General features: G+C 37.8%; 3 protein-coding genes and 1 long non-coding RNA gene across 5 annotated transcripts; 3 read left to right on the top strand and 1 right to left on the bottom strand.

Annotated features, from left to right (window-relative positions):
• Positions 1–24565: 24565 nt before the first annotated feature.
• LOC145770780 (uncharacterized) lies at positions 24566–27261 on the top strand. Of its 2 annotated transcripts, XR_014289168.1 has the most exons (4): positions 24566–24844; positions 25461–25649; positions 25875–25993; positions 26968–27261. It is a non-coding gene; the product is annotated as an uncharacterized LOC145770780 (long non-coding RNA). The 2 variants fall into 2 exon arrangements; XR_014289167.1 differs by having other exon boundaries at positions 24568–25649.
• Positions 27262–40520: 13259 nt separating this feature from the next.
• LOC145770197 (uncharacterized) lies at positions 40521–43020 on the top strand. Its single transcript, XM_082581785.1, has 2 exons — positions 40521–40842; positions 41261–43020. Exons 1-2 carry the CDS (start codon positions 40521–40523, stop codon positions 43018–43020), a joined length of 2082 nt encoding a protein of 693 aa, XP_082437911.1.
• A 1238-nt stretch (positions 43021–44258) lies between these two features.
• LOC145770196 (uncharacterized) lies at positions 44259–45020 on the top strand. The gene has a single exon (XM_082581783.1). The coding sequence runs from the start codon at positions 44259–44261 to the stop codon at positions 45018–45020; it is 762 nt and encodes a 253-aa protein (XP_082437909.1).
• Positions 45021–47154: 2134 nt separating this feature from the next.
• On the bottom strand, positions 47155–47952 carry LOC145770195 (general transcription factor II-I repeat domain-containing protein 2A-like). The gene has a single exon (XM_082581782.1). It carries the CDS (start codon positions 47950–47952, stop codon positions 47155–47157), a length of 798 nt encoding a protein of 265 aa, XP_082437908.1.
• Positions 47953–72089: the final 24137 nt, after the last annotated feature.

Here is a 72089-nt window from a genome sequence, read left to right as displayed (position 1 = left end):
GCAGCGACAACAACTTCGTATGTTTGTTCTTCACCGTCTTGAAAGAAAAACGAATTCTATATTTCTGTGGCATCCTCGCCCAGCGAATACAGCAACAGCGACGTCTTCACATTTTCTGGCTTTGAATAATTAATTGCGGTTACGTACTGTAAAGGCAAATTCGTGAACACACGTGGAAGGCATTCAACCGTAACAAAATAATAAAGCAGCGTTGGAGGGGTTGGATACATATACTGTAGAACACTATAATCATCTACTGTTATTAATAATTCTTGTAAAATTGTAATGACTTTCTAGATATTGCAGCAGAAATAATTTTTTGAAAATACAGCAAACTTACATGAACCATTGTCATGTAAACCATGAAAACTTCATTCGTCATCCAGGCCATTGCACTGAGTAAAAAGAAATGCAAAAGCACAGCGACTGCAATGCAGCCTTCATCAGATGATGTAACATATTTCTGCTGACTGAAAATGAGAAGAAGGTTGAGGCAAAGCAACGCCAAGCAAAGATTGGCCAGCAAGAAAGATGATTGGAATCTTGGTCCAGTGGATGACGACCTGAAAAATTACGCTATTAGGAGTATTTCTAATGTGATTTATTTTAATCTTTGATCATAGAATATAACTTGGAGCAAAACTAAATAAAAAAACTTGAAAGCTGCGATATGAGAGCGCACTGAAGGAAAGAATGACACAAACCTATGCAAGGTGTGGTATATATAGTACTAATGGTTGGTACTGATTGATGGTACTGATGGTTGGTGCTGATGGTTGGTGCTGATGGTTGGTGCTGATAGTTGTTTTTGTGTTGAGCTTAATGTATTCAAGCTATTTGTAGTTAGCACATTGACAGAACTCAGAAGTTAAATCTTTACAAAACTGTCAGCGAATGTAGTGGCAAAATAAAATTCTTACTTCAAACAACTTTTAGTAAACCAATTCATTTTCATAGTAATTCAGTGTCTGTTGAGGTTACTTTCTTTCAGTACGGTACCGTATAAAGTTTGTTGAAAAAGAATGAACTAAATTTGGTTTAAAATAGGCTAGTATGAAGTTTCTTTTACTACATAGGTTTGAGTTGATTAAAAGGTAACTATAGAATAATCCAAATTTCATGTCATGATAAATATTTATTGTTATTGTTTATTGTTGAATAATTTATGTCAGGTAATATGTAAACTTGTATCATACATGAAATCAGCATTTCATAAGAAACAATTCCAGCTTGTTTCATTATAAAATGGAATTATTTTTAAGTTGATTTAGATTTTAAAGTTCATAGTGAAACAAGTTGTGAAGGTATTGGAGAGGTTATTAGTAGCTTTGTAGTATGGTGCATTGAGTATCCTTTATTTGTGTGTATCACATTTATAACTTAGCATTACGTAATGCAAACATATTTTACGTTAGATATAAATAATTTTTTATGACAATTTTATAATTCTTTTTTAATAAAATAATACAAAATATTTTAATAATCAAACAGCAGATTAATCAAAACAAAGCGGCCTATGTCAGAACAATTGTGCCAAGCTACGTTAATTGTGATTATACAAGGCAATCTCTTACCTCATAACTGCATATATAATGATAGTCAACACTAAGCAAGCACTTGATATCGAAGAACCAATCACAGTTATCCAATTCAACGGTAAAATATTGTCGTCACCACTTGCTGTCTGAGGAAGACAGTTTATGTTATAAAAGGTGTGGTAAATAGGGTAGCAAAGAAAAAGTTTAACATATATAACCCAATGTAGCATACTGTTTAAAGTAGCGTACATACTATTACTACTAATTTGAACCAAACACATTCATCATTGACTCCGAAGTTTAAAACCGACTTCAACTTTGGAACGCGAATACAGTTTTTTCTTCTCTGACTGAGTAATGTTTCACAACTTAATCATGACTGCACAAGTTGAACCACGTCCCATGCAAGGAGAGCATCTTTACCAATATAAAAACTTTTAAAAACGAAATAACGTTTTGAAAAATCTCAAAGATTATTTTGGAATTTTTCCAACAACAGCAGAAGCTTTTCACTCACTTATTGATGAAGACTCACAATTTTAACAGTCCTTGCAGCCATGCGCAAGTGGGGAGGGGAGTAGGCCTACTTATGTTTTTTCTAAATTCGGCGATAAAATATAGACAGCATACGTCATTACTAATTTGTACAACATTTTTACTGACCGATCTCAACAAGTTTGTTTTGATTTTTTATTTGAACCTTTCCTATAAGTTATTGAGTAACCGTGTTGAAATTTCTCGATGTTTTTGAGTTTACCATTGTTCATGCAAGTAGGTAGCAAACCTTAAAAATATCACATGTTTGCCGGAAAGTTGAAGGCTAGTTATGAATATTGTTTTGCTTCTAATCATAATTCATAACCATGAATCCACAAATGCACCTTGTAAGCATTTGCATCAATTCAAATACAACGCACAGAAAATGCTTGTGTACCTTGGCCTGGATTGTTCTCATTTGGTCTAGACATTTGTATTTGAGCAATATACTTCTCATGTTGGTTAAAAAGCACAATTTGAACTTACAAATAATGTTGCAAAGTTTGTGAGATGATTGAATTTACAATGCATTTTCGAATCGAAAGATTCTGTTTTGCCTCCTTCATTTGTCCACATCTGAGTTTCATTATCCCAAAACACACATTGTGAGTTGTCAGCTGCGTTTTCAGGACCATTCTAAAATCATTTCAAAACATGCAACTTTGAATACTGTACATCCAGCAGAAAAAAGTTTACTTGAACACTACAACAGCAGCCCAACCGTTGTAAAGGCTATATTTTATTCTATGTAAATTTAAACAAAAACATGATTAAAGATTTGAATAAGAGCACTTGAATCTTGGCTGTATTAGGTTTATACGTCAAAACTCCTACAAGTGCTCTATACAAAGTAAAAGCAAAGCAGAGCAAATTATATCAGATATAGTCATTATTCATCTAAAAAACTTTACAACTTGTTTCAACTTAATTGGGATAATCTGAAGGTACTTAATTAAATACAATCTATTTGAATAAGAACCTTCTGATGATCCTATAAAGGGAGAAACAGGCTTGCACCACTTCATATTCCCAAAAATCTGAAGAAAAGTTTTATTGATTGCGATCCCTAAGCCTCACAAGCTACCAGAAGAACCAATGAGTTATTGTCCGATATCCCTCCTCTGCATTCCTTTCAAATCCTCGAAAGGATGATCTACTGTATGTCCGCATTAACCCAATCATCCACATACACCTTCCAAAAGAGCAAGCTGGGTCCAAAGCGGAAAGTTTACTGTACATCAAGTCACACTCTTGACCCAAGATATCGAGGACTGCTTTGAGGAAAAAAAGGCCCGCGCTGTCTTTCTACATCTCACAGCTGCCTATGGCACCGTATGGCACGGCGGCCTTACTTGCAAGCTGCTTCACCTGCTTCCAGACCGACATATGGTCCATATGATCATTGAACTTGTCAGGAATTGAAGCTTCACCCTCACCACAGGCAATTCACGGCAAAGTAGACTGAGACGCTTGAAAAATGGTGTCCCACAAGGATCGGTTCTGGCTTCAATTTTTCAACATTTACACCCAAGACCTGCCAAATACGTTTTCCACCAAAATACGTATACGTAGAAGACTTGGCAATTTTCCACTCCACAAAATCGTGGGAAAACCTAGAAGACACTTTTAGCCATGACAAAATACCCTCTCGGCTTATCTCCAGGAATGGCAACTGAGTCCCTGCGAAACCAAAACTGCGGCATCTGCACAATCGGAAAACAAATCGTGAGCTAAAAATACATTAGGATGACATGAGACAGATCGCTCACTTATCGCCACCGCGCAAGAAACTGTCATCACGCGCTGCGCTACTCAAGCGCCTAGGAGGCTCCAGCTGGGGAGAGAGGGCTTAACACCTGTCTGGTGGCGCAGTATTCACTGCCATCAACAGCGCTCTGCGCAGAGTGACCGGTGTCCCACGCCATTGGATGATTTCTCCATTCTTGCTAGCATCCAACCTGTTGAGCATTGTCGCGAAGAAGTCACTCTGTCTCTCAGTCGACGGGCATTGGAGCCCAACCATCTTCTACACTCTAAGTCTAAAGTCTCTCCCTGCTCTCCCAAACGATTACCCCTGTCAACTGAAATCGAGACGCCCATTCGTGCCAGCCGCTCAACTTCTGATCAACGAAACTGATGGACTAGACATCTCTGCGGCTTAAACTGACCACAGATGAAATTTTAAATGGAAACCAAGTACCACCAGACTCCATGCGTTCATCCGCGACGCTGACACCCGCCCTCACGGGCCTGACGCTACAAAGACAGGCGTGGGTGCGCCTCAATGGTCTTCTTACGGGTGTCGGACTTTTCCGATCAACTATGCACCAATGGAAAATGGCCTCTTCCTCCTCATGTAAATGTGGTGTGGAAGAATCGACCACAGGCTAGACCACATCATCAATGCTTGCACCATCTTCAAACCACGTAATGGAGTGAAAGGTTTTCGCGTCTTGGAAAATGAAACCAAAGACTGGCTGCTCTCTAACACCTTTCTAGTGTGATCGGAAAACATTGCAAATATGGAGTGATAAAAAAATGAACCCTTGGGCCTCAGAGACTCACACGACGAAGAAGAAGAAGGCTGTGGTTGTTAGTGAGTGGTAACTGAATTTGATGCAATTCGCTCTGCTTGGCTTTTTTCTTAGCATTAATTACTTTTGTAGTATTAATAGCATGCATTGTTTGATATAGCTTATATATGAAGAGCCCAGTTCCAAAACCGCTTAGGCGCCACTTTTTCCAAAACTGAGTTTAGAGTGTCATTAGGTAGAGTATTACCAAAGGTACCTACTATCCATTCCTTTTTTTCCAAAACCTTTTCTTTCTGCTTCAAATTCGACACTAAAAATTGCGTTTTCTTCCAAAACCGCTTACGCGCCATCACACTTTGTTTCCAAAACCACTTGCATCCACAATTAACCAATCATATTAAGCCATTGTATCACGTGACATATCGCTGATTGTTAAACCGTTTTCGTCATCGTTTCGTGATAAGTAGCAGTGTTGCCATTTGGCAAATTTCACTACCAAATTCGAGATTTGGCAGAATTTTACGTTGTTTGGCAGTAAAATTATGAGTTGGCAGAATTTTGGCAAACATTTTTGGTGAGTTGACAGTCAGTCTCTGGTTAGTTTGGCAAAATTTGAAATGTGTTTGGTAGTTTGAAGTATCTACAATCTGGCAACAGTGATAAGCACTCAGAGGTAGGCAGTAACTAGTTACAAAAGTAACTAGTTACTGTAACTAGTTACTTTTTGAGTAACTGTAACGGTAACTTCGTTACTATTTTCCAAAAGTAACGAAACGCGGTAACTAGTTCCTATTTTAGCACTTTTTCAACAGTTACAGTTACAAGTTACTTTTGTATTGAAATTTATGTTTCTAATTGCCGTCCATTACTCTGCACATGTTTGTGTCATGCTTTATGCGTGTTTGCTGCGCGTTGCTCAATAATGCATTCTTCTCGCAGCTGTATCGGAGCAGCACTGTTCATGCGCGGCGCTCTTGTTTTGTGATCTTATAGAGCAGAATTGCCATATTGGCAAATTCATCGCCAAAATCCAGAAATCTGGCGATTTTTTAAGACGTTTGGCTTCATATTTTTGGTTTGGCGATTTGGCTTTTTTTTAGCGCTTTTTGAGAACTGATTTGGTTAAATTAATTGTTTTTGGTGATTGATCAGTATGTGACTTTCTATGCAATGTTTAGCAAAAGTGTTTGGCGACACTTGATAGCTCAGTTCATGCTTGTCGTATAGCTGCCAGAGGTGTACAAGAGTCGTATTTTTGGAGTATTTAGGACCCGGAGTCTCGGTGTTACGTTCACTGTTCGCAACCTTATTACATCATTGTTTTCTCGATTCAAAATTGGAAGTCGATGTCTAAGTAACTTCGAGTCATAGCAGAGAAAACAAATTATTTCCTTTGTTTCGCGCATTTAAAGAGAATATAGTTTCGGGAGAGAGTTTTCTTTTTTGTACCAATATATTTAAACTTTTTGAAAGCAACTATAACTAACTGACTATAAGCATCAAGAAACACGCAACGATTATAAGCAATAGTGTGGAAAACAGACAGACGGAAAACAAACTACATTAGGAAAAGGCAACTGCGTAACTAGAAAAGAATTTGCACCACAGGGTGCGTGATACATCTAATAAATGTTGAGGAGAATGGATGCGCCTCCCGCAAATAATTGTTTGTTTAAATTTGGATTACAGCGTTTATGTTGAGATTTATGAGTAACTGAAAGTAACTAGTAACTGTAACTAGTTACATTTTTGAAATCGGTAACTGTAACGGTAACTCAGTTACTATTTTGGCCAAGTAACTGTAACTGTAACTCAGTTACTTTTGAAAGTAACTTTGCCCACCTCTGTAAGCACTGTTGTAGGCTTGCAGCCTATTGTTGCAGTTACCAACGGTGCTTAGTAGCCTACTTGAGCTTTATAACTGTGTTTTTTGCTTTGTTTAAAGTGGATTTGGATTGTGGTGATGAATTAGTGGTGGTCAGCTTGGAAAAATGGTTTCAAAAATTGGTTTCTGTCATTCTGGCAATTTTTATTCTCCAGTTTATTTCCAAAACCGCTTATATCCACATTTCTAATTTTATAAAAAGGCGATTCTAAGCCTTCTAATGTTCCTTAGATCTGGACAAACGTCATGGCTCAATTCCGTAGGTAGTTATACATCGTTAGAAATCAAAAGCGCATTACATTTACCAAGCGAAACTGTCATAAACGTTTTTCGTGGTTTTCTCGAAATCACCGAAAGTGGATGTAAGCGGTTTTGGAAACAAGCTCTTCATATATAGCTTACAGTTTATCTTTTCTTTATATTTATTGTTACATCTGCTTACACAATGGTAAGCTATCTACTGGATTTGCATAATTGTAGGGTAGCCTATTCCACGTTTTCAAAATAAAAACAAAACTTTTTTTGTTTGTAGAAGTTTTTGTAAAGCCATACACTCTTCTCTGCACATACACAAAAAGAAAGTTACACTTGTTTTAAAACCGTTTTTTTTACCTTTTGATTAAGTGAGAAATAGAGCTCTATTGGATCTTCAAGATCTTTTACGTCATCATTTCCAACAACTGTAGATGCCAGAATTATTTCTGAGTTGACAATCCTACTTTCCGATTGTTTTGTGCTCGAATTGAAAAGAGAATCATCAAGAAACGCATAAAAACTAACCCGACTTTCTGTTGACAACATAAAAGTTAAGATGCACGTATGGTTGCTACAGTATTCGATTGACCTTAAAACGCATTTTGTTTTAACCCTATTTCCTGTGGGGGGGGGGGTCGGTTGGGACTTGGTACTTTTCAAAGCAATATCATTAAAGAACTACGCGATCCACAGCTTTGAAATTTCTTGACTTTTCCTAAAAATTATTCAAGTATTTATTCCGCTTTAAATGACGTTGCTATTGTCTATAGTTTTAGAGATATGGCATGATTTTCATAACATACTCTGATATTTTAGCTAGCCCCTTTGTTTTCAAATTATACGGATTAATAGGATTACTGAGCGCCGCCGTGCGTGGAACTGCGACGCAGATATCTCATGATTTAGTTTTGTTGTAAAGCATTCAACCATAATGATTTCGCCTTTTGTTTGCAAACTCGAGTTTTGAGTTGCGTTGATTAATCTTTTAATTACATCTGAGTTGCTTTGAAATTATCAGAGAGCATCCGATAAGCTATGCTGAAAAAAATGTAATTTTACGTTGTTTTCTATGGCGAATACATTTTGTTTCTAACTTCTAACAAAAAGCAGTAGGAAAGTTCTTGACAAAACTCTGTTTATAAAACAAACATACTGATGTGGTAAGCTTCTTGATTTCTTGTCGGAAAGCAAGGAGTGCGTTCTTGACCCGCCAATAAACTTTTGCATGTACCTGTACAGTGTACACTTATATTCACATGAATATTTATGGATGTTGTGAAAATGTTTTATGAAAACGAGAGATTGAAGGATACTGAAAAGAACTTGACACAGACTATCTAAACGGCTTGGCTTTTGTGGAAAAACACACGCAGCTAAATTATTGTGCTTTGACAAGCATTGTGCATATTGTATCATCACTGAATCTTTACCTAAATGGTAATTTTGCAGTTGCTTGAAAGATTACAAAATTATTTTTTATACGAGGATTGAAAAGTTTTGATATATCTCAGCAGAAACACTATTAGGACCAACTCAATAATTTCAAACTTTTCATTCAAATGTTGGTCTACAAAAACTTATTTTCACAAAACGGTGTCGGCCTATATCTTTTTCTCCATAAATTTGGACGTTTGTGTCATTTGGAGCAAAGTTGTTTGTTGGGTTGAAAGAATCTGAAATCAATGCCTCGTTTTAGTAACGTATCGTAACGTAATCTATCAGTCAGCGCTTTTGTGCCTTTTTGTTTTCGAATACATTTCCGTGACAAAAGATTGGCTTTTGTAATAACGCCATCAACCATACAGTTGTATTCTCTGACTGCATCTCAAACGCTATAGGCCTACCATACTCAGCAATTTTTCTAAAGCATTGTTACACAAAATGCATATCTGACAAAATAAGGAAAATATGTTGAATTGAATTATATTTTATACGGATCGTTTTCCTTATCCTTGAAAAAAAGAAAGAACGATTTTTATCGTTTGGCATAAAAACATGTGTATTGAAGTTCACCTTGGTTTGAATAATGAAAATCACCCCAAAGAATTGCTTGAAGTGATTTTCGCAGCTATTTGATCCTTCGCGATGATATCAATTATAGTTTCTATCAGATGAAACCTGTTCAAACTATTTTTTTTTAAAACTATGGTTCATTCAAGAATATAACACTTTGTAAATATAACTTACTTCATTTTTGTGTTTTTACTTCGATTTTTTCACAAGCAAGACCTTACACAAAACAAGTTATTTGCAACGTGAGTCGATTGACCAGAGTAGCCTAAATGGACCAGAAAGCTGTAGCCAAAACTTGATTACTTTTTATCAAAATGTTTGCACATTGGAAACAGCAATCACTTTGTTTCAAATCAGCAAATCACTTTTTGTCATTGGTTCAACGTCTGCAGACGTCTAAACTAATATACGACAAAATTGGTTTTCTGGGTCTTCGGTTCGGAAAAACATCATTATGATGTATTGTGACGTGGTCTATCAGCCAGCAGTAGTTTATGCGTCTTTTGTTTTTGGATGTGTGTCAATTACAAAAGATGGCTTTTGCAGTAACGCCATCAACCGCAAACTGCATCTAAAATGCTATTTCAAAATTTGAACAGAAAGAAATCTTCTCATGCGTAATAAATAACTTGACACAAAATGCATGTCCAACAAAATAGACAAAAAATGTAGAAAGCGTTATTTTGCAAATCTAGTTAATAACATGAAAAAAAAAACACTTCAATCATTTTGACACAAACGTGCATTTTTAAAATATCAACAACCTTCAATTTTGCCCAAGGAAAAAGTCAACACTTTAGTGATTTTTTGTTTTTTTACGACGATAGCACTCGGGCTGAAAAATATTTTTTTTCTATTTTTTGTATCGTTATGTCACGACTTTGAGTTTGTTACGCAGAACGGGAGTTCCATTTGGCAAACGACCTCTTCTATAACCTACCAATACGATTTGAGTAAACGATTATTATCACTACATTTTGTCACAGCTGTTTGCAAAATTGTTTCATTCAAAGTGATCATTGTTGGTAAGTATTGAAACATATCACTTTGGAATGCATCGTGACATAGTTTATCAGTCAGGAGTTTTAGACGCTCTTTGTTTTTGGAGTGCATGATGGCCTAAAATGGAACAAGCTCCTATCGAAGGAAGTCACTACCTTTGGATAGGTTGTTGTTCAAATACCACGTGACACCATTAGGCTACCTTACTTTTCTGTATTCAATCGCTACCCAGACAGCAAATCAGACACTTTTTACATCGATTCAACCTCTTTAGACGTTGAAATAATGTTAATAACAAATAAATAGCTTCCTGAGATGTGCTGTGAAATGCAAAGTGTTTCTTGATCATACATAACCAAATTCGACAGTGTGAATGTGAAAAAAAATTTGCTTAATTTAGTTCCAATATCAAGTAATGACAGTACGTTTGAAAAGGTGTAGACTATAAACAGGTGGCTCAAAAAGAACTTGAAATAGTTTTTTGCGGTGATTATGTCTCATTCTCTGCAAATGTTGAAACAAAGCAAATTTTTTTGCAATGCCTCCGGCAAAACAACAAGCAAACGCGAGTCGGACGCCAATTACGATTTCATTGAAGCGTGGACGACGTCTCCGCGTAAGAGATTAAAATCTACACAATGGAATTAACCCGTCACACTCAATTATAAGTTAATTAAGAAGCAATTTCTCAAGTCAAATAAAAAAATATGACCAACCATCAAATTATTTGATTTTTCAAGTTGCGCTGTTGAACAAATTGCAAAAGAGTTTCGATGTTATGTTGTCAGATAAATTATCTACACCATGTGAAAATTTGATTGATCCATCTTGCGTAGTTTTTGAGTTACACGAGCTCAAAGTGATGGTGTCGAACCGACCCCCCCGTCCGCAAGTCAACTGGCCAAAATACGTCACAGGATAAAGGGTTAAGCCTTTCTACAAATCAACAAATTTTGAGCATTGCAGATAATTTCTAACGTTTCTTTTCTTTGGTTAAAATTAAGTTTAACGAGAATAAGCAACATTTTAACAAAATTTTAGAGTCAAAATATATCAGACGAAATATTATACTAAAATTTACAAAAGCGTTTAAAAGGTAGCTTGTTCAATGTTCATGTAGCTAGCTAGCAGCAAAACAGTTTAGTGCGCAGAGTCATATTTTGTTAAATGTTTAGCTCAGGCACCTTTTGTTGAGGTAGGCACAATACCTGGACTTTTGTTGATAGCCTCCCTTGGTACATATACAGACGACGAAAAAATTTCCATTGCAGAACAACTTTCAAAAACTTTTAATTGATCTTCACGAAAACCCAAGACACTTTGTTTCGATAGGAAATTAAACACGTAGCTTAATCCAGATAGAATGTCTGCAACATTTCAAGCATAAATAACTATATGATCCTTTCTTACCTGTGACTTTAGATTATAGAACAATCTTCAGGAACCAAAACGACTTGAAAATAAAGCAAATTGTCTCACGTCAGGAAGTTTTACCATTCCCTACATTCTTTACTATTCCCTATTTACAGTTTTTACCATTCCCTAAATCCACATGCAGGTTTCAGTTTTAAGCTCACAATAACAGACGTGGTTTAGCTAGGCCTACTTTTTAAAATTTTGTTCATAGCCTCTCTTGGTACATATACAAACAATGTAAAATTTTCCTTTGCGGATTAACTTTCAAAAACTTTCAATTGATCAAGCTCATTCGATGTAGTTAACTTGGAGCAACTGTTGGGGGGCCAAACTATTTAATGTTTAAAATAAAAGGTTGTTTAAAAATATAGTTTATGAATGCAGCTAAGCCTTTGTGAAACTTCATTTAAAATGTAATAGAATGTCGTTTAAAGCTTTAATAGCATTAAAAACTCATTTCCAGGAGAGGAGATGTAAAATTGTTTGATGGCGATATATCCCCGGTGGCTCCATCCCTGACGTGCAGTTTATTCTCGGTTGAACGTCTACAACATTTCAAGGATTAATATCTACGCAACTGTTTCCTACCCATGACTAAAGAATCTACAGCATATTAGAAAAACCATTGAACATTAAACTAACTCTGTTGCTGCTGTTTGCTGTAGCCGATTGGTTTGCGCAAAACTGTTTGGTAATTCCTCTTTTTATACAACAGACTTGTGTTAGTGATACTTTTAAACTATATAGATAGATAGCAGTGAAACAAAACTTAAAGTGGATCGAAAAAGTCATCTTGAGTAACATTGCATCACCTGATAAGTAGGTTACCTAATTGGTTAATTTAGCTGCGAATAAGTCAATATTGAAAACCCACTTAGATATCATGGCAAAGTCTTGGTTTTAAAAATTATGTAGCTTCAAATCTTAATATTCTATTTTTCGATATTAACTTGTCGACAAAAAGTTTGTTTTATTTGAGCAGCAATAATAAGCAAAATATCAGCATGTTAATCAGGGGTTCCCAACCTGGGGGCCATGGCCCCCTAGTGGGCCATGAGCCTTTTTTAAGGGGGCCATGGAAAAAATTTGAAAAATAATACTTTTTTAAATTTATTATCTCTAAGTCCACTCCAACACTATCTACAAGTATGCGAAACTACCAGGAATAACCAATCAAGGCTTTGTCAGTCCGAGGATAAAGATTCAAAACCAAACCAATAACAAAAGAAATAAATTAAAATTTAATAAAAATACTAGCACATTTTTCCCAAATCTTGCTGCGCAAAGCAAACTCTTGAAGCTGCAAAAAGAGACGGCAACCCGATTGAGCTTTGAGAAAGATAGTTTGACCACATTTTGGGCAAAACTAAGCAAATCGTTCCCTAAGCTTAGAAATTGTCATGCCATTGCTGTTGCTTTTTCCATCAACATATCGTTGTGAATGTGGGTTTTCAACAATGTTACTTCTGAAGACAAAGCAGCACAGTGTCTTGGATATTCAATATGACATGCGGCTTGCTCTTTCCACCACCAAACCAGCAATTAAGACATTGTCAGAGCAAAAACAAGCTCAAACATCACATTAACTGCATATGTAATAAGTTAAATAACTAATTAATGTGCTATCGTGTTTATTGTGTGTTGTCTTTATATCATTCTAACTACCGGTTACTGTATAAACAAGTTTTTTAATTAAAATAACGTTTCTTAATTTTTTCAAAAGGTTGAAAAAAATAGGGGGGGCCATTGATTTTTCAAAATTTTCAAAGGGGGCCACGGTGTAAAAAGGTTGTGAACCCCTGATGTTAATGAACAAGAATACCTTTAAAGTTCATCAGGATTATCAGAGGCTCGTGCAATAGCTCGGTTAAAAACACTAGGTAGGCATTTCAACAGATATTTAATATTTCTGTTTAATTGTCTTGCAAGAACTCTCATCAGCAACTTGCAAGACCTAACACAATATTGCTGCATTTTGATTTTTTCTAGACTAAGCCCTATAGTATATGAAAGGTATTTTATTTAATATTTGATTAATTTTAAATTTAATATTGATGTTAAAATATGTGATGATTCCTTAAACTTTTTCTGTATTAGCAATGATTGAAGCTCAGCTTAGTTAAAGAAGGATTCTGATATTCAACCTTTTGGTTTTGTTTTCACAACTGCAAATCCAACTGTAGATGCAACTTCTTCATATATTTCTCCTTCCTCTAATTTCACGTTTTCACCGACAGCATCAAGTGTGACCAATATCCTAAAAGATAAATTGCTTAGTAACCTGCAGATAATCCATCACACAACCGAGTACCGTGTCGGTTCTAATTCAATGTATTCAAACTAAAGACGTTTCTGCATTTCTCTGCTATTGATTTGCTTATTAGTGTTTAATGTTCTTATTGATGGTGAAGTTGTAGCCTATGACAATACTTGATGCGGTTGCATTATTAGCATTATAGGATACTCGTAAAAGCATTCTACTAAAAGCAAAACTAACCGACAGAAACTTTTTCAAACGTAACGAGGATCTACGTTTCCTTCAAACTAGATCAGATGTAATTTAAATCAAGATGTCACAAGTCTTTTTAGCTCACTGGCTCGTTTCTCCACTCTTCTGCAATTCCTTTTCAAACACATTCAGCAAGTTTCCGACCGTTCGTACAACTGAAGACGCTGTCTAAGAATAAGTAAATATTCAAAATAATATTTTTGTGCTTCAAAACACTAATATTAATGTAACAATACTACTTTACATTTAGCTCTTATGACTTCGTTTATAATTTTAAGGACAAGAGATATAAAAGCTGTGATATAACATATGAGCACACCAACGAGTTTACAAACGTAAACTATGTGTTTATAATTTAATCTATGTTTACTAAAAATCTGCTAGGTGTTTTGAGTGTTAGTCTGTTCAAAATGTTTTTCATGGAATTTTCCAAGGTGAAACCCCAATAATCTATGGAAACAAGCATACCTCTTGCTCCAAACTCGACGTATTAACGACATTTTCCAGAGCAGCCACAGCTGAAGATACGTTTTCAGCATTTAAAGTTTCGGGTTTAGATGTCAGAACTTGCAAATCGTTTGCAACTTCCAGACGCCTTTCAGGAGTTGTTATGGTGATATTCTCAAACTCCTGAGATTAATAAAATCTGTTTTATTGAGAAAAATGCACCAAAACATTAAATCTTGATATATTGGGTGGGGATAAAAACAATAGAAACAACACTTTTAAATTTGCAACATCTACTAAAGCTATGATTCTCAAACTTAGTAGGCTACACATTTGACATATTTTGTAAACCTCTTTTCTTTTTAGATTGAAAATCAATAGACATTATCATTTGAAAACTTTGTAACCAAAAATAAAGTTTGGAAAGAAAGCTAGTTTTTTTCCGAAAGCTAGTTCCGAAAGCTAGTTTTTAAGATCAATTATGAAACTGATCGATGTAAGGAATTCGCAGCAAATTATTCACCAATGTTTAGTTTTTGTTGTTTAATTGTGTTTTCAAATTCATCCTAAGGCTTTTCTCTCCACTTCTGCTTAATTTGTTTTTTAGTTATACTTCTTCAGCCCGACCTAGCACTCGTTCCCGTGAAGCTCAAGAGGGACACGGCGGGTTTAGTAATGATATTAAAAGCCCTCCATGATAAACGGTTAACAACTTAACCGGTAAATGTCTCACATTTGCAAGCATTGACATGCACCTGGTAAAATGCATGAATTATGTTATTATTGTAACATAATAATGTTACAAAAACGCCATAAAAGCAACAAGTGTGTTGATCTCTAATGGTTTTATGGCCAGTTTCCTTCGTTCCATTTATTTTGATGATTGCCAAAAATACAAATGCAATGTCTTAAAATTTTTGTTTTAGTGAACACAGCATTTTTGTACTACATCAAAAACAGTTATTGCTTTCTAAAACCTCTACAACCCGTTTCACCCTAAACAGTGGACCTTCAAAAGGTCCTTATTCAAATAGAATTTGTTTGAATAAAGATCTTCTGATGACCTCCCTTTTAAGGTGAAACAGGTTGTAGAGGTTTTAGAAAGTAATAACTGTATTTGATGTGGTATAAAAACAAAGTAATAACTGTATATATTTATGCAATTTTCTCTGCTTGGCATTGAGCACTTCTTGTAGTATTAATAGCATTTATGGTATATTTTTGTACTATATATCAAGCCGTTTTGGGATGATTGGGAAAAATACTCTAAATAGCTTCTCCGCGGTTGTAGTCGTTGGACACTGTATGACAATGTGTTATTTGCGCAAACAACGCCATAACAGAAAAAAAGCAAAATCGTATAGTGACCAGAAATAACCGCTAATCTTTTAGTGTTAAATAAAAGATATATTTAGGCATTATTAAAACCCATATCCTCCTACCGTCAGTTTAAACTGACAGCACATTTAGATGGTTTCTAGATTACAAACCGTTTTGTCGAAACCCAGTTAGTATATTATGAGGTTCGTAAGGTCTGTACCTAACACTATAGTACTCAGTTGCGCCTCTATACGGCTGCATTGACACTGTCTGCTTTGTAAAGCGCTGAGGAGCAACGCATTCTGCGATGGATACAGCGCTATATAAAAACTAACATTATTATTATTATTATTATATAATGGATCAAATTTCCAAAATGGATATTTTTTGTTGTTCGTAATTATAGCGGTGTCAATTTTTACTGGATCGCGTTATAATGACATAAACCACGAAATTAGTTAGAACTAACATTGTTGTATCCATATTCTGCATACTTAGAAGAAATTAATTGTTTGTTTAAGTTTTGTACCATTTCCGCTTCCGTCAGTTTTAACTGACGCTAGGGGCAGAAGGGAGCATGTAAATTGTAAATGATTTTACAAATTATGTGCAGAATAGTTGAGTTTAGGGGTTATTTTGCAAACATTTTGATTCTCAAGCAAAACGTTGATATATTAGCAAATGAAAACTTAATCTAGGTCAATTGGTGAACATAATATGGTATAACTGTTTCATTTTGAAGTTAAAAGTAGTGATATATCAATCATACATCTTTTGATTTCATACAGCATAGCAATGGCAAAACATTTGCATGATAGCAACAAATTGACAGTTTTTGAAGCATTGGAAGCTCTTGAAAGGTTAGAAACTGATGAAGAATCAATATCAGAATCGTGTCTAAAGCAAATTTAGTTATATTTCCTCCTGAAGATGATGGCATGGATACAGATGAAGATGATGGTGGTGAAATGGATTGTATTCCAGACAATCTATGTGGTAGACAGTTGTTGGCTAATGTTGAATTGGATCTCGTTAGGAATGGGGGCATTCAACAAGTCGATGCACTTGAAACATTATCAATTTCAAGTAATCAGGTGACAAAATGTTGATATATTAGAAAACGAAAACTTAATCTAGGTCAATTGGTGAACATACTATGGTATAACTGTTTCATTTTGAAGTTAAAAGTAGTGATATATCATACATCTTTTGATTTCATACAGCATAGCAATGGCAAAACATTTGCATGATAGCAACAAATTGACAGCTTTTGAAGCGTTAGAAGCTCTTGAAAGGTTAGAAACTGATGAAGAATCAATATCAGAAGTCATGTCTAAAGTAAATTTAGTTATATTTCCTCCTGAAGAGGATGGCATGGACATTCTAATGGCATGGCATTAGATTGGGATGGCGTGGCAACAAACAACTACTCTAGACTGCATTGTTAACAAGTTATTGTGGTTTACATCTTTTGCATATTACCGATATGTAGCCTAATAAATGCATAGTATTTGATAGAAATGCTTTTAGTCAGTTTCTAATTGTAAAAAATGTGATAAATGCCAGTATTTATGCAGAATACGAATGGACTGACCGCTGACAAATCTCATCACGAAAGTTTGAATCAATCTGATCCATCTTCATCATCTTCGAAAAGGGTATGTGAGCAACGAATTGTAATGGTACCGTTCATATTACTTGCATAAAATAGTGTTTAAAATATTGCATTTTTAGTATTTACTTTATAAAATATGGCCTTTAGCAATCCTACATTTTATAGTTTTCAGGTTAAACGTGGTAATAGGAAAGTAGAAAAGTTAGTATGCCCAATATAAATAGCAACAGTTTGAGTATGCTTTACAAATGACAATTATATTTCTAGAGAAAATTATCAAAGGTGCCTTCTCCAAAGCGGAAATGGAGAAAAAGAGACATAAGCTTTCAACAAGCTCTTGATAAATGGACCTTGCCACCACCCACTTTTGATGAATCACTTATGCCTAATGAAATCTTTGAAAAGTTTATAACTAATGATGAATTAGAGAGAATATGTATGGAATCACTCAAGTATGCCAGGCAAAAAGGCAATCACACATTTACAATAACGTTAAAAAGTTGAAATCATATATAGCGATCCTTCTGTTAAGCGAATATAATCAAATGTCACGACAAGAGATGTATTGACAGGGGCGAAATGATTCCAACAACCAAATGGTAACTGAACTGATGACAAAAAATGAATTTGAAGAATGTAAGCAATTTCTTCATCTCTCTGACAACCAGCAATTAGACAAAAGTGACAAATTTTCCAAACTCCGGCCATTCTTTGCTGCAGTGAACAAACAATGCCTTGCAAACTACAAACCTGAACAACATGTGAGTGTGGATGAAAGCATGGTACCATACTTTGGGAAACATGGTGCAAAACAATACATTCATGGGAAGCCTATAAAGTTTGACTATAAGCTGTGGGTGCTAGCGAAGCCGTTAGGCTACTGCGTACAATTCCGCCCTTATGCAGGAAAAGACTCCCAGCTGGAAGAGTACGAGGATATTGGGCTTGGGATGGGTGCTGCAGTAGTAGCTCATTTGATGCAACATCTACCTCCACAAAGCGAGTCCAGTTCCAACTATCATGTGGTTATGGACAACTTTTTCACAAGTCCGGGACTTCTGCGATACCTTCGTGAAAAGTCTATTGCAGCTACAGGAACAGCCAGAGTTAACCGCATGGAAAATCCATGAAAAAGCGAGTTAATGAAGTTGACAAGTTACACAGAGGTGCCTCGGATGTTGCTGTGGAGACACCACATAACATTGCTGCTATCCGATGGAAAGACAGAAAAGTAGTAAATGTTCTGTCAACCTTTGCAGGAAAAGATCCACTGCAAAAAGCAAAGCGATATAGTAAGCAAGAGAGAAAAAAGATTGATATTCAGCAGCCAAATGTAATACACGTTTACAACCAACACATGGGTGGTGTTGACCGTTTGGATCAAAATGTTTCAAAGTATATGATCAACTTGAGAAGCAAAAAAATGGTGGTGGCCATTATTTCGTTTTTGTATTGATATGGCAGTCAACAATGCTTTTCAAATAGATCGCCATCGCAAGACCGATACTGGTGAAATTCGTTTAGATGCTCTGGGCTTCAGAAGAGCAGTTGTTGAAAGTTACCACCAGCTTTATCGAAAAGATGTTCCAGATATACTGTTTCCGGGACCCAGGGCATCTCCGCAACCCCATATAAAATACAGCACTGCCCAACAGTGGATCATAAAAGGGAAGCAACGCCAGGATGTTCAGGAACATCCCTTTATTTTTGTGAAACCTGCAATGTTGGCCTACATCCTCAGTGTTTTAAGGAGTAATACAGCTTCGGTAGAGAGTTTGTCTTGTTGAACCATAGGCATACGAAGCCGAGCAACGTTATCAAGTTTAACATATTAAAGATTATTATATTTACAAAAAAATACAAAACCACGCAACAATTAAATATCGAACGTTTTCGACATCACAAGACGTCCTCTTCAGGAATACTCTTCATACAACTTAACTACATCTGAATAAAATACAATGGTTAACTAAATCTCTTAACAGGAAAAGACAAAAACTGCACAGTATCATGTGCACAGTATCTACCATATCATGTGATCTGTTTAACACCTTTTGATTCAGTTACCTTTGATTCTCGTGGAGCCTATCGTTGAGTTTGAGCTAGTCAGAAGTACTGTGCAGTTTTTGTCTTTTCCTGTTTAGAGATTTAGTTAACCATTGTATTTTATTCAGATGTAGTTAAGTTGTATGTATAGTATTCCTGAAGAGGACATCTTGTGATGTCGAAAACGTTCGATATTTAATTGTTGCGTAGTTTTGTGTTTTTTGTAAATATAATAATCTTTAATATTTTAAGGAGTACCACATGAAATAGATGATGTCAGAATTGGGCTCTTTCAGCTGAACTCAAGCCGGGTGAACATTAGGGTGCATCATCTGCCCTTTTTCGTTTAAATTTTGTTCTGCAGTTGTCAGAAGTGTTCCTTTTGTCATAGTAAACACACCTGTGAAGTTTTATGCGAAATGATTTGGATCTAGGGGTACCACATCGCGAATGAATTTTTGACATATAGACGTCGAGCAAAAAATGCGAAAAGCCTAGTTTCAGATGGCATGTCTGTGGCATACGTATGTACCGTTAGTCCAAAAGCGTTAAATCATTCATTTTAAGGTTTTTCTCTCTAAACTGCACATCTTTTGATCATTTTATTGCAAAAAAATATTCGCTAAACTTTATCTAAACTTTAACATTCACTGTTTTGGTCACAAAACACCAATAAATGCACATTGTTTTGCCAAATTTGCAAAATTCTGTATTTTCCGAATTGAAACAACACAGTTAGAAAAGGCACAGTTGCCTGCTCAACAAAATATGCAGTATCCATTGACCATTGTTGTTCATTTCCTTCTTTCGTAAATTCGGACACTGCCGATAGCTGCCTTCAACAGTCTGCAGAACAGTTGGGAATCACTGTTCAGACTTTGCCGATGAAACATAATCGCATTCAAGCTTTACGCCCCGTTCAGCTGCATCATTCACTACTCTCAGCTGCCTTACAACTGTGCAGCAAGCTGCATATGAAGGACAGCTGTCTCACTGAAGAACATCTTCGTCCATGAAACTTGTACAATGGCCAAGCTTTAGTGCTGCAAAAAGGAACCAGGAATCTTCATTGATTAGATCAGCCAACTTGGCGGCTGACAACATTGGCATCAACCTTAGTTTTCCAAAACCTTCTACAAATCTTTTTAATGGCTGTCTGAAACTTTTCATTTTCTTCAGTATTGCTCTTGCCATTGCTGCTTTCTCAGCTGGCAGTGTCTTGGTGCTGAAAAGGGCAAAGGGAGAAAGTTCTCCAGACAAGTACCATGTGTGTAGCATGAAATATTTGAGCGCTACCGTACCTCTGCTACCAGCTTGTCTTCTTCTTTGTATTGGTGTAAGACTTCAATAAAGCGCAAGTCGTTTGTTGGTGCGTTGACTTGGCACGGTGCTAAAAACCAGTACCAGCCATAGCACGACAAGATAAATTCGACAAGACGTTTAAACTTTGCAATTGGTATGTAATACACCATTTGCACGTCATGAACCAGTATGTCTGATAGAATGCAAAAGGATAAGTGTTCAACCATGTCGGAGTCGATGTTTTTGTGATAGCAAAATACTGGATGCACAGTTGCTTGGGCATGTCTCCAGTGACAGCCCTGGATTTCATTTTGCCCATGAAAGGAATAATTCTCTGAAAAGTCCATTGCAATCAAAACATCACTTTCTTGCAAATTTTCTTTTCTGGACTTGTATATAATAGTTTGATTGTGCTTTGGACACATAACTATGTGGAAGAAGTTAGACCAGCTTCTCAATCAAGGTTTCTATGAAATCTGACACTCATGATCATCGTAACAATTTCTGCTCTATCAACTGTTGTCCACTGTTTAAAAGTGATGTCTTCATCATGATCCTCAAACAGCGAGTTAAGGTGGCTTCTCAAAACTTCTGAAGATGGACATTGGTCGCACTTGCAAAACATGCATTCTCTTTAGGTAATATCACAGACCATTAAAGAAAGCAAGTCTGTAAGATTCTGCCAAATTTCCCGCCTCTATCAGTAACTTGGGATTCTCATGAATTAGACACACACTAACTGAATGGGTTCCGGAAGCTCCTGCCAAAACGCACCATTTTGGCCTTAATGTGCAAAATTTTGACAAACCAATCTTCATATTTGATTGTCTCTTTTTAAACTCCTGATAGCCTACACTTCATTTAGTGTCACCAAAACCAATCAGTTTTGTTGATAGCATTTTTTGCCCACAGACACTTTATCCTTTTGACCTGGAAGTAACCTACTAAATTCATCATCTTCATAGAATTTCAACACAGAATCAATAATCTCTTGAGGGAAAGCCCTTTGTCGACGTGGTTGAGGTTTTGGAAGATTGGTTTTGGTGACACTAAATGAGTTGTATCAGGAGTTTAAAAAGAAACAACCAGATATGAAGATTGGTTTGTCAAAATTTTGCACATTAAGGCCAAAATGGTGCGTTTTGGCAGGAGCTTCCGTACAGGCGCGGATTTATGGGGGGGGCCAGGGGGCCCGGGCCCCCCCGAAATTTTGTAAAAAATTGTATGTTTCCGCATCAAATGGTTTGATATGCTTCTAAACAGCTGATATTAGTCCCTCGGCATCACAACCCAGCAAACATTGATTGCTGGGCCAGCGTCGGCTATATGCTGGGTATGTTGGCACAAGGCTGGCAATTTTGTCCAACATTTTGCCAACATTGCCAACATTACGCCAACAATTTCAATACTTCTTATTATGCGTTCAAAAAGGTCTTAAAGATTTTGTTTCAGGTTTATTTGTTTTAAACTGTAAAAATACTAACACAAACCTCTTTTCATGTGGTATTGCTTCAAAACACAGTTGTGTGATTGGCTGACATCGGTCAGAAGCATTGCCAGTGTTGTGCCAATTCATAACAATTTCGGTGTTTTCTTCAAATTTATGCAAATGTAATACCATCATTTTGCTACAATTTTACATTTTAATAATAGGCTATCAATGCTGTTATTATTTTCTGATACCGTACAAGTATACTATGAATACTTAAGACCAGCGTTGGTCAGAAGGGTAGCCAACAGTTTGCCAACAAAGTAGTTTCATTTTAGTTTGTTTATGCCAAACTGAGCAGAGGTCTAGAAAAAGGCTGGAGCAACAAAACGCGCACGCGATAACGTGCTTGATACCCAAACAGTTTAAACTTTCCATTAGCCCTACACGTTTCTACAAAATAAACAATTGCAATGTCGGCTATATGCTGGATGTGAGGGCACAAGATTGGCAATTATGTCCAACATTTTGCCAACAATACGCCATCAATTTCAATAACTTATTTCTTATCATGCGTTCAAAAAGGTCTCAAAGATTTTATTTCAGGTTTATTTGTTTTAATCTTTAAAATTACTAACACAAACTTCTTTTCATGTGGTATTGCTTCAAAACACAGTTGTGTGGTTGGCTAACATCGGTCAGAAGCATTGCCAGCGTTGTGCCAATTTATAACAATTTCGGTGTTTTCTTTAAAATTATGCAAATGTATACCATGATTTTGCTACAATTTTACATTTTAATAATAGGCTATCAATGCTGTTATTATTTTCTGATACCGTACAAGTATACTATGAATATTTAAGACCAGCGTTGGTCAGAAGTGTAGCCAACAGTTTGCCAAGTTTGTTTATGCCAAACGGAGCAGAGGTCTAGAAAAAGGTAGGAGCAACAGAAACGCGAACGTGATTCCGTGCTTGATACTGAAACAGTTTAAGTTTCCATTTGCCCTACACGTTTCCACAAAATAAACAATTGCAATGTCGGCTATATCCTGGATGTGAGGGCACAAGATTGGCAATTATGTCCAACATGTTGCCAACAATACGCCATCAATTTCAATAACTTATTTCTTATCATGCGTTCAAAAAGGTCTCAAAGATTTTATTTCAGGTTTATTTGTTTTAATCTTTAAAATTACTAACACAAACCTCTTTTCATGTGGTATTGCTTCAAAACACAGTTGTGTGGTTGGCTGACATCGGTCAGAAGCATTGCCAGCGTTGTGCCAATTCATAACAATTTCGGTGTTTTCTTTAAAATTATGCAAATGTATACCATGATTTTGCTACAATTTTACATTTTTATAATAGGCTATCAATGCTGTTATTATTTTTTGATACCGTACAAGTATACTATGAATACTTAAGACCAGAGTTGGTCAGAAGTGTAGCCAACAGTTTGCCAAGTTTGTTTATGCCAAACGGAGCAGAGGTCTAGAAAAAGGTAGGAGCAACAAAACGTGAACGCGATAACGTGCTTGATACCGAACCAGTTTAAAGTTTCCATTCGCCCTACGCGTTTCTACAAAATAAACAATTGCAACGTTGGCTACTTTATTTCAGCTTCACTGGATTTATTCTTTGAAAATATTAATAGCCAACAATAAAATGACTCTTTAACTAAATGACTCATGTGGTTTAGTGGAAAAACACAGTTTCTTTCGCATACCGTATTCTTGTACCAACAACGCCATGATAAAAATCGTTTGTTCATATTCAATTGCTTCAGATAATTTAGTGCAATAAATGTCTTGTGATTCAGAGAACACTTCCAGAAAGTTTAGGCTTTGGCGCCTCCAATACCCAACTAGCATAATCCGTTCTGTTTACATTGATTCAACGTCTGCAGACGTTGGTAAGGTAACTAACAAGCGATAAACTTAAAAACGTGGTTGCTAATTCAAGTTGCCAGGTCTTCATTTTTTTCTTATGTTCAACAAAAGCTTTTTTAATTTTCAAGTTTAACTATACTAAAATGTTTTGTAATATTTTTGAAAACATTTTTTCAGGACTAACCTCAAAATTTGCGTGCAGTTCAAGAAAATTTAAAACAACTTGTAAGCTTAATCGAATTCACTTGTTGATGTTTAGTAGCGCTCGACACAGCAGCATGATTGTGGTGATCATGTAATCATTGAGTTGCGGCTGCACTGCCGCCGCGCTGCTGACCTGTCTGCAGACGCTGAATCAATGTAAAAAAAAATCGATTGATGCAGTATCACTTGTTGATTTTGTTCTGAGAGCAGTCTCGCTCACTGTCTGATTTTGACCACGTGGGTGAGATTCTTGTGTCGCCAACAAAGGGACGTCTTTACTTTAAATGTAGCAAAGCTTGCACAATAGGCCAGCTTCAGGAGCAGTCATGTTGCGTCGAAATCTCTCCTCAATTTCTTGAAGCGAGATTTCACAAAACGATTGCTACTTTTACTTTCAACGATCCGGCAAATCGTTTTTTCTACTCCCGCGGTGCATAGAACAACACTGCAGGCACAATAATTGTTGTGAAAACTCCATTATGACGTCACTACTTAAACTTTGACTGGGCAATATGACGCGTTGAAGTGAAAGAGGCAACAAAGCTTTAGACTGCGGCGATGTGTTATATCAACGTGAGGAGATGCAATTTAGCAGAAGAACTTGGTTTGTTTTGATGAAGGAAGACAGAGGCCATGACTTAATCCTTTGCTAAAGGGATTATGACGTCACTCGATTCACTTCGACTGTTCAAGCATGGCGGTTGTGCTCAATACACAATTACGTGGAGAGCCGAAAGCACAATGCTTATGTGAACAGCGCTAAGAGGAATTTTTGCTTCTTGCATCGAAAATATAAAAAATCGAATTCAATTGAGATAGGCCTATTACGGCCGAAAGAAGTTTTAGAAATGATCAAAATGAAACTATAAGAATGACTTACGACAATGTTTATGAAAACCTGGTAAGTGAATGTCTTTTATTCATTGAACCTGAAATAATTGTGTAAAGTCGTTTTTGTCACTAGGCTACGTTTACACAATTTAAAGAAAGTTATAAAACTCAATTTAGAGAAAGTTATAAAACTCAATGACCAATGGAAAACTTTCATATGAAATATTCTCGTGACAAATTTAGTGCCAGTGCTTCTAGATGAGTGCTAAGAAGATATCAGCAAAGTAGCAGAGCTTGTGATGTCCCACAACATGTGTAGGGTTCTGCTCAATCTTTGATTTTGCTGCTCCGGCAGTGTTTGCCTGACTGCTTGAATGTGTTTGTATTTTTATGTCGTGTGGATAGGTCTGTGATGGTTGTAGAGTATTTGCAAATGTAGCTTTCATTGCCGTCAACTGAATAATAATAATAATAACATGTTTTATTTTGCGCCCATTGCGACAACATAGCCTACAGTAGCCTACACTGCGACCTACATACGCAACAAAACAGACGACTGGAATCCCAAAATAAACTTTAAACGTTGGCTGTCATTTGTAACAGTCGAAAATGTCTGTAACAAGTGCTGAAGCTTTTTAATATGATGGATGAAACCCCTGTCATTACATTCGATTTACATTTTGCAGGTAGCAAATTTAAGACAAGCTGTTGGCAAAAATGCAAGCGATTGTATCAGTGGACTTATTACCAACTATTATTATCGAACACAACACAGTTCAAAGCATGTCGAGAAAAAAGAAAGGAAAAAAAAAACGTCGTGAAGTCTAAGCACTCGTTTGATTGTTTAAAAAAGAATCTGAAAAAGATTGTTCTTGGTGAGTACGGATAAATGTTTTTACTACGACTAAATGATTATGTCATAACTATGCCATTTTGTTCTTTTGATTAATGTATGATGTAATTGTGAAGAGTATTGAGTAATGTATGAAAATGTTTTAGTGGTGTATTCGCAGTGATGTGAACAACGAACATGGTGGTTAGTAGGCTATGTCGGCATTTATATACTGATTTAACACTTCTTTTTTTACTTTCATGATTAGACATGGTGATGGCGCACGACAAAGCTGCTGCCGTGCAGCAAATTGATGAAGAGTTTCAGAGTGATTTCGAAATTGGAAGGACAGGCAAGGTGGCTGAAAACGGCAAAAACTAACTTTTGGTGAGCTTGTTATATGTTTGAAAGACAACAGCGCATGTGTTGCTTTAGTTGTTGAATAACTACTGTACACGCAATTAGAATGTATTGGAACTTGATTATTGCTCTGCGTGGCGCAGAATCGAATGATAAGTTTTTTGTCACGCACGTTGGAGAGAGGGATATTACATTGATATTGCAGATTGTCAATTAACTTCGTAGTATCCTGAACGACAACTGATCAAAATCCTACACAGTGGCGTAGCCAGAAAAATGTTTTGGGGGGGGCCAAATATTTGATGAATTGAAGAGAACAACAAAGTGTTTGATTTAAAGCCATCGCCACTTGATGTGCAGTGGCGTATCCTGGTGGGTTGAAGCAATAAAACTGGTAGCGGGGTTAGAGCGTGCCGAAGGCACGCGTATTCTAAGGGGGTCCGGGGGCATGCTCCCCCGGAAAATTTTTGAAAAATTACACTCAAATAATGGATTATAGCGCTTTCTGAAAACACTTTTAGGGTAATATTTGTATGAAATTTGTTAGCAGATAAACAGCTATTAACTTATTAAAGATAGCTCTTACACACGAACTGGCAAAAACTGCGGCTAAATTAGAGAACACCAAAAACACAGCTAAACAAAAACTCAATAACTACACAAAAGCCCAACAGAGTAAGCCATTCTGAAATTGCTTCCACAAATTAGTTCAAAGAAATGTAAATCGTGTAAATTTTGGGCGATTTACGATTTGGAAAATTTATTGGTGTCTTTCTGTGTGTCTAAAACAAGTCCTTGGGGGTGTTAATAGCCAGATCTCTTGGAAAACGATATAAATTTCTACAAACTTTATTGCATTTTCAACAAAGGGCTCAACTTCGGAATCCAAAGTTTGAAAATTTGGGGGGGCATTGCCCCTTTTGCCCCCCTGGTTACGCCTATGATTCCTACACTGTTGCCAAACAGCCCTCTTGATTTAAATATTTTTGTTTCATTCGCAGGAATTCACAATGATAAAGATACACAAGAAAAAGCTGCTGATGTGCAATGAATCTCCATCTGTCAATACGATTTGATGTGGCTTGTTTCTAATAAATGTGAAAATATACGAAGCTCGGCTGTTACTTTGCTTTGTCACAAAGGGAGAAGTGTTGCTTATAAATCCGTGTTGCTGCTGTTCTTTCGCCCAAGGATTAGCTAGGTTCAACAATAAACTTTTGGTGATGAGCGAGGTTTAAGTACAGAGACGTTTGGCAAATGTAGATGCCAATGCTGTTCAGATGTTTTATGCACCAGCTTGCTTTGCATGGCCAACCTTGGTCAAAGCGCGGGCATCACAATAGTCAATAGATCAGATGAAGCAGCATCATGGTGCATAAAAGTCAACCAGAAATTAGGCGCCAGATGAAGCAAAATGGTGCACAAACCATCTTGCCAACGTTGGCCAGATACAAATGCCAACGTTGGCAAGATGAAGCAAAATGGTGCATAAAACATTTTGCCAACGTTGGCAAGATACAGAAGCCAACGTTGGCTAGATGCAGAAGTCGACGTTGGCTAGATGCAGACGCCAACGCTGGCAAGATGCATACGCCAACGCTGGCCAGATGCATCCAAATGGTGCATAAAACATTTTGCCAACGTTGGTAAGATGCAGAAGCCAATGTTGGCTAGATGCAGAAGCCAACGTTGGCAAGATGCAGAAGCCAGCGTTGGCAAGATGCAGACGCCAACGCTGGCCAGATGCATCCAAATGGTGCATAAAACATTTTGCCACCGTTGGCAAGATGCAGAAGCCAATGTTGGCAAGATGCAGATGCCAGCGTTGGCAAGATGCATAATCCAATGTTGGCAAGATGCAGAAGCCAACGATGGCAAGATGCAGACGCCAACGCTGGCCAGATGCATCCAAATGGTGCATAAAACATCTTGCCAATGTTGGCTTCTGCATCTTGCCAATGTTGCGGCCAACTTCTTGCCAATGTTGCCCCAACAATCAATGTTTACTGGGAATTGATAAAGATGGTTGTTTTAATGTCTATTTTCTAGCATATCGTATATGTCGTAGTATCATTTTTCATATCTGTTTAGCTTTTTCTTTCTTTTTAATTGATTTTCAAATTTTCTGGCCCCCCCCCGAAAAAAACTCTTAGATTCGCGCCTGCTTCCGGAACCCATTCAGTTTGTGTTTGTCTAATTCATGAGAATCCCAATTTAACGTTGTAACAGTTGTATATATAAGACGTTGTAACCGGCCACGGAATTGGTTTTAACGTCTCCCCTCAGTCATTTGTTTAAACTGAGTGTGCTACCCATCCTTCCTTCACTTTAAAAAATACATGGTACATTTACTACAGCAAACTACTTCATTTCTACTCAATTATCCCACTTCATATTTGAAAGATAGAAAGCCAAGGATATTATCTTTCATTTAAGCCAATTTGCAGAAAAATTAAAGTAGAGTGTTTTTTGTTATAAGCGATCAAAGTTTCGTCATGCATGAATGATCACAAATAGTCATGTGTGAAACTAGCCACTTGGTGACCTGTGGTGACATAACAACAAACAAAAAATATATCATTTCAGAACCTTCTTACTTTGAATAACTCATATGCATTGGAATTTTCAAGTTACCATTTGAAACACCTTCATAATAGCATAATAGGTTAAATAAAATTTGCAGTTAATTTTTACGCATGAGCGATCACAAAAAGGGCCCATTTTCAATCGCCGATATCTCAAAAAGTACTGGGCCGATTTTGGTAAAATTGGTATCACTTTTCTCAAAATTGCACAGAGATTCTACATATAAATATTTTAAAAATCTACGACATATGGTTCCACAACTGTACCAGTAGCCATGAAATGACCCCAAAATAACAGAAAATGACATAATTTAATTGAATTGTGGTACCCCTAGATGTTAATGAATTCTTCTGAAAAGTTGCACATCTTCAACAATCATAAAAAGGAACATTTTAATCCACTGCAGAAAATCAAAGAAAAAAATGAGGGGCAGATGATGCACCCTAGTGAACATGTGACGAAATGGTTTCAAGCCAATATAAAGTACATTTTTACGATAAATCAGTATCGCCAGACGTTGAATCAATCAAGAACATTCCTATCTTTTGATACTGTGACATTTATTTGATTCGTTAACATGTAGTGATTTAATTAATTTGCGTTCTTCTGGTGACTATTTACTAGGTTACCTCGTGATGTTAAAGATGATAACTAGCTTTTTTTTCCGACGTTTCGTCAGTCAGCACGACTGACTTTATCAAGGTGGCTAAAACAGGTTAATACAACCTGTTCAGCAACGATGGCACAACACAAAAACATACTGATAAAATGAGTAAAGTAAAGCAGCAAGAATCAGAATTAAAACACGCAACAAGATACCTAGAGGTTAAACTAAATGCAGTGAATGCCTAAAACCAGTAGGCTACTTCCATCCCATTGCTTTCTGTCTTGTCTGATGTCTTTTCAACGTTTCTTGACAGTGGCCCAATAGATAGATAAATTTACGCTGCGGGAAGTAGCCTACTGGTTTTAGGCATTCACTGCATTTAGTTTAACCTCTAGGTATCTTGTTGCGTGTTTTAACTCTGATTCTTGCTGCTTTACTTTACTCATTTTATCAGTATGTTTTTGTGTTGTGCCATCGTTGCTGAACAGGTTGTATTAACCTGTTTTAGCCACCTTGATAAAGTCAGTCGTGCTGACTGACGAAACGTCGGAAAAAAAAGCTAGTTATCATCTTTAACATCACGAGGTAACCTAGTAAATAGTCACCAGAAGAACGCAAATTAATTTTATTACCAAATGCCTGGTGAACAGTCTCTCTCTGTTTTTATGTAGTGATTTCTTGACTTTTTTGTCCTTTTCCATTATTGCTTTGGTTGAATACGTATTAGACTAAACATTGACGAGAAAACTGTTTCGTATTTATTTTATATGCCCCCTCCTGCTCCTAACGTCAGTTTAAACTGACAGGCCAAAAACTGTTGATAATTGTCCCCACCAAATTTTTTTTTCAAAAATATTGTTCAATTTGGTTAAGATACCTTAAAAATAACATACATACAAAAAATTGCAAAAAAATTTTGATTCAGGAGGATATGGGTTAAATCAAACGAACTATTTGCATTCAGAACATTCAGGCAATTATAAGTGTTGAAAATATTGTATATTGTACATGACAATCACACCAATGCTTGGTAATACCTGCAAAGTTACCATGCAAGATGACAACCAAGTAATTTCACACCATGTTCCATTAAGAAGGCAATTCCGTGACCCACAGGGAGTTCCCTCTGGAAGAAAGTAGAAAATTTAAGATGTCAATGTTCTCTTTTCTTGTATAATAAATTTTTAATAATATTCAGTAATACATCTTTGCGAGTTGACATTTAATTGTTATACTGATAATCCTTGTGTACAACAATGGTTTAACAGAGGACATCATCACATCTCCATCCTGCTGTGTGCATGTGCATTGCCTGTCTGCAATCAATATGCAATGTAATAGCTGATTGATTGATTTTAGGAATATTTATCTTCGGCCTGAAAGCTTTTTTAAAAGCTTAATTCTAAATAATAGAATTGTGACGAAACTGATAAACCACCAACAAGACGTCATTGCTGAATAAACAATGTGTTTTAAAGATAAAAAAGAATATCAAGTAGGCAAATATGTATTGAATCTGGATTGCAAGGCTTAGTACTGTAAGTGAAACTTCTTAAAATATTCCTGATTTTTATTTTTAGTTAAAAACGATTGCTTGCGGTTTTATAGTTGTAGGCTACATTTTTTTGGGCAACAGTTAAAGCTCAAGGTCGAGAGGACAGTACATTTTAAAAATATAATCTGTAACTGTTAATATTTCTTCATATGTAGTTGAGTTATGTTTTTCCTGACGATGTCACATTACTGTAATACGCTGAAAACGTTTAATTTATTTAAACTCTCTTTTGAGTGTAAGAAAATAATGTCAAGTCTTGTTTTGATCCTTAATTTCATAAGTTATGCTACTTACTGTAGCTCACAATAAACTAAACCTTCTACCAAAACTGTGTCAATCTATGTCCAGGGTGCCAAACATAGTTTTATTTCAGCACTGGGTGTCGTTCAGATATCCGATGTCGGCTGCCCAAAATTTTGACGTTAAGCCATTAACATCATTAACAATAGTTTGTTTGAGGAACGCCTTACCCAAGCATATTTCGTCCAAAATCGATGACAACTAATTTGTTTCTCGGCAGTCGAGTGTAGCAGGTCGAGTGTAGCAGTGTAGCAGTCGAGTGTTCCAGTCGAGTGTTCCAGTCGAGTTCCAGTGTAGCAGTGTACCAGTCGAGTGTTCCTGCTACACTCGACTGCCGAGAAACACATGTTTTTGGAAAAGTCTTGAAGGCTAGTGTGGAGGCAACACCGGTATGGTTAGCGAAACACAATGCTCGCTGTTCTATAGTGAGTAGTAGGGTGGAGTGAAAATAACTTTTTTGCGAAATTCAAAAACATAGCCCCCTAAAAAGTTGCTTTTGTTAATGAAAAACTCATTTGTGAAAAAAAAATACAAAAAAATAATGTCTTGATGAAGCTCAATCCACAAATCAAAGATGGCCGCCAACTTTGCTTGAAAATACAGTAAATTCACCATAACTTTGCCAATACTTGCCCAATTTTCATCATATTTTAACAAGCTTTCCTCGTTCATGTCATAAAACACTAGAAATACATATGATGACAGCGTGAGCAAATTATGACGTCACCAAATCCAATATGGCCGCCAAATTCAGTTTTTCACATTTCCTATCCATGTTACACACTTCTTTTTCGATTTGCTCCAACGTTTGACAGTTATATGGTTATGCTGTCTTCTGTCGTGGGTACGATTGTTCCTCTTGATAATAGTAAATACAGATGGAAGCTTTATTTAGTAGGCTATAGAATTCATCTAGAAATTAAAAATACCTTCAATAATTGCAACAGAGTAGGATAGGACGTTTAGCCGTTAAGCCCGTAGATTTTCCAGTTCACGCCACGTGGAGGCAGTCCTTCATGTGAACGTTTTAGGGGACAAACCGGGGATGGAATACGTTTGTCGTCCAAGGGCATTCTTGGAAGTCCAAGGAATATAAATTTCACCCCAGAATGACCTCTTCAATGTAACCTTCACTGAAATTCTAAACTTTGAAATCAGCCTTGCTGTCAAACTTTGGCATTTTGCGCCTGCTCTCTAATCGAGCCCTGATGAAACCATCTCTGTTATCTTCTCCACAAACGGAGCCTGAAGCCTCTGTCACAAGCTTAACATGGCGTTCCACAGCCTGGTTATGACTGGGGAAACTTCCAACTGTGAGAGGACTCATCGTGAATGGATTTGTTTTGATCGTAGTAATGAAATCTTCACTGCTAAGGTTCTTGGTGTGGGGAGGTTCAGTGATATCTTCGGTCTGCCAATCAATTATTTCTATATAATTCCTAGCGTGAAGGTTCAAGGTTGGCAATCTAAAACCTCGCACTGTACTGCTGCTCTTGCGTTCTCTGGACTTCAATATTCGCCTGAGAAACAGTTCTCTGGATAGCATTAATAACAAATTCCTAAAGCTCATCCTCAAGATATCTGGCCTTGTCTAGCATGTTGTAGACATGTTTGGCTCCATCTGTACACAAAGATGCCTTTTTAATAGAGAACCACATCGGTGCATACACTTTCAAATAAAGGTTACAACAGTCTTCAATCCTATGGACGATGTTTCTGTTGAAATATAAGTTACAACCGCAATATGCGATTTGCTAAAGTCAGCCATCTTGCTTGATTAATTGTACCAGGGCATTTGAGTGAAAGGTCCAAGTAGCAACAACCTTTGCTAATAGCCAGACAGATTTCAAACAGATACTTCTAATCAGTGCTTAAGTCTTTGGGTTGCAGTATGTCCTCTAAATCACAGTGTATCTGCCTGTAGCATGCAAATGAGATTCTTCTCAGGTATCTTTTTCAGAAGATAGATGGTCCAACTACTGGCCCCCATGGATTTGCAGGACCAATCGGCAAAGCCGTTCATACCTGTGATCGTCAACCACTGGTAAATTTTGACAAAATACCTTGTGATATAGGCTGACTTTAGGCAGACTGCAGGCTGACTTTAGCAAATCGCATATTGCGGTTGTATATTTCAACAGAAGCATCGTCCATAGAATTGAAGACTGTTGTCACCTTTATTTTGAAAGTGTATGCACCGATGTGGTTCTTTATTAAAAAGGCATCTTTGTGTACAGATGGAGCCAAACATGTCTACAACATGCTAGACAAGGCCAGATATCTTGAGGATTAGCATAAGGAAGTTGTTATTAATGCTATCCAGAGAAATGTCTTTTTTGCGCACCCTGAAAACGTTCTGCTGGCAATGTTGGCAGACGACAACATCAGTATTAGAGAACTGTCTCTCAGGCGAATATTGAAGTCCAGATAACGCAAGAGCAGCAGTACAGTGCGAGGTTTTAGATTGCCAACCTTGAACCTTCACGCTAGGAATTTTATAGAAATAATTGACTGGCAGACCGAAGATATCACTGAACATCCCCACACCAAGAACCTTAGCAGTGAAGATTTCATTACTACGATCAAAACAAATCCATTCTCGATGAGTCCTCTCACAGTTGAAAGTTTCCCCAGTCATAACCAGGCTGTGGAACGCCATGTTAAGCTTGTGACAGAGGCTTCAGGCTCCGTTTGTGGAGAAGATAACAGAGATGGTTTCATCAGGGCTCGATTAGAGAGCAGGCGCAAAATGCCAAAGTTTGACAGCAAGGCTGATTTCAAAGTTTAAAATTTCAGTGAAGGTTACATTGAAGAAGTCATTCTGGGGTGAAATTTATATTCCTTGGACTTCCAAGAATGCCCTTGGGCGACAAACGTATTCCATCCCCGGTTTCCCCTAAAAGGTTCACATGAAGGACTGCCTCCACGTGGCGTGAACTGGAAAATCTTCGGGCTTAACGGCTAAACATCCTATCCTACTCTGTTGCAATTATTGAAGGTATTTTTAATTTCTAGATGAATTCTATAGCCTACTAAATAAAGCTTCCATCTGTATTTACTATTATCAAGAGGAACAATCGTACCCACGACAGAAGACAGCATAACCATATAACTGTCAAACGTTGGAGCAAATCGAAAAAGAAGTGTGTAACATGGATAGGAAATGTGAAAAACTGAATTTGGCGGCCATATTGGATTTGGTGACGTCATAATTTGCTCACGCTGTCATCATATGTATTTCTAGTGTTTTATGACATGAACGAGGAAAGCTTGTTAAAATATGATGAAAATTGGGCAAGTATTGGCAAAGTTATGGTGAATTTACTGTATTTTCAAGCAAAGTTGGCGGCCATCTTTGATTTGTGGATTGAGCTTCATCAAGACATTATTTTTTTGTATTTTTTTTTCACAAATGTGTTTTTCATGAACAAAAGCAAATTTTTAGGGGGCTATGTTTTTGAATTTCGCGAAAAAGTTATTTTCACTCCACCCTAGCGAGTAGTCAGGTAGTGCTGACGCCAGGAAGATCGCTCCTTTTCAACAGGACAACTAATTTAGTAATTTAAAACATATGTCATTAGCTTTCATTAATACAAAATCCATTTTTATAAACTTTTTAAATAATGAAAATGCACAATACTGTTAGCAAATTGCACCACAAGTTAAAATCTATTCATCGCTTCTGCCAATTAGGCTTTTTAGGCTACAACTCAATTGATCTTTTCCTCATTGTTCCTTTTATAACGACATCGAAGCACATGCAAGTCTGAAAGGCGATCGAAAGTCATCGTTGAGCGTTAGCATGTCTTGGCACGTTCTGAGCTTACCAGAAATATCGTGGAACTGGTCAATTCGTCAGCTGATCAGATGCACAAACGATTAATTATCCTAATACAGACACAAACGATTCGTTAGCGTTGGTGATGATCTCTTGCACTATTATATTGCTGTCTACCGCAAGAATCTCATTTTGTGTGATTGGGCTTGCATACTGGGTTGTTCTGACTGTTCGAGCAAAATCCCTTTTCCATTCTTCATCTCCGGCGATAATGCGAAATTGAAGAAGCTTAGAAAATTTCTTGCATTCTGAAATGTCCTCACAAAATAATGTAACTTGGGGTACAGAACATCACAGTCAATATTACAAGTCATTACGTTTCTGTTTTCTTTCGTTTGCACAGCGTGTGTACATCCAAGCTTGCACAATGCACACACTTATTGACCAATTTTGATGTTAGTTTATGTTGAACGGCCTGTTGGTTTTCAAAATGGCTTTCTACATACGGGACACTGACCGACTAAGTAACATGTTGTTGTGCGATGCACGTTGTACGTGGTTGTATAAGATGTAAAATTAACTATCTTTGATAAAATAAAACTGTAAAAAAATCATTGATGAACATAAATAATGAAGCATTTCCTTTGTGTAATTGAAAATATGTATCATTAATTACAATTGGAAATAATCGTGATTTGATAAATGTAGAACAATGTAATTGTAACCTCATTAAAAATGTGATGTCGTAATTGCAATCTAATTAAAAATTTGATGTTGTAATTGTAATACAATCTTTTTCAACTCTGGTGTAGATATAGGCCTACTGGCATACCGTTTCAGCTTTAAAGGCCTCGCCAGTGCTGTAGGTAAGCTACACTTAAGATGTAAACTAAGGTATATACCTCAGTATGAAGATTTTCTATTTGTTTGCATACCATTTATAAACTATACTGACCGCTAAGTGTGTCATTACCACAAGTCGTTTCAGACGTCGCCGAATATCCTGCTTGAGTTGTGGGAAAGACGACCAGGATAGAAGTGTCCGAAGGAAACGCCACAAAGTTTTCATTACACTCAACTACAGAAACACAACAAAATTTTATATTTGTGTTCACTGAATTAGAAGAGTAATTTTGTAAAATGTATCGTACAATGGTTTGGTTTGTTGGTTTTGAATCTTTATCCTCGGACTGACAAAGCCTTGATAGGTTATTTCTGGTATTACTGTTCAGTGTAGATTCTAACGATCTGTTATAGCCTGATGCTGCGATTTCGTTGTGGCAATATCGAATTACACTAGCTTCCGGAACACAGTTCCCTAGTCATGTGCTATGACGAATGGTGTTGAAGTCAGTGAGTGGTTCTTTAATGTGGCTATTTGGTTTAGCTTGAGGCTGCCGGCTGTTGTGTTTCTGTGCTGTTAGGCGTTATTGCTGTGAAGTTTTGTTAGATCAGTTGATTAGTAGATTAGGTGACGTACAGTAGTTCTTCCCTTTGGCACGGTTGTTGATTTTTGGATTTTGTCTGATTATGAATATGGCCTCTTTGAATATGAATAAGACCGAACTTTTATCTGTAATTCGATATTGCCAAAACGAAATCGCAGCATCAGGCTATAACAGATCGTTAGAATCTACACTGAGAAGTAAGCAACGATCATGCTGCTAAAAGCGAAACTCAATCAATTATTCCTGGTAGTTTGGCATACTTGTACAGGCTCTTAATGCAGTGCCGTTTACCGAGATTGCCAGTGTGAAGTTTCCAATTGTTGAAGTGTTGTTGCCGGGGAATTATTCCATTCACTAGGTGCCGCTGCTGAAGACTCCTGAAATGCGTTGCTCAAGCGCAAACCCCGAAAGCTGAATAGAAAGCTTAAATCAAAAAAGCAAATTTGAAATGGTGCTTACGATAACAGGTTGATGGATAGAATATTTTTCTTATTTTTCTTTGATTTTAGCAACTATACCCACTTACTTTAATAAGCTTGTTACAAATTTTACACTATAGAGCATAAAATAGAACGATAATAAAAGTCACGCTCATACTACACAGCATGCAACGCTTCCTAGCCACTGCACTACAGTGTGAGTAGCAGACTCATCGAGCAAAGCAGACTCACGCAGCAATCAGTTAGCCACAAGCACAGTAAGGGAAACACAATAGTAATAACAGTAACGCAATAATAACGCAATTTCACAACACAACTATCAAATGACACGGTGTCCGCTTTTTTGAGAGAGTCTCTGCGAGATGGACTGCCCGGGATTTCTCCTCACCATCGAAATGTCTTCAGTTCGATGGATGAGCTCAGGGACTCAGACAACGGCCCCTTTGTCCACACGGGCTAGTCCACCCCTTAAACTTTAATCTCTCTATCTATAATCATGTTCGCAGATACGGAGAGTGATGAATCGGACGCAGGACTGGGCAACCTCAAGGTTGGCTCAATGAAGATCAATGGAATCTCCAAAAATTGCAAGATGTCAAAAAGTTCTTTACATCTCACAGACTCTCTGTACTAGCCATACAGGAAACACACAGGATCCCCACCGATCGACTCGAGACGTTGGCACAACATAACAACTACATAACATGTATCAACATCGAACCTTACAGAAACCCCTTTCTATGCAGGGACAATGTTCGTTGTGAAGGAAGACATACACGACAGGTCCGAAATAACACACCACACCATATTACAAAACCGAATACATCATCTCAACATCAAAAGTGGCAACACTAACATAAACATCTTCAACGCATACCTTCCGCAGACCGTCGGGCAGAGGAAGTCCTGTATAGAACTGCTTTTCCGAGGCTATGCTGAACTATGAACATCAATATGTGGTCTTACTCGGTGATTTTAACGTGATCCTTGATCCGTTGGATACGGCTAAGGCGCAATACTTCTCCAATAGACAAGATAGAACGGCACTTACAACACTCATACGTCATAACTGTTACTGCCAATTTTCTTAAGTTAAGCCCTCTGCGTTCATTTGTGACTCGTTTGTTAATATTTGGCTTTTTTCTCTTTTGCCGACCACTGTACTAAAAAAGCCACCTGTTTTTGTTTCTCTTTTATAATGTTTGGCCTCTGTCGCATCTGCGTTTGGCACCTGTGGTCTGTTTTCGTTAAATCAGTAACTTATTAGTCAACGATATAACGTCAGTTTACATCGAATTATACAACCATTGACCTATTCGTTTTTTCAATAATTGCCAATCCTTGAGAAAGGGAATTCGTAATTGTACTGTAAATCGTTTTTGCTTCATTCTACAAAATTGCTTTTCTCTAGACCAGTGGTTCCCAACCAGGGTGCCGCGGCACCCTGGGGTGCCAATTGCAATGCTCAAGGGTGCCGCGAGATATTGCAATTGTGCGGCCCATTCTTTATTTCTTTAACTCGTTAAGTGCGAAATTTATTTATTTCTAACCGAGTTTCAGTGCGAATTAAGTTTCGCGCCTCGTAGTTATTCCCGGCTCCTTTCTTGAGATTTCATTTCGGTCATTTTCATTTCGCCTATTATGTAAACGTAGCCTTAGTGGGGAAGCCGCTGGGCTGGCGGTGAGCCTTCGTTTTCTCGCCCAGGAAAAACACCGTGAAAGAGATTTTGACTCGTTGCTTTTCTTTCCCAAAAAACGTTTGAAAGGCATCATTATTGCCAGGTTTCACTATTTTATTTTGCGTTTCACGGCGCACAAAGTCTTATTGCAGTGATGGATTATTGGATTGTGTGACCCAGCACGATTATAAAACTGCACGATTGTTTGCGAACCATTGTAAACCGATGGTTGGGTCAAGGTCAATTGACGGATTCGTATCGTTAGCAAACAGGCAAAATAGTGATATTATAACAACACACTGTTTTCTTCATCGCGAAGTTCTTGTCGGAAAAACATTAGGTTCAGACCTAAAAAAGTGTTAAACAAAGTTGTCAAAATGGTCAACTTCATCAAAAGTAGACAACTTAAATCACGTCTATTTGCCAAGCTTTGTAAGGAAATGGGAGCAAACTATGCTAATCTTCTGTTACATACCGTCCGAAGTAAGATGGTTGTCGCGATTAAAAGCATTGTCACGAGTAGCCATCAAGATTTTCCCAAAAACATGTGTTTCTCGGCAGTCGAGTGTAGCAAGAACAAGTGGTGCGGTACTGATGAGCCCAACCTCATGGGCGAAACACGTGTCCATCACTGAGTTCTTGCTACACTCGACGGCAGAGAAACACATGTTTTTGGGAAAATCTTGATGGCTAGTGTGGAGGGTGGAAGCTACACAGGTATGGTTAGCGAAACACAATGCTCGCTGTTCTATTATTATAGTGAGCAGTCAGGTAGTTGTGATGCCAGGAAAATCGCTGCTTCTCAACAAGATTATATGAGTCGAAGGATGCAATGCTCTCTTTTTTCAGCCTTGAAAAGCAAAAGGAATTTTGTGAATTGCTTTGCGATTACAATTGGGTCTCCAAATTAGCGTATTTAGTAGATAGCTTCGACCATTTAAAAAACGTGAATGTGAAAATGCAGGGCAAAAATGAAACTCTCTTAACTTCAACCGATAAAATGAAAGCACTGAGAGAAAAACTGCAAATGTGGTCCTTAAAAGTGGAGAACGGAAACTTTGACATGATTTCACTATTCTCTGAAATGAAGAACAAAGAAGTTCTCATTAATAACTCAGCACCTAAAATCATTGGAAGAAAAAAATTAGAAATATTTCCCCAGCTTGTCCACGGAAAATTACGCATGGGTGAGATATCCTCTTTTACTGGACTCTCGTATTGTTTTGAATCTTAAAGAAGAAGAATTAATTGACATTCGTATCGATAGAAATTTTAAGCTTATGCACAAGCAGATGCCTCTCGACAAGTTCTGGATAAAAATTTAAATGAATATCCTTGCTTTGAAAAGAAAGCTTTTGTGCCTTTTCTGCAGTTTTCCACGTCATACCTTTGTGAGAGTGGATTTTCCGTATGAACGAACATAAAAACTGAAAAACGAGAACGACCGCTTATAGTCCAGGAAGATATGCGGGTGGCTTTATCGAATAGTGCTCCCAGATATTAAGGGACTTTCTGCAAGAATCAAGCCCAAATTTCACACTGACTAATTTTGAATAAATACATTTATTTACGAGCGCTATTAGGGCTATTTGAAATACAGAAACCTCATAAAATTGAAAAAAGAAAAAAATTGCGCGAAAAATGAAAAAACAAAAAAAAAAACATAAAATTGATCCAGTTTTGCCAGGGTGCCGCGAACTATTTATCTCTTTGATAGGGTGCCGCAAGGTCAAAAAGGTTGGGAACCACTGCTCTAGACGGTCGCAAAAATAAGAAATCTCAAAGTTACCTGTGTTGAAAAGATTGTCTAAAAACGCACATTAAAAGAACACATGAAAACCAATTCAAATTCATGTGTCGTGTTGTTGGAAGCAATCTAGACAGAAGAAACTGACCAGGCAGTTCAATAGAGCAAAGGTCTACGACAAACAAAATACGTCACTGTAACGTAGCAATCAAATAGACAAAGCGGACGTTACATTCAGTTTTTAGACATTTCAATCAAGAAAGTCGTCGTTGTTGACAGTGAGCGAAGTTGAATGTCAAGAAAATGGCAACAAATTCTGTAAAGTAGAAAGACGTGGCAGATAAATCAAATGCCGAAGAATCAACAAATCCAGAACCCCAAACATCAAAGGTGACAACAAGATCACAATCAAAAATGCTCCACCAAGCAACAAATGGCAGTCTGCACCCAAGCGATAACGCCAGCAAAGATTCTAGCAAAAGCCGCTCCTCTACAATAAGCGCTAAAATTAAGAAGGCGGTAATATTAGCTCGATTGGAATCACAAAAAAGGATCTACGAGTTGGAACAAGAGCAAGCGAAAGCAAGGGCAGAATTTGAAACAATGGTCCTAAAACAAAGTCAGCTACGTAAAGAACAAGAAAGAAAATTCCTGCAACAAGTCCAGGAAGCTAAACTAAAGGCAGAGCTCCAAGAGACAATTGCCCAACTTACGGAAGAATCGGAAGAAGATGCTGGTGAGCGCTATAAAATGTCTAAAGACAATGTTGATATAAACGGACAATTTCAATCGAATTTAGCAAATAATGTAAACAGTAATTCTGTGTATCCTATGTTATCCCAATTAACGTTGAATGGCGTAGAAGCCAGGTCTAACATTCACGAATCTATTGTCGTTTCAAACAAAATTAATCCTTCACAAACAGTAACAAATAAATCGTTTGTGAGACATGAGCCGAGTACGTCGTATGCCCAGACCCCTGTACTAAATCAAATAAACAATAATCAATCAGTAAACTCGAAACAAATTCCGAATATTACTATCAACCCGTCCCCACTGTTGTCTGTAGAACCCCCCAATCTTTGATGGAAATTCTGCTGAATACTGTGGTTTTATAGACGCATTTGATACGTTAATTGATTGTAATTTCACAGAGCCTAAACGTAAACTTTTTTATCTGTTGCAATACACCAAAGGCTCTGCGCACACTTTGGTAAAAGGGTGTCAATACATGCTTCCCCACGAAGGTTACACTAAAGCAAGAGCTTTGCTACAACAAACCTTCGGTCAAAAATTTCAAATAGCTCGCGCATGTGTTGATTCCGTCATAAACGGGTCATCTCTTCAAAATTCTAACAAGGATTCTCTAATCAAGTTCTCTTCGGAACTTACTTCCTGCATATGTACTTTGTCTGGCATGAATTACTTACAGAAAATGGACAACATGGATACCATAACAAAAATAATAAGACGCTTGCCAAGTGGCTGGTATTCTGGCTGGTTACGCAAAGTTGACGTAATTTTGCATGAAAGAAATCAAGAAATAAGCCTTTCAGATCTCTCACGATACGTCTCGCGCAAAACGAGAGAAACGACCAACTTGGCATGCGATATTCTAAAATCTACTAAAAAACAATTCGATGATTCCAACTCCAAACGTAGGAGCAGCGTAACCTTTGCAACGCAAATAAAATCGTCGAACCATGAAAGGACATGCCATCTGTGCAGAGATAAAAATTTTCTCAATCAATGCAAACAATTTCGAATGATGAATATTGACCAAAGGCTTAAATTTGTAATCGACAACAAACTCTGCAAGTGCTGTTTAAATGCTGGTCACTGGGCATATCAATGTAAAAGGAAGGACCCTTGCATAAAACCAGGATGCACTGAACGCCACACTACTCTCTTGCATCCCCCAGATGCAACACAAATCACTACAAATATCACACCTAAAGACACAACAACTCAAAAAATTAATATCAATCAACCTACACAAGCAATACGCAATGGGCTTGTCAACACACGAACAAATTCTCGCAGTCTGCTTCCCATAATCCCAGTAAAGGTTCGCCTACAAGGAAGTAATCAAACCATCACTACACAAGCGTTTTTGGACAGTGGAAGTACAACATCTTTCATAACAAATGATTTGATAGAAAAGTTGCAAATTGCCGACTGTCAAGAAACTAATATTTGTACCATCACGCTAAACAACACTGGCAAACGTAACAAGGTAAAGGTGGTTACAAATATCGAAATGTCAGATTTTGACGAAAACAAATACATTTCTCTAAGCTCTCTTTACTCCACTTTTCAAATTCCTGTTTCAAATACAGATATTCCTACCCTAGAAGACACTAAACACTTTCCAGAATTTGCAAACATCTCGATTCCCGATGTTGACGCAGAGGTAGGACTCCTTATTGGCAATGACAATCCGTACGTTCTCCAACCACAAGAAGTAATCCAAGCAAAAGGTGGCTATTATGCCATCAAAACGGCCGTTGGCTGGCTAGTGAATTGTCCTAACAGCAAACAGGATCAAAGTAAAACAAAAAATTTCTTTACCAAAACTTCTACCCATCCAATGTGCGACATGTGCTTTGACGCTGTTGACTCAATTGTTAACTGTAAACCTGAATTATCTGTCCAACAAGCTCAATTCATGAAATCTGTTAACTCTAGTATCAAACTTTTGGAAGACTCGCACTACCAAATCGACTTGCCCGTTCGAAATCCGAACCTAAACTTACCCTTTAACAAATCTCAAGCCCTCCAAAGAATTAATTGCTTGAAACGAAAGTTTGAAAGGGACGCTAACTTCTACATGGATTATAAAAGGTCTGTTGATGACATGATCATGAATCAATACGCCGAAAACGTTACCGATGTCCCTGGAATACATGGATAAACTTGGTATATTCCACATCATGGTGTATATCATCCAGAAAAACCTGAGAAACTCAGAGTAGTATTTGATTGCTCTGCCAAATACAAAAGTATCTGTCTCAATGATACTCTATTACAAGGCCCAGACATCACAAATAACCTGGTCGGCGTTCTTCTTCGTTTCCGCCGTGAAACAATTGCTATTCAAGGAGACATACAGTCTATGTTTCATCAAGTAAAGGTTCCTCAACAAGACCGTGATCAATTCCGATTCTTATGGTGGAAAGATGGAAATCTAGAAGCACCTCTACAAGAATACCGAATGAACGTGTATATATTTGGCACTGTCTGCTCCCCAAGTTGTGCAAACTTTGCTTTAAAACACACAGCTGAGGACAACTCATCTCTTTTCAGTGCAATTACTGTAGATACAGTAAAAGAGTCTTTCTACGTAGACGATTGCTTGGCTTCAACAGCAAATGTTTCAGAAGCAGCTAAATGTAATCCTGCTGATCATGCTTCAAGGGGTCTCTCAATTCCAAACTTTCTTCAATGCAATCAGTGGAAAAACGGCCTTGAATTTCCATGGAAACCACAATCTCAATGGCCTAAGCAACCAGAATTTCTCGAAGTCGTGGACAATGACCCAGAAATTAAACAACCAAAGCAAACGTGTTTTGCAACCCAAAGCGAATCCCACTTTCTGGAAGATCTTTTGGGTAAGTATTCTTCTTGGTACAAGCTGAAATGAATCGTTGCTTGGCTTTTCCGTTGTAAGCATAAATTTCTGACTTTAAGACTCACTAACCTTGCAAATAAACAAAATGCCCCAGCACACAATCTTTGCTTGTCTCCAGATGAGCTCACAAAGGCACAAGACTTTATTTTTACCTTTGTTCAGTCAAAACACTTTGCCAACGAAATCAGCCAACTGAAAGCACAAAAGCCATTAAACAACTGCAGTAGCTTAATAAAATTCGACCCTTTCTTAGAAAACAATTTACTAAGAATTGGTGGCCGCATCAAAGCTGCACCTCTCAAACACGATGCAAAACATCAAATTATCCTTCCAAACCGCTCCCAAATAGTTCCTCTCATCATTCAAGAAATGTACGACACATTGGGTCACAGTGGCAGGGAACACGTCCTGTCTGCCCTGCGCAAAAATCTATGGATTATAAAAGCCAATTCAGCAGTCGCAAGGTTTTATCCAAATGTATTGATTGCCGCAAAAGAAGCGGAAAACTCAGCACACAAAAAATGGCTGATCTTCCTAAAAACAGATTGACACCAGACAAACCTCCATTCACCTACGTTGGTGTAGACTATTTTGGCCCATTTATTATTAAAAAGGGTAGAACAGAACATAAAAGATACGGTGTCATTTTTACTTGCCTTGTAATAAGAGCCGTACACATTGAAATCGCAAACTCTCTGGACACTTCATCTTTTATATTCGCTCTACGACGATTCATCGCAAGAAGAGGGCAAGTAGAAGAAATTAGATCTGACAATGGTTCAAACTTTGTTGGCGGTGAACGAGAAATGAGAGAAGCCATCAAATCATGGAACAACAATCAGATCGAAGATGCTTTAACACAGAAAAGCATCAAATGGATCTTTAACTCTCCAAGTGCATCCCATCATGGAGGTGTGTGGGAAAGACAAATCAGATCCATTAGGAAAATCTTATCAGCTATCGGTAAAGGCCAAACTTTAACAGATGAAACGCTGACTACCTTCATGTGTGAAGTAGAAAACATTATTAACAGTCGCCCACTTACAAAATCGTCAGACGATCCTAATGACATGAAGGCTCTCACACCGAACCATTTGCTTCTTCTAAAACAGCAAATAAACCTTCCTCCAGGCTCATTCACAAACAAAAAAGAGCTTTACTCTCGAAAACGCTGGAGACAAGTCCAATACATGGCCGACGTCTTTTGGACACGGTGGGTAAAAGAGTACTTACCTTTGCTCCAGCAAAAACAAAAGTGGACCAAAAAAAAAAAAATCTCCTAATCTGACTGGGGGACATAGTTTTAATCGCTGATAACACACCCCGAAACAATTGGCTCATGGGTCGCGTAATTCAAACGTTTCCCGACAAAAATGGCATTATCCGTAGCGTTAGCGTTCAAACTAAACAGTCCTTGATTGTCAGACCAATTCAAAAGTTATGCTTGATCGTTCCTGCAAAACCAATGTAAATTTGTGCTGATTTTGTTTTCTCATGTTGTTTATACCTGTGTATTTGAACAAATGTACGAGGCCTTAAAGGGGAGGGAATGTTACTGCCAATTTTCTTAAGTTAAGCCCTCTGCGTTCATTTGTGACTCGTTTGTTAATATTTGGCTTTTTTCTCTTTTGCCGACCACTGTACTAAAAAAGCCACCTGTTTTTGTTTCTCTTTTATAATGTTTGGCCTCTGTCGCATCTGCGTTTGGCACCTGTGGTCTGTTTTCGTTAAATCAGTAACTTATTAGTCAACGATATAACGTCAGTTTACATCGAATTATACAACCATTGACCTATTCGTTTTTTCAATAATTGCCAATCCTTGAGAAAGGGAATTCGTAATTGTACTGTAAATCGTTTTTGTTTCATTCTACAAAATTGCTTTTCTCTAGACCAGGGGTTCTTAACCGGGGGTAAATTTACCCCCTGGGGTAAATTTCACCTACTGAGGGGGTAAATTCACTGAATCATAAACTAAGGCATTAAATTAACTTCATTTTTTTCAGTTATTAAAAAACTGGTAGTGTTGCACTCGATTTTGATTCAAATTTATGCTTATTGTAAGTTTTCGTCTCTTTTATCTCCACGGAAGTAGACTACCAGTTTCATTTCAGCAGCGTATGTGTGCTACATTTTCACTGTACACAACCTAATTAGGACTTCGACCACAAAGAATAAATTTGAGCTAGTAAGGCAAGAATTAGTCTTCAGTTAGACGAGTCAACTAACTTGTCGAACTGTGCATATTTGTTGGTTTACTGTCGATATGTGCATGCTGGTGAGTTGAAAAAGGAATTCTTGATGTGCGAAAGTTTAGAGACTACTACCAAAGCGGTTATGGTTCTGGAAAAAATAGATAATTTCTTTCAACAAAATAATATATCCTGGAATCATGTGGGTTCACTTTGCACAGACGGTGCCCCTTCTATGCTCGGTGCTAAGTCTGGCTTTACAACTCTGGTGAAAAAACGCGCACCTAACATCATTTCTACTCACTGTGCCCTTCATCGACATGCACTGGCAAGTAAAACACTTCCAGAATATTTTAAAGCAGTATTGAAGCATATGGTTAAATGTGTGAATTTTATCAGGGCATGTGCTCTTAATTATCGTCTTTTCAAAGTGGCTTGTGATCAGATGGGATCAGAACACTCTGTTCTCCTTTATCACACCGAAGTTTGCCGGCTCTCTGGGGGTCTTGTTTTGTCTTGAGTTTTCGAACTAGCCTACAGGTGAAATCGAGATTTTTCTTCGAGAACGCAAATCCCCGTTGAGTAAGCACTTTGGCGACAACAAATTTATTGGTACATTGGCTCACTTGACAGACATGTTTTTAAGTTTGAACCAGTTAAATATGCAAATGCAAGGAAAAAGCGATACCATTATAGATGTACATGATAAAATTCAGGGCTTTCAAACAAAATTATATCTGTGGAGTAGAAGAGTTCAAAAAGGAATTTACGCAAATTTTCCAACATTTGATGATTGGAAAGTCAGTAGAAGTCGCAACGAGATTACGCACATTAAAAGAACACATGAAAACCAATTCAAATTCATGTGTCGTGTTGTTGGAAGCAATCTAGACAGAAGAAACTGACCAGGCAGTTCAATAGAGCAAAGGTCAACGACAAACAAAATACGTCACTGTAAGGTAGCAATCAAATAGACAAAGCGGACGTTACAATAACCAATTAACAGACATATTCAGACAAGAGTAGGCCTATCCATACAAAAAACTGTTTTCCTTGCAGCTTCACATTCAGTTTTGAAAGGTGATGGTGATGTCAGTTAAGAAAGCAAAATCGTTCAGCCATGTATCATTTTTGAGAAAGGAAGCATCTTGATTTTTACTTTCCATAAAAGTTTGAATGTTCTCCTTGAGATTCCAAAATCTCTTTAAAGTGGCTGCTCTGCTTAGTCATCTTACTGCACAAAAATAATTTACATCTGGGTAATCAGAGTTAAGCGCTTGCAGAAACGACTTAAACTGCCGATGATTTAATCCCCGCGCTCGAATGTAATTAACACACGAAACAACATTTTTCATGACTTCACCAAAATCCAATACTTTCGAGCACAAGTTTTCCTGATGGATGATACAATGGCTCACCAAAACATCTTCAGTTTGAATAGCATCCAAAAATCTTTTGACAAATCCATTGTATTTTCCCACCATTGATGGCGCTCCATCTGTGGTGATACCAACCAACTTAGAAAAATCTATTTCAAATGTTTTCATCACTTTTATTACATCCTCGCAAATATCTTGACCAGTTGTTGTTGATTTCATACTTGCCATATCCAAAAATTCTTCAATTACTTCAAAATCATCTGTCACTCCTCGTATGAAAACAACTAGCTGATGAGCAGTATCGCTCAAGTCTGTACTCTCGTCTAAAGCGATACTAAAAGCAGAGCATTTGCTTATCCTCTGCTTTAGAGATTCTTTAATATTTTCCGAAAGATCATTTATTCGGCGAGCCATTGTAAAACGAGACAGACTTGTTTGCTCTACCAAATATTTCTTGTCTGGAGACACATTTTCGATAAATATCTCCAAACAATTCTTAATGAATTCACCATCACTGTACGGCTTTCCTTTTTCGGCAATTGCTTCAGATATCTTGAAGCTCAGTTTTGTGACAAGCTCAATGTCTTTCTTGTAACCGTGAAATACCTCTTGCTGTTTGCTCAAAGACTTTTTCAACTGCTGCATTTTGTCAACCCGTAATTGACCCCCAATGCTATCATAATTAGCAGAGTGTTTTGTACAGTAGTGTCGCTTGATATTGTACTTTTTCATTACTGCTATAGTGTTTTGACAAATCAGGCAAACAACATCTTGATTGTGTTGAACAACGAAGTAATTTATACACCACTTATTGTTGAACTTCCGCCTTTCATAATCAACCTTCCTTTTCTTACTTGTAGACATTTTTACTATGCTAAGCTTTTTGTAGAATAAATATTAATATATTCACCACACTGCACCCATAAAGTAAGATTTATGTTACTGAATCATTGCCAGAAGAACAAGGAAACGCCTAGAACATCACACAACTAAGGCGAAAGAGAAAATTGAATTGAGTCCTGTTTTTGTCATGAGTTACCAAGGGGGGTGGGGGGGGACTTGTATACCTGGGCCTGGAATATAACTCCCCCACCCCCCTTGGTAACTCATGACAAAGACAAGACTCAATTCAATTTTCTCTTTCGCCTTAGTTGTGTGATGTTCTAGTCTTTACTGAAGAACAAGGTGGTTTTCTACAACGCTTACTAATGACGCAACAATAATGCTAATGATGTAATAATGCTAAAAGTCAATAATGCTAATAATGACGTTACAAATAACAACATCCTCCGATCTAACAGTGAAAAGTATTTCAAAATAATGGGCTACTTGATGAAGAATGTGCGGGCCACGTAAATGGGTACCGCGGGCCGTGCTCTGGCCCTCGGGCCGTATGTTGCACGCCTCTGCACTATAGTCTAGTCGACTGATACAGGTTATCGATAATAATATTATAACTTATTATTTTTATATTGGTTGTAAGGTTCAGTCGTCCCCGCATGGTTTCATCAACTGGCACACCTCCAGTTGCTTTAGGTATGTGGAGCCAACTGGTTCTTCCAACTAATTCATCTACTTTAACCCTTATCAGCACATGCGTTGACATTTTGTCAACATCGACTTTTTTGTGTGAGATTGCTCTCGCCCCTTATGCACTAGCTCAACAACATTCAGTGACGAAGGAGAATTTCTGAGTAGCTTACTGCTGTAGCGATTTCAAAACGTTAAATTGTTTCCACAATGAGTTATTTGCGTTTTAACTTAATCGGCACATCTGTTGACAAAATGTCAACAATCAGAAACTATAGGAGTTTGAAATTTAAAACCCTTATACAGTAGGTAGCTTTTATCACAAAGTGATAACCGGCGACGTGCAGGAAAGTTGCACGTGTATTTAGTGAAAAGCTATCTGAGTAGGTCCTACTCAGACTGGAGTTAGACTGCCAGTCTAGGAGGAGTTAGACTGCCAGTTGATATAACTCAGAAGAAAAATACTGCCTAAGCAATTGTGTTGGAAACGTTTGCCTTAGCTCTAACTAGCTTTTACAAGACTTTACATGTGTATTAGCTCTTACATGAAATGCTAACTATTTGAAATTCAAAGGTTGTTTCGGTTAATTACAGTAAGGTGCAAATTTACTGATAGACAGACAGAGAAGATTTTCATATCAAGAGGCCCTAATACAACTGCAAATAACTTCAGATGATGTTGATAGCGACTCTTATGCTGAGGCTAAAAGTAGTAGTGAATGTGAGTCCATACCAGATGTTAATGAACTGCCTTTGGAAGAGGAGGAACTGTCCGATATAGATGTCTTTGAGGAAGAAAGTGAAGATGACGAGACTGGTGGTGATACAAATCAAGAATCTAATGATGGTTCCTCAGAAGATGAAGATCAAGTACCAACAACAGCTGGCAATGCAACCTATTATGCAAATCCTTTTCCAGGCAAGTTCAGAAGAAGAAATATTTTGACGCAACAGCTTCGGATTGATGCTGCTCCTGAACTTTAATTGGATGCCTTCAAATTATTTTATCGGCCTGAAATTATACTTCAGATAATACGTGAGACGAACAGAAAAGCAAGGGACGTGAGACACGGATGTAAGCTGTTGCCTAATTCTAAACACAAAAACTTCACAATTGAAGAAGTTGAGGCTGGTCTTGCAATTATGATACGTGCTGGCTTGGACAAAGATAACTTCACCGATTTACGTCAATTGTGGGATCCTCTTGATAGTAGGCCATTTTATGGAGTGGCTATGGCACTAAATCGATTCAAATTTCTGCTACGATGCATGCGTTTTGATAACTATCGCAATCGACCAGAAAGACAAAGGGACGACAGTTTAGCTGCTATTCGAGAGGTGTGGGAAGCATTCAACAGCAATCTGCACAACGCCTACATCCCTAAGGAAGCATAGACTGTGGATGAACAACTGGTCAGATATCGAGGCAAAATTCCTGGAAGAACATACATACAATCGAAACCAAGGAAATATGGTGTAAAGTTCTTTTGGCTATGTGAAGCCACATCAGGTTTTGCTCTAAGTGGCATTATTTATTCCGGAAGTGAACTCGACTCGGCTCCTCACAGAAATCTTGCAAATGATATAGTGATGAACCTGTGTTCTGTTTACTTTGGTAGTGGTCGGGATATATACGTTGTCAGATGTTTTACATCTCATAGTTTGGTTTGCAATCTTTTGCTTTAAAATCTTACATTGGTAGGAACAGTAATGGCTAGTCGCCGTGAAGTTCCATCGCAGCTCAAATCAGCAAGAGAAGAGAGGTGGAAAGTACTGAAGCGTTGTATGACCATTTGAACAAGATTATGCTATTGTCATATGCACCAAAACGAAACAGGAATGTCCTCATGATTTCTTCTTCACACTCTTCTGTTTCCATCACTGACTCTCACAAGAAACCTACAGTTATCATGCATTATAACAAACATAATGGTGGAGTTGACACTCTTAATGAAAACTGTGAAGAATTCAATTACTTGAGGAAAACAAATTGTTGGCCAATGATTATAAATTACAATTTGATAAATGTTGCCGGTAACAACGCATTTCTCATAATGAGGGGCAATGGGAAAAGCAGCAAAAAAACAGATTTTCTCAAACAACTTAGCTTTCAGCTTGCTCAACCGTATGTCAACAAAAGAAAATTGGCTGGAGAAACTAAACTACTTGCCGAAAAGTTGGGGTTTATCGATGCTGCTACTTCAAGCACTTTCCATCGCACAGTTCAAAGTATCAAACCGGGAAGATGCTGCAGATCTGCAAAGCATACTCGATATGCATGTGTCACTTGTAGCCGCGGGTTTGCCCACGACACAAAAAACTTCAGAAGATCCAATATTGCTAGGATGCTGAATGATTTGTTGTAGTGCTCCACGTTTGTTCGTTTTTGTGTTTGAAATATACGTGGCAAAACTTTGCTTGTTAAGACTTCTTTGCATTTTATCTGAGAGCTAGTAAGCTAAAACTATGTCCTGGGGAGGAAGCAGACCTCCCAATTAGAATTAATGATTGTTTTGTTAAGGTTTTATCAACATCAAATCATCTAAAGTAACAACTTCACTTTGAAAACAGCGCATTTGTATCGAAAAACACAAGGAAATGCCATGTTGACAATTTGTCAACATCTGTGCTGATTAAGTTACCTAAAATCCCTGTGCTAATAAGGGTTAAACTGTTAGGTTTGGTGGCCGTGCTTAATTTACTTTCGTGTACGTAACCTTTAAATTTGCATCGCATGCACGTTTTAAACTTTTGTAGTTTTGCCACCATTTCCTTCTGTTGGTTTTGTTCCCGTTCACTATTTGTAACTTTATCATTACTGTTGTTTTCCGACAAAGAAAAATAAATTGAATTGAATTGAATTGAATTATCGATAAAAAAACTAGACAGCATCACTCTAAATCAGGGTTACTCAACTATAATCTTATCAAAGTCCAGTTTGACAAGTTGAATATTTTAGCGGTCCGGTGAATAAGTTATTTCACACCCAACCACAAAAGTTAAACTATCTGCACCAAACCACTTTTTCAGGTAGAATGTAACTCGAATTCGATTTCTGAGAAAGTGTTGGAGAGTCTGGGAGTCGAAGCCCCCCCCAGAAACTAGGATAATCACAGTAAAAATTGCTTCCTCCCAGTAGAAATTTGTTTAAAGAAGCCCTGAAACGTGGCAATGAGGTTATTCTTCCAAAAGCTAAAGGTCCACCATCAACACCCAGAAGGTCCGGATTTGGACCGCGGTCCGCCAGTTGAGTAGCCCTGATCTAAACTGACATTCAAATTCTTTCAATTTCAATTCAATATTTAATTTTTCAATTTAATTTAATACACTCTAATTTAATTTTATTGTGATGATACGCTTTACTTTTTTGGATTATTGTATCAAACTACGCATTCTTTTGAATCATTGGTGAAGTCAAAAAAGATTTTAATGAAAGGTATGGTGACAAAGTTATATAATAGGCTACTTATCGATGTCTTGATTATTTATGAACAAATATTTCAGAGAAGCAAAAGTACAAATTTTGTTTCAACGATTCAATTTTTGACAGATTGTTGGTGCAAAAAAAACGATCGTTTTTTTATTTTCGTTTTTATTTTTCCCAAAAAAAACATGTCTTTTTAAAAAAAAAGAGAGCAACAAAAAAACTACTCACATCTCATGGTGGTAGCCTAATGCAGTCACCTGAAGAATGCAAGTCATTTTATTATGAATTACAGAATTTAGTCTTTAATTGTGTTAAAACTTCAGTCAAAGCCGAGTTCGGCTTGCAACTTAAGGGCAATTTGTCAAACTTTAGTCAAAACAACAAAGACAATTGTAAATGTTCAACAAATCAAAGCCTGTTCTTACCTGCTTTTGATGAAGCAGAATTCTTCTCATTTCCACTGGTCGTTTGGTTTCCACTGGTGTCCTTTTTTACTGGCATTGTGGCTTTCATTGGTGTAGTGGTTTCTACTGGTGTGGTTTTCACTGATAGTGTAGTTTTCTCAGGTGTCGTAGTTTCTATTGGTAATGTGGTTCTTCCTGCTGGTGTTTTGGTTTCCACTAGTGGTGCAATTTTCACTTGTGTTGCGGTTTCTACTGGTGTGGTTTTCACTGATGGTGCAGTTTTCACTGGTGTCGTAGTTTCTATTAATAATGTGGTTCCTCCTGCTGGTGTTGTGGTTTCCACTGGTGATCCTGGTTCCGCTGTGTTCAGTGCTGTATTCGTAAAAAAAGCACAAGGTTTACTGTCAGATTTATTTTCAAAATGATAAATAATGCACAACTTGCAAAATACTAATCTTTATTCTACCATAACATGAATTATCAAAATAAAAATTGGACCAGTGTGTTTGTAGCTTCTTCTGGTGCTGCAATTTTCACTGGAGCTATGATTTGCATAGTTGTTGTGATGTTCACTGGTGTTGTGGTTTCCACTGGTGTTGTGGTTTCCACCAGTGGTGTATGGTCTTTTGTTGTAGTTTTCTCAGGTAGCCTATAGGTTTTATAGATGTTGTTACAACTTTCCTGGGAGCAATTAAACAACCAAAAAGCATTTTGCATTTAGCCATGTACTTAATCTTTTTACAAGTTTTTGGTAATTTCACAATAGAAAATAATATTAGAGTAGTCAATGGCTTCCTGGAGGTGCGACCTGATTAGTCTTGTCTTTGTCATGAGTTACCAAGGGGGGTGGGGGAGTTATATTCCAGTCCCAGGTATACAAGTCACCCCCCACCCCCCTTGGTAACTCATGACAAAAACAGGACTCAATTCAATTTTCTCTTTCGCCTTAGTTGTGTGATGTTCTAGGCGTTACCTTGTTCTTCTGGCAATGATTCAGTAACATAAATCTTACTTTATGGGTGCAGTGTGGTGAATATATTAATATTTATTCTACAAAAAGCTTAGCATAGTAAAAATGTGTTGTATTTCCAGACGTTTAATATAAAATAAACAATAATAATTGTAGCGATAGCCAACCAAGTGAGAAAACCATTTACCTCTTGTTACTTACTCACTTATGTGCACAAAAACAACTCAATATATATCAAGAAAGAAACGCAAAACAATCAACTAAGGAACGTGGTACAGAACGCTCAATTGATTACACGCGCAGTGCGGTGGTAATCAATTCCAACGTCTGTACCAGAAAACGCTGAACAGTGATTATGTAGTGACGCTGGTCACGAGTTACATATATTCAACGTAAATAAAATGACGACTATAACACCTCCCCCGATAATTTTTATACACAAGAAAAGTATGAACAAGACACCGAATTAAACAATAAAACTCAAAGTCGGAAACGAGCCGGAGGTCTGCGGCGACGGTTCGACCTTCGTGGGTTGTGTGGCCCGAATTCCGGTACAGTCAGTGTGTCGTCCGAATCCGTTCGAGCTGAGGTGGAGACAAGGGAGGAGTCGACTGTTGGTGCAGGAGTTTCTCCCGGCTCTTGGTCCTCCGATGATGCATAGCGAGGTTGCAGTTGGTCCATATGGCGCCTCCACGTCGGACCATGTGGCAGCAGACGTACCAGGAAGATTCGGCTACCCTGTCGCTTAATCACCTCGGCTGGAACCCAACGAGGATCCTGGCTCCGTCGTGGAGTGAATGATAGCGCGTAACAGGGATCTCCCGGTTTGAAATGTCGTTTTGTAACTTCAGAGGCGTCCGTGTTGTGAGGGTTTTGTCGGGGTACCACTTGAGACGGTGTGGGGAGAAGCGTGTCGATCTTGGTTCGAATCTGACGATTGTTGAGTAATTGGCTTGGAGAGTAGCCACTCGGAGTGGGCGTGCGTCGATACTGCTGTAGGAATCCCAAGACTGCTTGTTTCGGGGGCAGGGAAGATTTGCGAAGTGCTTGCTTGAACGTACGTACGAGGCGCTCCGCCGCTCCATTGGTTTCCGGATGGTAAGGGGCACCCGTGATGTGTACCATACCCCTCTCCTTACAGAAAGTTTGGAATTCTGTGGATTTAAAAGTAGTAGCATTATCGGTAACTACAGTATGGGGATAGCCGAAATGAGCAAAATCTTCTTCTAGCAGGTTGATAGTAGCTGTTGAAGATAAGGAAGTAGTAGCATGAATACAAGGGTATTTAGAAAAAGCATCAATGCTGAGTAACCAATGGTAACCCATGAATTCTACCGCATGATCTATGTGTAAGCGACTCCACGGTGCTTCTGGAACCGTCCATGATTGGACCTGGGTTTTAGATTGCGGTTGATATTCGCCACAGGTACTGCACTTGTGACAAAGTTCCGCGATGTCTCGATCGATGTTTGGCCAGTAGACGGACGTCCTTGCCAACTGCTTCATTCTCTCAATGCCGAAATGTCCTTCATGAAGCAACTGAAGGACGGAAGGACGAAGTTTGGAAGGGATGACCACTCTGGAACCGTAAAGTACACATCCGTAACAAGTAGAAAGAGAGTCTGCGTACTTACGGAACGGTTCGACCGGGTCTTGTGGAGAAGACTTGGCCGGCCATCCTTCATGAATGAAACGCATTATCGTGGAAATGATAGGATCTTTAGAAGATTCTTTACGCAGTGAGGCGGCATTTGGGGTCTGGACCTGCAAATCCAAAGCATCGATAGCACAGACGATATCAATGTCATCCGCACTTTCCTCTTCATCGAAGACTTTATCCCCTCCTGCTGGTAAGCGACTCAAAGCATCAGCGTTTTGATGATCCTTTGTCTTCCTGTACTCAATAATGTATGTAAATTGCGACAAAAAGAGTGCCCAACGAGCCAAACGATTTGCTGCCAAAGAAGGTGTCGATTTGGTCGGGCCAAAAAGACTAAGCAATGGTTTATGATCTGTGACCAAAATGAATGACCTACCAAAAAGATATTGATAGAATTTCTTTAGCGCAAAAATTATCGACAAAGCCTCTTTCTGAGTTTGACTATAGTTTCTCTGCGAAGCTGTTAATATCTTTGAAACGTTTGCTATAGGCCGTTCTGTGCCATTTGGGTAACGGTGAAACAAAGTAGCACCAATGCCCACACTAGAAGCATCACATGCGATACCTACCGGAAGTGACGCACTGAAATGTGTAAGAACCTCATCAGTAGATAGATGATGCTTCAGCTGAGCAAAAGAGTTTTCCTCTTGTTTTCCCCATCTCCAAGGAATATCCTTTTTCGTGAGATGGTATAGTGGTTCTGCTACAGTAGAAGCGTTCAACGGTAGAAACTTCGAATAAAATTGTAAGGAACCTAAAAACGAACGAAGAGAAGATACGTCAGTGGGGGCAGACAACTCCAGTACGGCGTTTACCTTGGGACCTTTGGAGATGCCCTGCCTGGACAAAATGTGTCCGAGATACTCTACCAGAGGTTGTGCAAACTTACACTTGTCTTTTGAGTGAAGTCGATCGAGGAGCCGTCTAAGATTCTGGAGATGCTCCTCAGCAGTAGTGCCACTGACAAGAATGTCGTCTAGGTAGACTGCAACCCCTGGAAGGTCGGCTGTAAGGTCGTCCATGATCTTCTGAAAATAACCTGGAGCAGAAGATATGCCAAAAGGTAAAACATTTTGTAAAAGTACGCCACGGTGAGTGCTTAATGCGAGTCGTTTTCGACTGTCAGGACCAAGTCGAATCTGATTGTAGGCATCAGCCAAGTCTATCTTGCTGAAACCGTACCCACCACTCAACTTTTGCATTAAGTCTTCTGGTAAGGGTAACGGGTGACGATGGGTCTCCAGGGAAGGGTTCACCGTGACTGAATAATCGCCACATATGCGTAACTTGGCCTTCGCTTCTGAAGAGTTTGAAGGCTTACGGACTGGAACAACCGGTGTGCCCCAATCGCAAAACTGAACTGGTGTCCATACACCACGTGCAATGCCCGAATCATAAGCTTGTGCTAAGTCCTCCTTTAGCGCGAAAGGTACAGGCCTAGGTTTGAGAAAAACAGGTTTAGCATCAGACTTAAAATCTATGTCTAGTTCATAATCTCGTAAGCACCCGAGTTCAGGCTTAAAAACATCTTTGAACTCGTCACATAAGAGGGAGCATGCTTTCTCCAGACTCTTATCAGGCTTGTTGCATGACTGGATACTCTGTAAAGTAGAATAGTTAGACAGAAGGAATTTATCGATAGAAATTCCTAAAGACGAGATTGCATCACGACCTAGCAAGTTTAGTCCTTTGACTGTCGTGACTACAAAAGGAATATTTTCTGACCTTCCCGTGGAAGGACAAGTTACCTGGGCCGTGAAAGAACCCGTGATTGGTACTAGATGCTTGGTAGCAGATTGGAACTGCGACACTGGTGCTTGCAATTGAGGTGCGCCTACCCGAGTCCAGACGTCGTTGGAAAGGAAATTTCCATTTGTAGCAGTGTCCAGTTCTAAGTGTGTGGTTACCGAATTAATGGAGATCGGTATTTCCAACTTTGAATTTCGAGGTTTTCTGCAAGAACTAGAAAGCATGTTAATTTCCTCGATACAATTTACCTTAGAAGGTTTGAACTGTCTAGCTTTCTTTCGACAAACACTCTGTTAGTGTCCCGTAATATTGCAGAAATGGCAAGTGGCTTTCTTAAACCTACAGTCATTGGCGTTGTGGTTGGAATTACCACAGCGATAGCATTCTTTATTTTTAGAAGAAAAGAAAGTACCTGTAAGTTGCCTAGTTTTTGGAGGTTTGCTGATGGTCCTTACTTTCGCAACTGGTACTGGTGGAGTGCCGTAAACAGTTTCTTTGGCCACCTTGGCTGCCTCTTCGGTTTCTGATGCAACCTCCACCGCACGTTTGAAAGTAAGTTCATCAGCTCTGATTTTGAATAACGCCTTAAGCACCGCCTCGTTACCTATTGAACAAATAAAACGAGTACGTAAAGCTTCGTCCAATGGATTTGAAATGGACGAGAAGTCACAGGTGGCAGCTGCCTGGCGTATGCGGATGGCTAGTTCTTGAGCTGTTTTACCGGGCTTGCGCTTCATTTCGCTCCAGAAACGGAATCGCTCCCTCACGATGAAGCGTTTTGGGTCGAATTGTTGAGCCATGTAATTTGTAATTTCCGTCATGGTGAGATCGTTGACTTCTTTTGGGTTTGTTTCCTGCGCAGCCAAATTTGTTAACATTTTGTAGATTGTAGGTGATTGATTGGTGAGAAAAACCTGCGGCATTTTGTCTTGTGCGACTGAATGTGCTGCTACAAAGGTGTTAAACCTCTTCCAATAGTCTGCCCACAATTCAGTGGTGGCATCGAACGTTACGAATTTAGGTAAAGATACCTGCTGTTGTATTGTTGTTGGTTGTGGTCTTGAAGTTTGGGCTCGCATTTCTCGTAGTTGTAGTTATTCCATGAGTAGTTTCGTCTGATCTTGGTGACGTTGTTCTTGTTCTCGGTGACGTTCTTCTTGTCTGGCAATTTGCTCCTTCGTCTGGCGTTCTTGGTTGACAATTTGTTCCTTCGTTTGGCGTTCTTGGTTGGCAATTTGTTGTTGCAGGACTGCGATCAGCTTCTCCATGTTTCTAAAATCCTGTAGAAATTCTGTAAAGATTCTGCCGGCGACGCCAGTTAAATGTCTGTTGTATTTCCAGACGTTTAATATAAAATAAACAATAATAATTGTAGCGATAGCCAACCAAGTGGGAAAACCATTTACCTCTTGTTACTTACTGACTTATGTGCACAAAAACAACTCAATATATATCAAGAAAGAAACGCAAAACAATCAACTAAGGAACGTGGTACAGAACGCTCAATTGATTACACGCGCAGTGCGGTGGTAATCAATTCCAACGTCTGCACCAGAAAACGCTGAACTGTGATTATGTAGTGACGCTGGTCACCAGTTACATATATTCAACGCAAATAAAATGACGACTATAACAAAATGTCTACAAGTAAGAAAAGGAAGGTTGATTATGAAAGGCGGAAGTTCAACAATAAGTGGTGTATAAATTACTTCGTTGTTCAACACAATCAAGATGTTGTTTGCCTGATTTGTCAAAACACTATAGCAGTAATGAAAAAGTACAATATCAAGCGACACTACTGTACAAAACACTCTGCTAATTATGATAGCATTGGGGGTCAATTACGGGTTGACAAAATGCAGCAGTTGAAAAAGTCTTTGAGCAAACAGCAAGAGGTATTTCACGGTTACAAGAAAGACATTGAGCTTGTTACAAAACTGAGCTTCAAGATATCTGAAGCAATTGCCGAAAAAGGAAAGCCGTACAGTGATGGTGAATTCATTAAGAATTGTTTGGAGATATTTATCGAAAATGTGTCTCCAGACAAGAAATATTTGGTAGAGCAAACAAGTCTGTCTCGTTTTACAATGGCTCGCCGAATAAATGATCTTTCGGAAAATATTGAAGAATCTCTAAAGCAGAGGATAAGCAAATGCTCTGCTTTTAGTATCGCTTTAGACGAGAGTACAGACTTGAGCGATACTGCTCAGCAGCTAGTTGTTTTCATAGGAGGAGTGACAGATGATTTTGAAGTAATTGAAGAATTTTTGGATATGGCAAGTATGAAATCAACAACAACTGGTCAAGATATTTGCGAGGATGTAATAAAAGTGATGAAAACATTTGAAATAGATTCTTCTAAGTTGGTTGGTATCACCACAGATGGAGCGCCATCAATGGTGGGAAAATACAATGGATTTGTCAAAAGATTTTTGGATGCTATTCAAACTGAAGATGTTTTGGTCAGCCATTGTATCATCCATCAGGAAAACTTGTGCTCGAAAGTATTGGATTTTGGTGAAGTCATGAAAAATGTTGTTTCGTGTGTTAATTACATTCGAGCGCGGGGATTAAATCATCGGCAGTTTAAGTCGTTTCTGCAAGCGCTTAACTCTGATTACCCAGATGTAAATTATTTTTGTGCAGTAAGATGACTAAGCAGAGCAGCCACTTTAAAGAGATTTTGGAATCTCAAGGAGAACATTCAAACTTTTATGGAAAGTAAAAATCAAGATGCTTCCTTTCTCAAAAATGATACATGGCTGAACGATTTTGCTTTCTTAACTGACATCACCATCACCTTTCAAAACTGAATGTGAAGCTGCAAGGAAAACAGTTTTTTGTATGGATAGGCCTACTCTTGTCTGAATATGTCTGTTAATTGGTTATGACGTATGAGTGTTGTAAGTGCCGTTCTATCTTGTCTATTGGAGAAGTACTGCGCCTTAGCCGTATCCAACGGATCAAGGATCACGTTAAAATCACCGAGTAAGACCACATATTGATGTTCATAGTTCAGCATAGCCTCGGAAAAGCAGTTCTATACAGGACTTCCTCTGCCCGACGGTCTGCGGAAGGTATGCGTTGAAGATGTTTATGTTAGTGTTGCCACTTTTGATATTGAGATGATGTATTCGGTTTTGTAATATGGTGTGGTGTACAAAAAATTTAAACATCTGCTTGAAAATGCTTCAAAATGAACACCACGTTGAAAATGGTCCATTTGAAATGTTCTCATTTACTGAAGAGTTTTTGGCTAACAACGATGTAGAATCAAATGTTATTAGACCTCTGGTTATTAATCATTTGTCAAATCTGTTGAAACAGTTTCAGAAGTATTTTTTACCAAATTACATTGGATCCAAAGCCTAATATATTTACAACGCAAAAACAAAGTACTGAGCACCTCTCTCAGGAAGAACTTAGCCTACTTATCTATCTTCTGATTTGAAGTTTAGATTTTCTGGAAATTTATGAATTTTGTGCAAAAAAGCTTCACACTTTTTGGCTTTGCGTTAAATCGGAATACCTACCATTGTCTGATTCAGCAGTAGGGCTAATGGCACTCCTGCCGTTTGTATCGACGTATTTGTGTTGAAAATTTTCAGCCCCGAAAACTGAAGCAAATGCCAAGCACTAGTTGGGAGGATCGTCTCACCAACGATTTAATTACAATGATCAATTAAAGCCTTCCTCAACCAACCAAACATTGATGTAGAATCGTGAAAAAAACTTGCCAGTGACATGTCAATCAGGAGGAAAAAAATAGTGAAAGCAGGCAATTTTTCGAAGAATACAACATACAAAAGGCTCAGGAAAAACAAAACATTAGAAAAGAAAAGCTAAAAAGACGACGTTCCCCACCCTCCATACAATGTGACTTATGCCCACGTCTTTTCCACCATAGACTATGGGGTTCCAAAACCACATCCGATATCGCCATCCAAAGCGAAACTCAATTTGATGACAAAACGAATGTTCGGACACGAGCTGGAGCCGACAACAATTTGTGCGAGTCAGTGTTTCCAACGTTGAAGACAATCAAAACAAAACCAACACCATCAAAATCAAATAGCGTATAAGCATCATTGAAACTTGGGACTAGGATTCGGACATTAATTAAAACCTGGGACATTATCTAACATTGACCCACGGCTACAATTTCTTTGTTGCAAAAAGTAGTCGCATCCATCACACTGAATAAATGTGTTTGGTTTTTAGTTTTTTTCCCAGTAGGCTACGTGTAAATTGTAGAATGTAAAGTAGTAGGCTTCACGTATCGTTAGGTTGTTTTTAGTTTTCATTCGAATTAAATATCATTTCCATAAATATCATAAATGTATATTTCGTACTGCTTATCATTTTTACCGTGAAGGGTCGCGGGAAATTTTAGGAAATTGAAAGGGGCAAAAAAGTTTAGGAAACGCTGTCATAAAGTATAGGCCTGCAATTCGTGTGACAATATTTGAAACACAAAAATGTCTTTGTTAATAAAACAAAATGACTTTAAATAACTACAAAACTGCAAAAAAAAGAAAGTTTTGAGCCCTCTTGAATGCTGCACCCCAGGCGACCACCAAGTTAGCCTAATGGGCTCTAATCATACTGAAAGAAACATACAATTGGATTTGCATACATTTTGTGTCTATGAAGCCAAAATGCTTTTTGCACAATGATCCTGCAACAACAACATAAAACTAATAAAAAAAAATAATTTATAAATAAATAAATTAATAAGCTCACAAATCCTTGAAAACAAAGTGATATTTCTTTCAGTTTGGAGTTCTTAACAATTTTGCTTATGTCATGAAATGAATAAAAAAAAACTAGTGTCTCAAAGCACAAAAAATGTATAAAAATATAAAGTACGTCGTGTTGCATTTTATATTTTAACCGTATCTGTTACTGCTTCCTTTTGGCGGCAAAAGTTACTGGCCGAGACCATCAGGTCTACGTCTCTCTTATTGCTAATTACTCAGTCGGCTTATATCAAATAACAACGGGAAAAAGTATGCCGTTGGTCAAAAGCCTTATCTATCACTTCAATCAATTTATTTCGCAAAATATATTCGTGATTGTGTATTTTAGGTAGAAAAGGTGATAAAGACTCGGTTTTTGACCTGTTTTCGCCATTTCTTGGTCAAATTTCTCAGTTCACATTTTATTTTGAAAACCTTTTTGCATTGAACACGGAATTTCATCAATTTTGTTTTTCCGTTTCTGTACAAACAATATTCGATGCACTTTTTGCACTACAAAGCAATTTGCTCAAATAACATATTACCTTCCTAATTATTGTCTGCCAGCAAAGAATGACTCATATCGCGTCAAAGACCAACTTCCTACCGAGACAGCAAAATCGACGTTGAATCAATGTAAAAATGACGGATTTTGCTGCCTGTGTATAGAATTGAATTTTAGCGCCGCCGCGTAATGAATAACAAACACAAAATGAAACCGCACGCTAATAGTAAACTGTCAATCAAGCTATTGAATATCCGCAAATTTATTGCATTTCATAACTGGCTGTGACAAAAGGTTTATTGTGAACTTCACAATCATCCGATGCCAACATAATCGGGATTAAAAGTTGGGGCGAGAAAAAAAAGTAAAAGTCAAGAAATCTCAGGTTTCTAGCGTCACTGCTTCTATGTGAAATTGCTGAATTAGCAGAGGGCGAGACCATAGGGTCTACGCAAGTAACAGATACGCTTAAAGGCTTAGGCTACTAATTCTTAAGGATTGGATTTAAATATTTCGATAAACAAGAAGTACTTCGAAATGATGCATCCTTAACCCATATCCTCCTACCATCGGTTTAAACTGACAGCACATTTAGATGGTTTCTAGATTTCATACAGCATAGCAATGGCAAAACATTTGCATGATAGCAACAAATTGACAGCTTTTGAAGCGTTAGAAGCTCTTGAAAGGTTAGAAACTGATGAAGAATCAATATCAGAAGTCATGTCTAAAGTAAATTTAGTTATATTTCCTCCTGAAGAGGACGGCATGGACATTCTAATGGCATGGCATTAGATTGGGATGGCGTGGCAACAAACAACTACTCTAGACTGCATTGTTAACAAGTTATTGTGGTTTACATCGTTGGAATATTATTGATATGTAGCCTAATAAATGTATAGTATTTGATAGAAATGCTTTTAGTCAGTTTTTAATTGTAAAAATGTGATAAACGCCAGTATTTATGCAGAATACGAATGGACTGACCGCTAACAAATCTCATCCTGACACGCAGAGTCACGAAAGTTTGAATCAATCTGATCCATCTTCATCATCTTCGAAAAGAGTATGTGAGCAACGAATTGTAATGGTACCGTTCATATTACTTGCATAAAATAGTGTTTAAAATATTGCATTTTTAGTATTTACTTTAATATAAAATATGGCCTTTAACAATCCTACATTTTATAGTTTTCAGGTTAAACGTGGTAATAGGCAAGTAGAAAAGTTAGTATGCCCAATATAAATAGCAACAGTTTGAGTATGCTTTAAAAAGGACAATTATATTTCTAGAGAAAATTATCAAAGATGCCTTCTCCAAAGCGGAAATGGAGAAAAAGAGACATAAGCTTTCAACAAGCTCTTGATAAATGGACCTTGCCACCACCCACTTTTGATGAATCACTTATGCCTAATGAAATCTTTGAAAAGTTTATAACTAATGATGAATTAGAGAGAATATGTATGGAATCACATAAGTATGCCAGGCAAAAAGGCAATCACACATTTAAATTGACGTTAAAAAAGTTGAAATCATTTATAGCGATCCTTCTGTTAGGTGGATATAATCAAATGTCACGACAAGAGATGTATTGGCAGGGGCGAAAGGATTCCAACAACCAAATGGTAACTGAACTGATGACAAAAAATGAATTTGAAGAATGTAAGCAATTTCTTCATCTCTCTGACAACCAGCAATTAGACAAAAGTGACAAATTTTCCAAACTTCGGCCATTCTTTGCTGCAGTGAACAAACAATGCCTTGCAAACTACAAACCTGAACAACATGTGAGTGTGGATGAAAGCATGGTACCATACTTTGGGAAACATGGTGCAAAACAATACATTCATGGGAAGCCTATAAAGTTTGACTATAAGCTGTGGGTGCTAGCGAAGCCGTTAGGCTACTGCGTACAATTTTATGCAGGAAAAGACTCCCAGCTGGAAGAATACGAGGATATTGGGCTTGGGATGGGTGCTGCAGTAGTAGCTCATTTGATGCAACATCTACCTCCACAAAGCGAGTCCAGTTCCAACTATCATGTGGTTATGGACAACTTTTTCACAAGTCCGGGACTTCTGCGATACCTTCGTGAAAAGTCTATTGCAGCTACAGGAACAGCCAGAGTTAACCGCATGGAAAATCCATGAAAAAGCGAGTTAATGAAGTTGACAAGTTACACAGAGGTGCCTCGGATGTTGCTGTGGAGACACCACATAACATTGCTGCTATCCGATGGAAAGACAGAAAAGTAGTAAATGTTCTGTCAACCTTTGCAGGAAAAGATCCACTGCAAAAAGCGAAGCGATATAGTAAGCAAGAGAGAAAAAAGATTGATATTCAGCAGCCAAATATAATACACGTTTACAACCAACACATGGGTGGTGTTGACCGTTTGGATCAAAATGTTTCAAATATATGATCAACTTGAGAAGCAAAAAAATGGTGGTGGCCATTATTTCGTTTTTGTATTGATATGGCAGTCAACAATGCTTTTCAAATATATCGCCATCGCAAGACCGATACTGGTGAAATTCGTTTAGATGCTCTGGGCTTCAGAAGAGCAGTTGTTGAAAGTTACCACCAGCTTTATTGAAAAGATGTTCCAGATATACTGTTTCCGGGACCCAGGGCATCTCCGCAACCCCATATAAAATACAGCACTGCCCAACAGTGGATCATAAAAGGGAAGCAACGCCGCTGCGCCAAACCAGGATGTTCTGGAACATCCCTTTATTTTTGTGAAACCTGCAATGTTGGCCTACATCCTCAGTGTTTTAAGGAGTACTACATGAAATAGATGATGTCAGAATTGGGCTCTTTCAGCTGAACTCAAGCCGGGTGAACATGTGAGACGAAATGGTTTCAAGCCAATATAAAGTACATTTTTACGATAAATCAATATCGGCAAACGTTGAATCAACCAAGAACATTCCTATCTTTTGATACTGTGACATTTATTTGATTTGTTAACATGTAGTGATTTCTTGATTTTTTTGTCCTTTTCCATTATTGCTTTGGTTGAATACGTATTTGACTAAACACTGACCGAGAAAATTTTTTCGTATTTATTTTATATGCCCCCTCCTGCTCCTAACGTCAGTTTAAACTGACAGGCCAAAAATTGTTGATAATTGTCTAAAATAGGAGCTGATTTGAGCACAAAAGTGATCAAAATCTTGGATCTTGTCTGCAGCCTTTTTAGCTGCATGCACCTTTTCAGCTCTTGCTTCTGCCGTAGATAGACGTTGATAGTTAGACGTAGATAGACGCCGTAGACGTTGGGCGTCGGGCTGATGTCACCTACTTCAAAGCTGATTTTGGTACTCCAGAAAATATTGAAGGCGGTTCTTTGGATCGTTTTCCGCCCCTTACTGACACCCATTTACAGTTGAAATGTGTCTCACAAACATATATCTCCTTCAAGCGCCTCAAGCTTTTTTCGCATTTGGCATCGCCAGTATCCAACTCTCCCTCCCTCAGGATCTTTTGGGAAGGATATGACTTTTGCATAAGGCATAGTTTCATAGTTTCCTCATAGTTTCATAGTTTCCTCATAGTTTCTTCTGAAACCAAAGCAACTGCAATGACGTGGCATATTGTCACCAAAACAGAAAACAACACAAATACCTACGAAAACACCAGCTATACAGCTTCTGAAAGAGATACAAACAAAATGTACATTACTAAATGATGACAGATATCAACCATACAACCAATATGTGATATTATCCTATAATTCTGCTACAGCAAATGAAAATAACACGTTACAATACGTCGAAAATACGTAGATCGTGCGCAATAAAATTTTGTCAATAAGTAAGCCTTTTCGAAGTGCCTTTAACCATGCGTTTACCACAAAGCAAAAAACAAATTTCTTGATATGTTCAGACGATTAACAAACTCCTTGATAAACAAACTCCTTGATATGTTCAGACGATTAACACATAGCGAAGGCCAAATTTGCAAATTAACAATCAGTTTGTACTCACATGAAGCAATCTCTTTAAAGCTGCTTATCCGAATTCTACAAATTTCGACTTACTAAATAAGTCCGAACTGGCTGACAGCTACTAAATAAGTCCGAACTGGCTGACAGCTACTAAATAAGTCCGAACTGGCTGACAAAACGCTGTCACAAATCCAAGTACGTAAATGAACAGAATTCTTGCCCGACATTATTTCAGGCACAAGCGCGCTTATTTAAGATAATTTTTTTTTTTTTAATTCCCAAGTCACAATAAAAAAGCAACAAATCGAAAACAACATTTTTGATGAAATCGTGGAATGTTGTTTCTGTACGCAATAAACTAAATCCCAAGGGGCTCTGATTTCAGTAAATTGTTATCACAAAAGCTTGGAACCGCAATGTTTTGCAAGGGCATATGAAATCACCAATATCCCAAAAAAAATAATATTTCCTGTTTTTTTCTATATTGTTTCAAATCAAGTAACTTTCAATTTAATTAATTGCAGTTGACGAATCGTCAGGAGAAACATCTATCTACCGCCAAAATAGAGCATTTATCAATACATCGCTATTCGTAAACACGTGAACTTCAAAGAACCTAGGCAGTGTGGAGAATTTATCTTACACAATTGATGCAATAGGTGCACAATATCTTATTTCGTCACAGACTTCTTTCAAACAGTTTTGCTTTACGATTTAGACGCAAAAATGGGCAAAAATGACCAAAATTCTGTAATTTGACCTTAAAATATAATATTTTGACCTTGAAAATTACCTCAGATGATGTTGAAAGTAACACTATTGAACTCACCATCCTCAAAAACCCTAATATGGAATCCAAGATTGTGTTTATAGCTTCTCTAGAAGTAATTTTAGCCAGGACTCAAGTTAATCATTCAGACTCAAGTTACAAACCCCGAGCAGGGGAAGTTCCAGTCCTTTACTTAAGGCGTCCATGCTAAAAACAATAAAGGGAGTCCTAAATTTTAGAAACCCAAGCTAAAGTGGATTCTCTACAATTTCCCCCAGATTGTAGTAGACACCATTATGCTATGGTTCTAAGACTCCTTCCTCATTCCGATCGAAAGTAAAAACGGGATCGGGGATTGCACAGCCGGCGGTCTATAAAAATTACCAGCAAAGCCAGTTTTTAGTTTGGCTCATCAAAACCATCACTCGAGTCGAAGTCGCAATTGGCCGACTTAAAATACACCAAATCACAAGTGAAATCGCCCATCGTGTCGATCACCCTCATTCTGAGCAAGTGGAGCTCAGGGTGTGTGAAGGTTTTTTTAGTGACATGTAGGCACTAGGCAGCCCGGTTATAGGCAAATTGTTCGTAAGCAATTGTTCGTAAAGCAATTGTTCGTAAGCAATTGTTCGTAAAACAATCATTTTGGGCCCACATAACCCACTTCGGTGGGTAGCCTAGCAGTCTTAAGGATTTTTTCCCTTCACACGTACATTAAAATCACTAAAAAATTAAAATGAATTATTTGACATATCAATTTATTTAACCAACAAGCAAATAGATTCAATATTGAACCAACTTACAAGAAGCTTCTCATCGTGGCCGTCAGCATTTCAGATATGTACTGTAAGATAACATATAGATTCCAACTTGTGCGCTCACCGAACTTCAACAATTTCAACAAGCAATTTCAACGCCTACTACATCAACTCCGTCACATCGGCTCGAGGCAGAACAATTTGGAGCTACTACTCGGATCAGGCATAACCCACAGTATATGCAACACAATGTACCAATTCAAAGAGCGACAATAAGTAAAATAAACTTATGTATGAGCGGATGAGGCATGAGTTAAATTACATCCATCTTATGATGATCCAAGTTTACTTTGATACCAAGCAGTAATGACAAAACACAAATAGCCTGGATAGCTTCGTCTTGTTTGGGAAGTTTTCAATCTAGGTGGATTGTTTACAGCCTTTACAGGTAGGCCGCAGTGTACGAAATCGCCAAGAGCTTTCAAAAATCGTTCTCAATCCGAAAATAGGGATTGCATGTCAACTATTAGTTACTTAATATACACAATGCATGTACTAGGATACCGATTAAAGTTGTACACCAGTTTATTGCTTCTTTACAGTAAATTTTAAATGGCTTTTGATGCCTCATCGAATGCAGGATAAGTAAACTATGCAGAAAAACTACAACTAGGTGCTTCATTCTACATTACGGAATTTTTAATATATCAGTGGTCGCTTATTAATTAAATTAATTGGAAATCAAATGTCGCAATATAGTTTTATAAATGAATTGTGACGTCATTGATGATATCATATTCATATTCATGATAACTCCATCCATGATAAATTAGATAGTGCAAAATCATAAGCTACGTTTTATTCTGCGCAATTGTGCTATGCAGTGTTTTTTGGTGGCATCAACAGGTAAAGCGCTGGATTGGGTTAAAAATATTTACAAACAATTCCGACTAAAAGAGGCCGCACTTAGAGACGCGCTTTCTGCGATTGACGCCGCTCGCAACGGGTTAGTGCTTCATGCTACATTGAAGATTTTTTGGTATTTTTGCATTCAAAGTTTATCTTCTATAATGTGCTGCCAATATTGAATAGGGATGTGTCGTATTATACGATACTACACTGTCTCTCAGTCTATTTCATCTAGATTACATGGTATTTGCCGTAACTTTTGTCATTTTTGTTTGACTCAAACACACTGTAATGTACACTGTACATGCAACAAATATCATCAGTTGATGATCTACCCGCTAGAACAACTATAGCAATATTGTTTGCAATTGTTTGTTACAATGTACCTGTTATTCAAGAGAAACAGCATTAGACTGTACATACAAAGTAGAGCAGTTAAAAAGATTCGCTTTTGTCCCAGCTTGATATAGTTAATCTAGGAACATCACAGAGAGGATCTAACTTCCTACGTGCGAAGCTCATTATAAAAACAGATTCTCCCTCGACTGTTGCAATTAATTATGTGTCAATATGAAATTAGCATTTTTTTGCAAAACTGTGTTCAATGAGCCAATATATGATTGACCCCTGGTGGAGATCTTGGTTGCTGTAGATTATACAGTACGGTAGTGTATTGGATATGCTACATTGTCTAATATCAATCGAAAATATTTAAAGTTGATATTATCAAAGATGAAGCCGTGTTCTTGTGAATTTTTGCAACAGATGTTAGAACAATCTGATGCAAGATTAAAACAAGGCTATCGTGTAACTATTCGATTTTACATAGTTTAGCATTGAGTTAGAAACATGCAGCCGAGATGATGTGATTGATTGAAAAAGATTAAAGGAACACGTGTTTTGTATTTTGGCTTTCAAATACAAATGTTAGTTTTTCTCGCAACATTCAGCGTCTGATGAATTAGAAATATACGTTTCTTACATGAAATAAGTTCGGCTGGAGGTGGAAATTAATTTTTTAATTTATTTTAGCTGCTTTACAATTGTAATTTTCAAGTTGAGCAGGTTATGTTTCGGCTACTCACCGCAACGTTCTTGAGCGTGCACTGCAGCAAGTGCAAAAACAAAGCAGACCGAAATCTTCAACATTTTTCTTTAATTTTGGAAATAGTTACTATGCAAATCCTGCCGAAGGTAAGGTGAAAGGTGCAAGGACGAGAGTTCGCGTTGAATCTGCCATCTCAGACGAGTTTTCGGTGAAGTTGGGTGTACACCAGGGTTCTGTCCTCTCTCCTCTAATCTTTGTCATTGTGATTGATGTGATTACCGAATGTGTAAGAGAAGATTCAATGATGGAGATACTGTACGCCGATGATTTGGTTTTGTTGAGTGACACAATGGAAGATCTCAGAGGGAAATTTGAGAAGTGGAAAGAATCGTTTGAATGTAAAGGTATGCGTATCAACATAAAACAGATAAAGGTTGTAATAAGTGGAACGGAAGGGGAAATCACAATGAGCAAAATCGACCCATGTGGGATATGCGGAAGAAGAGTGATGGCAAATTCTGTTACATGTACGAAATGCAGGAAGTGGGTGCATGGAAGATGTGCAAAGATGAAGAGAGTGCAGATCCGGAGATGGTTTTGAATGTGAAAGATGCAAGAAGATTGAAGAAGGAATGATTGCTCCTGTTGAAAAGCTGAATGACGAAGTTGAATCAGTAAATGCCTTTTGCTATCTAAGAGATAGATTGAATGCCAGTGGTGGTTGTGAAGCGGCAGTGACTGCAAGAGTAAGGTTTGGTTGGGTGAAAATCAGAGAGTGTCGAGAGTTGTTATGTGGTAGAAGATTTCCGTTGAAAATGAGAGGAAGAATTTATACTAGTTGCGTGAGATCTGCAATGCTATACGGAAGTGAGACATGGTGCTTACGGGAAAACGAATTGGCGATTTTAAGAAGAACTGAGAGAGCGATGGTGAGAGCAATGTGTAGTGTGAAGCTGATGGACAAAAGGAATACCGAAGAACTTATGAGCTTGCTTGGGTTGAATGAGAGTGTTGATAAGTTGGCGAAAGCGAATGGAGTGAGGTGGTATGGGCATGTTTGAGAAGGGATGAAGATGATGTTTTGAGAAGAGCGCTGGAGTTGCGAGTGGAGAGTCGTAGAAAACAAGGAAGACCCAAGAAAACGTGGAGAAGGCAAGTTGAAGAAGAAAATAGCAAGGTGGGCTTGACAAGAGAGGACGCGTTAGACAGATCGATGTGGAGGCAGGGTGTGGCGATTGCGGCATTTGGAGGTGAATCCGGCCACCCTTGGTAACGGGGACATCACCGGATTAAAACTGGACTTCTACTTTGGCTTTCAAATGGAAATGTTAGTTTTTTCTCTCTAGATTCAGCGTCTGCTGAATTGGGAATTTACGTTTCTTACATGAAATAAGTTCCGCTGGAGGTGGAAATTAAGTTTTTATTTATTTTAGCTGCTTTACCTTCATTGAACACGTTTCAAGTTTCCTTCCTCGAGGTACAGGAAGTTCAACGCAGTCTGACAAATCGAGAAGGGACGATGGTTTGTTTTGGTTTTACACCAGGTAAGAATTTGCCTTAAACTTAATATGATTATAAAGTTGAAATTGAGTAGTGTCTCAGAAAAACCTGAGTTGTTGTGAAACGACAATAAATGCAAGCAGTATCTTCAATTTTCCAGAAGTACCTAAACTTTATGCTTTTTACAGTTGCAATTATATAAACGGCAACACAAAAAAGAAATAACTTAATACATGGCCACCTAAAGATATGGCCTGATTTGTCACATTTTGCAGAAATTTCCAGTTTTTTCTAACTTTGGGCTTAAATAAATTTTTCTAAAAATTAGATTTTTACGCTTTCTTTTCTCTTTTCCCCAGATGACACAATAGGTTTTAACATCCTCACATGTTGAAAAACAAAGAAAATTTGATTTCGAAGATTTGATAAGTCAGACCGTTAATTTTTCAATAACAGTCCGATTTAGCGTTTTTCAACTTACTTTTTCTCATTTGCTACTGCTGCTTCAAGGCAACAAAAAAGTTTTATGTCATTAGGAAACCGCAAAAAGTAAAAACGTTTCAAAAAATGTCAGTCAAACACTAGCAGTAGCTGTAATGAAAATCTGCAAAATGTGACAAATCAGGCCGCATCTCGAGGTGGCCATGCTTAATATTAGATAAAAATTCTGCAAAGTTTTCAAACTTCTTAGTGTAAGATACACTAAAGTAAAATCTTAGGAAGCAATAAAATATACACTGGATTCATGAAGTAAAGTTTTAATTTTCATAGTTAGTTTTGAGAACAAACTCGAATCTGCTTACTTGAAGATCCAGTGGCGGAGTTGATTTGAAACAAAATTAATAAAATGCATAAGGATAT

This window comes from Aplidium turbinatum, chromosome 5 (assembly GCF_918807975.1).
Source record: "Aplidium turbinatum chromosome 5, kaAplTurb1.1, whole genome shotgun sequence".
Lineage (NCBI taxonomy): Eukaryota > Metazoa > Chordata > Ascidiacea > Aplousobranchia > Polyclinidae > Aplidium > Aplidium turbinatum.
This window is presented reverse-complemented; position numbering and strand designations above follow the sequence as displayed.

What these genes read in the sequence shown, in the direction of transcription:
- LOC145770195 (XM_082581782.1), bottom strand. Translation starts at nt 47,952, where the DNA reads ATGCAGCAGTTGAAAAAGTCTTTGAGCAAACAGCAAGAGGTATTTCAC.
- LOC145770196 (XM_082581783.1), top strand. Translation starts at nt 44,259, where the DNA reads ATGGCTGATCTTCCTAAAAACAGATTGACACCAGACAAACCTCCATTC.
- LOC145770197 (XM_082581785.1), top strand. Translation starts at nt 40,521, where the DNA reads ATGCTCCACCAAGCAACAAATGGCAGTCTGCACCCAAGCGATAACGCC. An exon ending in AGAATCGGAAGAAGATGCTG is followed by an intron (nt 40,843 to 41,260) that starts GTGAGCGCTATA and finishes GTAATTTCACAG; the next exon opens with AGCCTAAACGTAAACTTTTT.